We start from the raw sequence: 72,089 nt of genomic DNA, 5'->3' as shown, positions 1-72,089 counted from the left end.
ATGCATGTGTTGAGGTCTGAACAGGTGATGGAGGGACTGGCAGGCGTCCTTGTGCACGAAACTGAGTTCTGGCTAAACTCAGGTTCGGCCCCCGAAAGTCCAAGTTAGGCCGCCGAACATGCCTGACTTTCGTCTCTGGAGGAGACATTCGGCCGCCGAAGGTGCTGCCGAAGGTGCCCTGTCCAGCCTTCCTTTGCTTGTTTTGCATGCATGTTTTGTGATGTTTTAGAGGGTTTTTGGAGAGATGTTCATAGTTATGTTAGAGTATGTTTGGTACCTCATTTACGTCCATCTGTGTAGGATTGGACCGAGGAACCGAGGAGGCTCCAGAGTTAGAGTTGGCCCAGAGTTAGCCAGCATTGGCTAGAGGTGAGTGGAACTAAACTGAATATTTTATTTTGAGAAATGACACGATTCTAGCATGATCCATGCATCATAAACTGCCATGTTATGTATTAGGTTGTATTGCATTAGACTTCACGACGATGATGCATTGCATATACGTTGTTGTTTATGTGGATGAATGTTGGATGATCCTTAGCCCTTGACAGAGAGCAGATACAGATATATGGCATGAGATAGCCATACCAGGTCGCCCCTGGATAGTCCAGGTCGCTCCTGGTACTATGAGTGAGACAGCTGGGCTGTCAAATCAGAGTTAAGAGTAGACCAGGTGATGACATCGTCTCCCTGGCACAGTTGGTCATGTTATGATATCAGAGCAGAGATAAGAGTAGACCAGGTGATGACATCGTCTCCCTGGCACAGTTGGTCAGATTATCACATGTAGTTGAGGGCTATTGGTGACAAGTTCATCCTTGAGATGATATGTTTGTGATGTGATGCATTTCATGAAAGCATGTAATGAATGAACTGTTTTTATTGTTCCTCCTCACTGGGCTCTAGAGCTCATCCCACTCCCTTAACCCCAGTTTTGCAGGTTCTGAGATAGCTATGGGAAGTCAAAGTCAGCAAGAGTACAGAGGAAAGTTGTGCTTGAATGTATGCTGTAATAGTGTAGTGGACATGATGTAATTAAAAGATTAGTTGTAATGTAATGTATAGATATGTACTGTCGTATACTGGATAGACTTGTGCTTTTCCTAGTATCATTGCTATAGTGTGATGTATGATTAATCCCCTGTACATGAATCCTGTTTTACGTTTCTTGATGAGAAATGTGTGAGTTAGGCTTAATGTATGGCTTCGAGGAGATACCAGTGGAATGTGTTACAGATTAAAAGGGTTTCATTCCCTTGATCCACAGCAGATAGTAGTCCCTGGTATAGGCCCTGAGGGCCATTTCAGATTGCTATATCTGAGTAGCAGTAGTTAAGCCTACAAAGTTTTACAGGATTGTTGAGTATCTTTGTATCATGTATGGGATTTATCAGGTACACAGAGAGTATAGTCGGCTTGCTACGGGTCCCGGCGGCCTTAAGCCGATCTGGATCCTAGTGCCAGTGATGGTTCGGACCGTTACTGAGGGGTACCGGTTTCCGGGTCGTTACAGATTGGTATCAGAGCATAGGGCCTCAAGAGTACGGTGTGTTGGGATATCCCACATCGGAAAGAGGTATTGTCTTGTATAGGAAGGAAAGCACAATAAGTTAAAATCATGTCCACTAGGATAGGATGTGGAGTCCTGTTTTGCATGCTGATGTGAAATGCCATGATAAGTTGCATGTGCAGTATTGATATGTTTGATATGTGTTAAGGATTCATGTGTTTTCACATGGATCATTTGATGATTTTGTGTGTGATGTTGTGCTTTTCAGAGGCAGGATGAGAGGAACTCGTCAATCTGCTAGATTGACAGGAGCTCCGCCGGAGGATGAGGACATGGATGCTCATCTCCCCGTTCTGCAAAGGGCAACATCAGATAGTATAAGCAGAGAAGGTACATCAAGGGACCCTAGAAGGTCTGTTGATGAGAGTAGAAGGGGAGTTGTCCAGAGTGGTATGTCAGGGTTTATGAGAGAAATAGAGGAGAATGAGCAGAGTAGAGATGGTAGCTTTGGCAGGAGTAGGTTGGGGGGAGATTTGGGTGAGTCCCAAGGAGGCACTCAGGCCTCGAGATTTGTTCCACCTCAGTATCCACCCTACCAGTGGGGGGCAGAGTACCCGATGAGAGGTATATCAGAGTTTCCTAGATATAACCCATATCCCACCTTTATGCCTTATCCTTCCTTTTATCCGCCATATCCACCGCCACATCCACAGTATACCATGTTTCCACCCTTCTTTGGTTATCCAAGTTTAGCAAACCCTACCTCAGGGAATGTTGCACCTCCTCCACCACCAGGAGAACCAGTAGCCCCAATTGTCCAAACACCCAAGCCTAGTTCACCTGGGGAAAGTATGGTGCAGATGACAGCTTATTTGAGGTTGGATGTTCCCAAATTTGAGACTGGTGATGACCCTGTTGAGTATCTTAGAATGGTTAAGCTGATAACCGATGAGTTGGGAGCTAATGAGAGTAGAGCCATACAGATGGCAGGGGTTACATTGAAATGTGAGAAGGCAAGGGAATGGTTCAACCAGTATGTGGACCCGAGGGTAGAAAGCTTATCCTGGGAACAGTTTGCTATAGAGTTTGCAGGATGGGCTTGTTCAGATAGCTCAAGGGAGCATAAAGAGAGTGACTGTGAGCAGCCAGGGCAGACAGAAAACATGAGTATAGAAAATGACCCAGAGACTAGTGATCGTTTTCCTTTGGGTGAAGCTGCTGCAAAGAATAAAAAGAAAGTGAGAGGCCTGAAAGGGTCAAAGAAAAGAGAGTTTTGGAATAGGGTAAAGTTTGGCATAGGTTGTCGCGAGGGTTCGAGTTCTGGTTGGGATAGTTCTAGATGTGTGAAGTGCGGTAGGAGGCACAAAGGTGTATGTCGGGCTGGGACAACAGCATGTTTCAGGTGCGGACAGGAGGGGCACATGGTACGAGAGTGTCCCATTATGACCGTATCCGTACAGTTCCCACAGACACCCTCAGATAATAGAAGTCCACCAGAAGCTCCAACCTCAGTACAGGGCAGAGATAGAGAAAGAGGGATAGTCCCTTCTTCCGGAGGTGCCTTAAGTGGAAGTCCGTTAGTTCCGGCTCAGATTTTCACCCAGGTTCAGCCAGAGACAGACACACCGAACACAGTGGTGCCAGGTAAGCTCACTTTTGCGTGTTCTGATGTGTGTGGTTTTCTGGACAGTAATAGAATATCAGTTGATGTGAGAATAATAAGGTATAGTAGAGTTAGATGTTCAGAGATAAAGGTTCAGAGACGAGTGTTTTGTTAAAGGTGAGCCAGGAAAAAGCTCGAGAGCTATAGCCGTGGCTTTGAAATCCAGGTAGAGAGAGAGTGATCTCTCATCTCTGAGTGTAGACCTCAAGTAAAGAAATAAGGCAGAGAATAGCGTAAGAAAGTGTAGAGTAAGAAAAAGAATAAAAGTAAGTAAGAGAAAAGTAAGCAAAGAAAAGAGTAAATGAGATAAGATAGAGCAGAGAAAGAACAGAATAGAATAAAGGTAAAGTACGAAAGTGTAGAAGGAGATTTCAGTTTAGTCTGGGATTAGATGGCGATGAGCTCTGGTTCAGATAGTTCTGGATGCGTGAGGTGTGGGGTTTACACGAAAGTGGTCTGTTAGTATGGGACTACGGCATGTATAGATGCTTCCCGAGGGAAGATTCATTAGCTTTAGCTTGGATCTTCATCCTGACTCAGTAGGAGGCTAACACATTGAACACGGTGACGTCAAATACGTTCTTTTGCGGGTGTTCAGATGTGTAGGTTATAGTGGACCCTGATGTTTCTTTCCCTGTTGTTTTGAGAGCCATAAATAGAGGAGGGGTTGATAACTTCTGGCTTAGAGTGTTCTCTTTGGGTCAGAGGGCCCAAGAGTGTGATCCATCTATGGCAGAGTCAGTCTGTCGGTTCAGTTCAGAGTTTGTTGAGAGTAGTAGATGCCGTCCAGCTGACCTTATGGTTCTAGGGGTGACTGATGATGTCAACCTAGGGCGGATTGGCTAGCTACTTGAGGTACTACCTAAGTTTGCAAAGACAAGGTAGGACAGTTCAGAGTTCAGAGGCTCGGATGGGTCAGAGTTAGTCCTTAGAGGGGGACAGTTTAGCATACCCAGCAGTTTGATATCAACCCTACAGGCTCGTGAATTCGTTAGGGAAGTTAGTCAGGAGTTTTCTTGCTCTTGTTTGAGCGCATAGCCAGGTCAGGGAACCAGCCTCAGTATTCATAGACAGGAAAAGAGAAAGAGTGTTATATGTTATCCCAGACGAGTTAGCAGGTTTACCATTAGTAACCCAGTAGAGTTTGAAAGGTAAGTGAGAATGGAGACTAGATGCATCTTCACCTTTTCCTTTGGAATGATAGCAGTTACAGACTGAAGAGCAATAGTAGGACAATATGCACTTGGTAGTAAAGGATTCTATCCGACTTAGTACTACACCCTGGAGTGTTCCAGTATCGTTGTGAGAAACGAAGGATGAAACCTTGAGATTTTGTCACAACTGTGACTAGTTGCACAAAATCACTACCAAGGACAGGTGTTCCCATGCAGAATGGAGGATCTATAGGACCAGCTAGTAGCAGCTGGTTGTTTTCCATAATAGATCTACGAGTTGGGAACTATATGGCCAAAGTCAGTTAGAGAAAAGGCAATTTAGCAGTTGCGTAGAGGTGAGATCTTTATGATAGTGAAGAGTCTAAACCAGAGGTACGGGGTAAAACTGCTCAGCGACTCTGAGTATACAAGACAGTATGTCCTAGGTGAGGCAGATGAGATGTTAGCTGCCCTCAGTCAGAAGTTGCTTTTCAAGTTATCCTACAGAAACAGATAGCTAGAGAGCTAGAGAGCTAGAGCGCTAGAGATAGTCCAGTGTAGTTAAAAAAGGGATCAAAAGAGAAGAAGCCAGTATAGTAAAGAAGAAGAAAAGCGGGCAAGGATCAGAGTGCGCAGCAAAATCGTAGAATAGTTTAGAGAAACAGAGAAGCATGCCCGTTATCTACGAAATGTTGTAGATTTTCAGAGAACATAGCATAGAGGTCAAGTTCTGTAAGCTGAGTGCAATTTCAGGGCATGTCTGTTTCATTGTGATGTGTCACAATATAACATCGAAAGTAAGTAGAGAGAGAGAACGTGATAGCCAAGTCATCTAGCATTTCCGTAGAGTTATTAAGCCGAGAAGCATCAAAGAGAAAGGAAGATCCGTAGTCAGAAGTACAGGTTAGTATAACCAGAGGAGTGCGAATAAGCTGAGAAAAGGCAAAGAAAAGAAAAGTTAGTAGTCATATGAAAGAGTCAGGTCGTTTGTGTACAAGCAAGAGTGGTAAACACTCAGTGTAGACACAGCTTAAGCAGTGAAGGGTCAGCAAAGTCAGACAGTATAGCCAACCCGGGAGTTTTACTCCAGGGGTATCTGTGTCTCGTCGTAGAGACCGATGGTAGGCTTTCTTCTTGTTTCCCTGTATGTTTCTTGTTGTTGTTTTAACATTCGAGGACGAATGTTTTTAAAGGAGGGAAGAATGTAATACCCGGCTAGATTCAGACATCGGAATTCCTACCATCCGGGGGAGTTCGAGGATGTCAGAGGTCTCTGGAAGGGTAAGAGAAAGTTTTCTAAAATATGTGCAAGTGTTTTAAAGGTTTAGCGTAGAAAAGGATTGAGTTTTGAAGAGATATGGCCAAGGAGGCATTTTGCCATGTTCGGCCCCCTAAGGTTAAGTTCGGCCGCCTAAAGTGCCCAATGTTCGGCCCCCGAAGGTTATGTTCGGCCCCCGAAAGTTGCATAGTTTTGCATGCGATTCGGCAGCCGAACCTGAGGCGGTTGCTCATCTATAAGTGCACCGAGTGGCAGAAAAAGGAGGAGGTTTCTTCTCTCCTTCTGATCTAGGTGAGGTCTTGATCTCCTTAAAGTATTTTCATGGTTTTTCTTCAAATCTTTTACGGTTTGAATGAGTTTTACCCTTGTTTTGAAGAGTTGTGAGCTTTAAACAAGGTTTTGGAGTTTGAAGCTTTTGAAGCTTGGTTTCTCCATATCTTTGAGTTTGGATCATCTCAGCCTTTGTTCTTCAAGAGGTAAGTGTTGATCCATGGTTCTTATGATGTTTTTATGAGTTTTGTAAAAGGAAAAGGGAGCTAGGCATGAGTTTGCATGAGATGTGCATCATAGGGTTTATGAATCCTTTATGTTTGATGTGTGTCTTGTGAACTTGTTTGTTGGAGTTTAAAGTTATTTGAAGCTCCCTTAGGCTTGTTGAAGTGTTTATGCATGTCTTAGAAGGGTTAAATGCATGTGTTGAGGTCTGAACAGGTGATGGAGGGACTGGCAGGCGTCCTTGTGCACGAAACTGAGTTCTGGCTAAACTCAGGTTCGGCCCCCGAAAGTCCACGTTAGGCCGCCGAACATGCCTGACTTTCGTCTCTGGAGGAGACATTCGGCCGCCGAAGGTGCTGCCGAAGGTGCCCTGTCCAGCCTTCCTTTGCTTGTTTTGCATGCATGTTTTGTGATGTTTTAGAGGGTTTTTGGAGAGATGTTCATAGTTATGTTAGAGTATGTTTGGTACCTCATTTACGTCCATCTGTGTAGGATTGGACCGAGGAACCGAGGAGGCTCCAGAGTTAGAGTTGGCCCAGAGTTAGCCAGCATTGGCTAGAGGTGAGTGGAACTAAACTGAATATTTTATTTTGAGAAATGACACGATTCTAGCATGATCCATGCATCATAAACTGCCATGTTATGTATTAGGTTGTATTGCATTAGACTTCACGACGATGATGCATTGCATATACGTTGTTGTTTATGTGGATGAATGTTGGATGATCCTTAGCCCTTGACAGAGAGCAGATACAGATATATGGCATGAGATAGCCATACCAGGTCGCCCCTGGATAGTCCAGGTCGCTCCTGGTACTATGAGTGAGACAGCTGGGCTGTCAAATCAGAGTTAAGAGTAGACCAGGTGATGACATCGTCTCCCTGGCACAGTTGGTCATGTTATGATATCAGAGCAGAGATAAGAGTAGACCAGGTGATGACATCGTCTCCCTGGCACAGTTGGTCAGATTATCACATGTAGTTGAGGGCTATTGGTGACAAGTTCATCCTTGAGATGATATGTTTGTGATGTGATGCATTTCATGAAAGCATGTAATGAATGAACTGTTTTTATTGTTCCTCCTCACTGGGCTCTAGAGCTCATCCCACTCCCTTAACCCCAGTTTTGCAGGTTCTGAGATAGCTATGGGAAGTCAAAGTCAGCAAGAGTACAGAGGAAAGTTGTGCTTGAATGTATGCTGTAATAGTGTAGTGGACATGATGTAATTAAAAGATTAGTTGTAATGTAATGTATAGATATGTACTGTCGTATACTGGATAGACTTGTGCTTTTCCTAGTATCAATGCTATAGTGTGATGTATGATTAATCCCCTGTACATGAATCCTGTTTTACGTTTCTTGATGAGAAATGTGTGAGTTAGGCTTAATGTATGGCTTCGAGGAGATACCAGTGGAATGTGTTACAGATTAAAAGGGTTTCATTCCCTTGATCCACAGCAGATAGTAGTCCCTGGTATAGGCCCTGAGGGCCATTTCAGATTGCTATATCTGAGTAGCAGTAGTTAAGCCTACAAAGTTTTACAGGATTGTTGAGTATCTTTGTATCATGTATGGGATTTATCAGGTACACAGAGAGTATAGTCGGCTTGCTACGGGTCCCGGCGGCCTTAAGCCGATCTGGATCCTAGTGCCAGTGATGGTTCGGACCGTTACTGAGGGGTACCGGTTTCCGGGTCGTTACATTGAGTGCAAAAATAACTGCTGCCATCTCTAGGTCATGGGTAGGGTAATTCAACTCGTGCTTCTTCAACTGTCTAGAAGCATAAGCTATCACCCTACCACTCTGCATCAAAACACAACCCAATCCCACTCGAGATGCATCACAGAACACTGTGAAATCCTCATTACTGACAGGCAGAGCTAACACTGGTGCTGTTGTCAATCTCCTCTTGAGCTCCTCAAAGCTCTCTTCACACTGGTCTGACCAGACAAACTTCTTGTTCTTCTGAGTTAGTTTGGTCATAGGAGCAGCTATCTTTGAGAAGTCCTGAACGAACCTCCTGTAGTAACCCGCCAGTCCCATAAAGCTTTTAATCTCAGTCACTGTAGTGGGTCTGGGCCAGTTAGCTACAGCCTCTAACTTCTTGGGGTCTACCTCAATACCCTCTGCTGATACCACATGTCCCAAGAAGGAAAAGCTCCTCAACCAAAACTCACACTTTGAGAACTTGGCATACAAACCATGCTCTCTCAGTGTCTGTAGAACTATCCTCAGATGCTGGGCATGTTTCTCTGCATCTCTGGAATAGACTAAAATATCATCGATGAAAATAATGACAAAGTGATCCAGAAACTCACTGAACACTCTGTTCATGAGATCCATGAATGCTGCAGGGGCGTTAGTCAACCCGAACGGCATCACTAAGAACTCATAATGCCCATATCTGGTCCTGAAAGCTGTCTTTGACACATCTGCCTCTCTAACTCTCAACTGATGATATCCGGATCTCAGATCTATTTTAGAGAAACAACCTGCTCCAGCTAGATGGTCAAATAGATCATCAATCCGAGGTAGAGGATACCTATTCTTGGTAGTGACCTTGTTCAACTGTCTGTAGTCGATACAAAGTCTAAGGGATCCATCCTTCTTTCTAACAAAGAGCACTGGAGCACCCCAAGGTGAGGTACTAGGGCGGATGAAACCCTTATCTACCAAATCCTGCAATTGTTCTTTCAACTCTTTTAACTCTGCTGGCGCCATCCTGTAGGGAGGAATAGAGATAGGTCTGGTATCAGGCAGCAATTCTATTTCAAACTCTATCTCCCTACCAGGTGGTAGTCTTGGAAGTTCGTCTGGGAACACATCTGGAAACTCTTGGACTACTGGTACTGCGGCTGGTTCCCTCACCTGCCTGTCTAGCTCTCTCACATGAGCTAGAAACCCCTGACAACCCCTCCTAAGCAAACAACGAGCCTGAAGGGCTGAAATCAAACCTCTGGGTGTACCTCTCCTGTCTCTTCTGAAGACACACTCTGACCCATCCTAGTCTCTGAGGCTAACTATCTTCTCTCTACAGTCCAAAGTAGCACTATATGCAGATAGCCAATCCATCCCTAGAATGACATCAAAATCTGTCAAGTCTAGAACCACAAGGTCAGCTGGAAGGCATCTATCCTCTATGAACACTGGACTGAAACGACAGACTGACACTGTCACTGATGGGTCACATTTAGGTCCACTGACCCAGAGAGGATACTCTAACTCAGAACTAATCAAACCCAATCTCTCTATGGCTCTCGAAGCAATAAAGGAATGAGAAGCACCGGGGTCCATCAAAGCATACACATCTAAACACCCAATGATGAGATTACCTGACACCACTGTGTTCGACGTGTTCGCCTCCTCCTGTGTCACAGTGAAAATCTGTGCTGGGGCTACCGGATTTCCACCTCGGGAACCTGCTGCTGAAGTAGAGGCTGCCCCTCTCCCTCTACCTCTGCCACTACTCTGAGGCATGACTGAAGCTGCTAGCTGTACAACTGGCTGTACCACACTGCCTGAACTCATCTGCTGGGATGGTGCAAAAGTCACCTGAGGACAATCCCGAGCAATATGCCCTTCCTGTCCATATCTAAAACAAGCTGTAGATCCCAACCGACAAGCTCCTCCATGTGGTCTTCCACATCTTCTGCATACTGGAGCTGTGCCAGCGCTTGAGCCACTGCCACTACCTATTCCCAGACCAGACTTGACTTTATTCCAGAACTTACTCTTTGTTCCTTTTGCTCTATCCCATCTCTTGCTGCCTGACGTGCCTGAACTGGGGGCCTTAGAACCCGAAGCCTGAGCCTTTGACTGTTTCTGAATATTGGCACTAGCTTCCATTTTCCTGGCTGCGTCCACTATAGTGTGGAAACTCTCCTTTTCTGCTGGAAGAATCAAGGAAGAATACCTGGGATGCAGTCTCATAGTATATCTTCTTGCCTTCTTCTGATCAGTATCATAGGCTTGACCCACATACTGAAGCAAATCCAGGAACTTATCGGTGAATTCATCAACACTCATTTCGTCTGTCTGTCTCAACTGTTCAAACTCTATTACTTTCATCTCCCTAGAACTGTCAGGAAAAGCCCACCCTACAAATTCATTGGCGAACTCTCCCCATGACATACTGTCGATCCTAGGCTCCATATAATTCTTGAACCATTCTCTGGCCTTCTTACATTTAAGTGTAAACCCTGCCATCTCAATGGCTCTACTATCATCAGCTCCCAATTCACTGGTTATCATCCTAACTGATCTGAGGTATTCAAATGGATCATCTCCCGTGTTATATTTAGGAGCATCCAATTTCAAGTACTCCGTCATTTGCACTTTACCTCCAGATGAGCTAGGTTGATGTCTGTCAACAACAGGGGCTACTGGTTCTGGTGGTGGTGGTACTGAGTCATTTAGCTCTGGGTGTGCTGCACTTGGATGGGTAGGGGAGGGTGGATACATCGGATATGGTGGGTAATAAGGAGGATAAGGCATATATGGCATGTAAGGAGGATATGGGACAAAACTAGAGTACTCCGACATACCTCCCATCGGATACTCTGGGTCCTGCGGAAAGGCTGGATAGCCAAAACCTGAGGCCTGAGCGCCTCCCTGCGACTCTCCCATACCTTCCTCAAATTTGCCTATACCCATGCTGTCATCTCTAGACTGGTCAATCTCCATAGCCTCCCTCCTTTCCTCTGATCTTTCTCCTCTCGCTGTACCTCTTCTGCTCTCGTCTACAGACCTTTTAGGGTCTATTGACGTACCTTCCCTGCTAGATCTCTGAGACCTTGCCCTTGGCAATGCAGGAGGACGAGCAGCTGTTCTCTCACTATCTGGTGGGACTCCAGTCAATCGAGCTGATCGACGAGTTCCTCTCATCTTTACTCTCTGGAAAACAACACAGAAGATAGCACTTTAGCACATAAACATCACATATCAATAAGGCACATGCATCATTCATGGCATTAACCAGATAGGACTCAACACCCTATCCTAGTGGACATGATTTCCTATTGTGCTTGACCACCTCTAACCTCTATGAGCCCGACACTGTCTCTATAGGTCCGATCATGTGAACCTAGGGCTCTAATACCAATCTGTAACGACCCCAAAATGGCCCGTCACCGGCGCTAGGATTCAGGTCGGCTTAAGGCCGCCAGAACCCGTAGCAAGCCTACTATACTCTCTGTGTACCTGTAACACTTATACATGATCATACATTTTCTGTGAAAATAAAAACTCTTTCCTGCACCAAGGCTTAACCTGTGCATGCACTATCTCGGTACTCTGTACTCTGTACTCTGTACCCCTGACTAGAGCTTGCTCTAGATGGGTTAACTCATACTTGTTAAGCCTGGTTTTTCACATACAGTAAAATATATATACAGATACAGATCATGTACATAACAAACATCACTAAGTCAAGCACATTTCTCACTTTATACACAACTATTACATCTCTTTAATATTACATGTCCACTCTAAGCTATTACATCTCTTTACTCTTTCTGTACTCTGTGGATCTCCTCTGTATACTGTATACTGAACCTGCAAAACTGGGGTTAAGGGAGTGGGATGAGCTCTATAGTCCAGTGAGTAGAACAGTAAAATAGTCATTAACACATGCTCTTATGAAATGCATCAAACCACAGATAATCCACATCAAGGGTAAACCTGTCACCACATAGCCCCGGTAACTCTGTGCCAGGGCGTAGAATCGAGCACCTGGTCTTCCTATCATATATGTATACGTGTATATAACACCTCTGTACTTACCATTGCCAGGGCGTAGTCAAAGGCTCCTGCACTTTACTATACTTGCCAGGGCATAGTCAAAGGCTCCTGGACTTCTCTATACCTGCCAGGGCGTAGTCAAAGGCTCCTGGACTTCCTGTCTGAGACTATTGGATCATTCAGCATTCACCCACATCAACAAATAACTATGCAATGCAGCATATTCGTGAACTCTAATGCAAACAACCTACTATATACTCATGATGCATGAACTATGCTGAAAACAGTTTATTTCTCAATTAAAAGCATTAAGTTTAGTTCCACTCACCTCTAGCTATCTGGACTGACTCTGCAGGCTCTGAAACTCTGGAGCAGTACTCACTGCTGCTCTCTCTGGTTCCTCTAGTCTGTATAAGCACAGATAAACTCAAATGAGGGACCAAACTAGCTTATGAACAACTCTATGCAGCTCCCCAAGAATCCCCTTAAACTCACTCTAACATCCATGCAAAGCATGCAAAGGAAAGCTGGACAGGACACTTTCGGCGGCAGGTTCGGCGGCCGAAAGTCCTCTCCAGAGACGAAACTCATGCACCTTCGGCGGCCGAATCTCTACTTTCGGCAGCCGAACCCTTTCGGGGGCAAGTTTCGGAGGCTGAAAGGCACTCCAGAGATGAAAGTCTCTAACCTTCGGCGGCACCTTCAGCGGCCGAACTCCCTTCCAGAGCCGAAAGTCCAAAAGCTCGGGGGCAAGCTTGGGCAGCCGAAGCCACCTCCTCACACCTCCTCAGGGGTTCGGCGGCCAAATGTACCTTCGGTGGCCGAACCTGAGTTCATCAGCAGGGCAGAAACTTGCCCTGCCTCTCGCCAAAACGCACCAAAACCCTTCCAAACTCAACACCTCACTTCCTCAACGTGCATACACCTAAGTATATGCTCAAAGGGGTCAAAAACTACCTTAAAACCCCAAACACACAACAAAAACAACACAGAAACAAGCTGTACTCACAAAATCATTAAAACCTCACAAATAACCCTATTCATGCAACTCTCCCCCAAAACCACATAAAACCTTCAGAAAACATAAAAACAAGCTCAGGATCTTCACTTACCTCTTGACACCAAGAAGATGAACGATCCTAACGTGAAGTTTTGGAGCAACTCTCCTTCAAACTTTCCAAACTTAAAAATTCAAGTTTCTAACTCGAAACCTTCAAATAAACATGAAAATCAATCAAATCTTTGCATGATTTAATGAAAACATGAAAAAATACTCACAAAGGACAGAGTCTCACCTCAGCAAGTGAAAGAAAACGGTGATGTTTATCCTTTCAACCGATTGAGGGCCATTTATAAGTGGCTGGCCAGACCACCTTCGGCGGCCTATCGTGAAACCGAAAGCCATGCATGTTCGGCGGCCGAACCTCAACTTCGGCGGCCGAACCTGGCTTTTCTGCCTTGGTTCAATTCATTCAAAAACTCATTTCCTTATGCTTTAAAACTATGTAACATACCAAAACATGTTAGAAAAACATCACTCTAACCCTTCTAGAGACTTCCGACATCCGCAACTCCATCGGAAAGTAGAATTCCGATGCCGGACTCTAGCCGGGTATTACACCATGTATCCACCCCCACCCTACCATCCAGGAACAGCAAACCCTACCCCAGGGGATGCTGCACCTCCTCTACCACCAGCAGCACCTACTGTCCCATAAACCTAAATGCCTAAACCTAGCTCATCTGGGGGGAGCAAGGTCAAGATGACCGATTACATGAAGCTGGGTGCTCCCCAGTTTGAAACCGGTGATGACCCGTTTGTGTACCTTGAGAGGGTCAAGACAATTACAGATGAGATAGGAGCTGATGACAGTAGAGCCATTCAGATGGCAGGGTTCACATTGAAATGTAAGAAAGCCCGAGAGTGGTTTAAGAACTATGTGAACCCGAGGTTGGACAGCCTATCATGGGAGGAGTTTGCAGGATGGGCTTTCCCTGACAGTTCAAGAGAATTGAAGATGATTGAGTTTGAGCAGTTGAGGCAGACGGATGAGATGAGCGTGGATGAGTATACAGACAGATTCTTGGAGCTGTTGCCATTTGCAGGGCAGAATCTGGACACGGATCAGAAGAAGTCAAGGAGGTATATCATGAGGCTCCATTCCAGGTATTCCTCCTTGATTCAGTCAGTAGAGAGGGAGAGTTTCCATGCCATAGTGGATATGGCTCGGAGGATGGAGGCTAGTGTAATCATCAAAGGGAAAGTTAATCAATCAGTGGCACAGCCTTCTGGTTCCAAGACCCCTGGTGGGGGCAAGTTGGACCCTTCTTCTCTGAGTTCAGCTAGTAAGAGGTGGAGCAGTACCACCAAGAAGTCAAAGAAGAACAAGTTCTGGAGCAAGATCAAGTCAGGTCTGGGATTGGGAAGTGGCTCGAGCTCAGGTGCAGATAATGCAGTATGTAAGAAGTGTGGGAAGCCGCACAAGGGCGTATGTCTGGTTGGGACAACAGCCTGCTTCAGATGTGGGCAGGAGGGACACATGGCACGGGAGTGTCCTAGAGCAGCTTTTGTAGCACAGTCTCAGTAGACAGCCTCTGGTAGTGTGGCCCAACCATTAGCTCCAGCCGCGACTCAGGCCAGTGGCAGAGGCAGAGGGAGAGGGTCAGCCTCTTCTTCAGCGGGTTTCAGAGGTGAACGTCCATCAGCCCCAGCACGGATCTTCACAATGACATAGCAGGAGGCAAATGCATCAAACACAGTGGTGTCAGGTAATCTCATCATTGGTTGTTCCGATATTTATGCCTTAATGGACGCTGGTGCATCTCATTCTTTCATTGCTCTGAGGGCCGTCGAGAGGTTGGGATTGATGGTCTCTCGGTTAGAGTGTCCCCTATGGGTCAGTGGACCCAAGTGTGACCCGTCAGTGGCAGAGTCAGTCTGCCAGTATAGTCCAGTTTTTGTTAAGGGAAGATGCCTTTCAGCCGACCTTGTGGTTCTAGATTTGACAGATTTTGATGTCATTCTAGGGATGGATTGGCTATCTACCCATGGTGCTACCTTGGACTGCAGAGACAAGGTAGTCAAGTTTAGATGTCAGGATGGGTCAGAGGTTGTCTTCAGAGGAGACAGGGGGAGTACACCTAGTGGTTTGATATCAGCCCTACAGGCTCATAGGCTACTCAGGAGGGGTTGTCAGGGTTTTCTAGCTCATGTGAGAGAGCTGGATAGTCATGTCAGAGAGCCCGCCTCAGTGCCCGTGGTCAGTGAGTTCTTAGACATTTTCCCAGACGAGCTGCCAGGTCTACCGCTTGCTAGGGAGATAGAGTTCGAAATTGAGTTGATGCCTGGAACTAGATAGATCTCTATCCCTCCCTACAGGATGGCACCAGCAGAATTGAAAGAGCTTAAGGAGCAGTTGCAAGAGTTGGTAGATAGAGAATTCATCCGACCGAGTACCTCGCCTTGGGGTGCTCCAGTGCTATTTGTCAAAAAGAAGGATGGATCTCTCAGACTTTGTATCGACTACAGGCAGTTGAACAAGGTCACTACCAAGAACAAGTACCCGTTGCCAAGGATCGACGATCTATTCGACCAGCTAGCAGAAGCAGGTTGTTTCTCCAAAATAGATCTGAGATCGGGGTACCATCAGCTGAGGATAAGAGAAGAGGATGTGCCGAAGACGGCGTTCAGAACCAGATATGGGCACTATGAGTTCCTTGTGATGCCGTTCGGGTTAACCAATGCCCCTGCAGCATTCATGGATCTCATGAACAGAGTATTTAGGCAGTACCTGGATCACTTTGTTATTGTCTTCATAGATGATATCTTAGTGTATTCCAGGAATGCAGAGGAGCATGCCCATCATTTGAGGTTAGTTCTGCAAACCTTGAGGGAACACGGCTTGTATACCAAGTTCTCCAAGTGTGAATTCTGGCTGAGGAGCATTTCATTCTTGGGGCACGTTGTGTCCGAAAATGGAATCGAGGTAGACCCCAAGAAAGTGGAAGCTGTAGCTAACTGGCCTAGACCCACTACAGTGACAGAGATCAAGAGCTTCTTGGGTTTGGCAGGTTACTACAGGAGGTCCGATTTCCGGGTCGTTACATCCTAGACGAACCTGGAATAGTAACCTGCCAAACCCAAGGAGCTCTTGATCTCTGTCACTGTAGTGGGTCTAGACCAGTTAGCTACAGCTTCCACTTTCTTGGGGTCCACTTCGATTCCATTTTCTGATACAACATGCCCCAAGAATGAAATGCTCCTCAGCCAGAACTCACACTTGGAAAACTTGGCATACAAGCCGTGTTCCCTCAAGGTCTGCAGAACTAACCTCAGATGATGGGCATGCTCCTCTGCATTCCTGGAATACACTAAGATATCATTTATGAAGACAATAACGAAGTGATCCAGGTATTGACTGAAAACTCTGTTCATGAGATCTATGAATGCTGCAGGGGCATTGGTCAAACCGAACGGCATTACAAGGAACTCATAGTACCCATATCTGGTTCTGAACACCGTCTTCGGTACATCCTCTCCTCTTATCCTCTCCTCTTATCCTCAGCTGATGGTACCCCGATCTCAGATCTATCTTGGAGAAACAACCTGCTCCGGCTAGCTAGTCAAATAGATCGTCGATCCTTGGCAACGGGTACTTATTCTTGGTAGTGACTTTGTTCAACTGCCTGTAGTCGATACAAAGTCTAAGGGATCCATCTTTCTTTTTCACAAGTAGCACTGGAGCACCCCAAGGTGAGGTACTCGGTCGGATGAAGCCCTTATCTACCAACTCTTGCAACTGCTCCTTAAGCTCTTTCAATTCAGCTGGTGCCATCCTGTAGGGAGGGATAGAGATCGGTCTAGTTCCAGGCATTAACTCAATTTCAAACTCTATCTCCCTAGCAGGTGGTAAACCTGGCAGCTCGTCTGGGAAAATGTCTAAAAACTCACTAACCACGGGCACTGAAGCGGGCTCTCTGACATGACTATCCAGCTCTCTCACACAAGAGCTAGAACCCTCTGACAACCTCTCCTACGTACCCTATGAACCTGACAGGCTGACATTAAACCTCTAGGCATCCCTACACAGTCCCCTCAGAAAACTACCTCTGACTCATCCTGTCCTCTGAACCTGACTACCTTGTCTCTGCAGACCAAGATAGCACTACAAGTAGAAAAACCCAATCCATCCTTCGATTGACGTCCAGACAATCAAGTCTAGGACCTTAAGGTTGGGTGGAAGGCATCTACCCTCAGCTGACACAGATCTGAACCGACAGACTGACTCTGCCACAGATGGATCACACTTGGGTTCACTGACCCAAGGAGGACATTCTAGCCCAGAAGTTATCAACTCAACCTCTCGACGACTCCTAGAGCAACAAAAGAAAGAGTAACACCAGAGTTCACAAAAACATACACATCAGAACATTCAAAAACCTGACACCACCATGTTCGATGTGTTTGCCTCTTGCTGAGCTTGGGTGAAGATCCGAGCTGGAGCTGACGGACCTTCTCCACGGGAACCCTCAGAAGAAAAGGCTGACCCTCTCCCTCTGCCTCGACCACTGACCTGAAACATGGCTGGAGCTACTGGCTGAGCCGCTCTACCTGAAACTGCCTGCTGGGACTGGGCCAACCAGGGCGCAGTGGGACACTCACGTGCTATGTGCCCCTCCTGTCCGCACCTATAACATACATTGGTCCCATACCGACAGACTCCCTTGTGTGGCCTTCCGCACCTCATGCATTTTGAACTGCCTGAACCAGAGTTTGAGCCACTACCAAAACCCAGACTAGCCTTCAAATTCTTCAAGAACTTCTTCTTTGACCTTCTGAGGCCTCTGCCCCACTTCTTACTTTTCGTGGAGGCTGTACTCAAAGTGGAGGGATCAATCCCTCCTGAACCCGAGATTCTGGAATCCTGAGTCTGAGCATCCTCCTGAGAATCTCCCATACCTTCTCCTGGCACTCTGATTCCCAAACTGATATCCCTTCTCTGAACATCCATCTCTACTTCCCTCATACTAGCTGACATCCTTCTTGGAGCCATTCTTTCTCTACTCACATCAAAACACCTTTCAGGGTCCCTTGATGTTCCCCATCTGCTGACTCCCCATGACTGCGCTCTTGGCAGGGCAGGGGGAAAGGTGCCCATACCTTCCCTCTCAGATGGAACTCCAGTCGATTCCACAGATCGACCAGTACCTCGCATCCTAGCTCCTCTGAAGAACAACACACAAGCATACAAACAATCAATAGCATCATACAGTTCAGGTGAAAACACATGAACCTGCAACATACATGCATACATAGCATAACATCAATGCACATGCATAAAATCATAGCATTCCACATCATTATCATACAAGACAGGACTCTACATCCTATCCTAGTGGACATGACCTTCCTATTGTGCTTGCCCTTCTATGACATCTATGAGCCCGACAACACTCTATAGGTCCGATCATATGAACCTAGGGCTCTGATACCACTCTGTAACGACCCGAAAATCGGACCGCTACCGGCGCTAGGATCCAGATCGGCTTAAGGCCGCCGGGACCCGTAGCAAGCCAACCATACTTCCTGTATACCTGTTTAATCCCATACATGATCAACACATACATAAAAATTTTGAACTTTTCTTTTCATTCATTCACCAAACTCAACCTGTGCATGCACTAAACATGAACATAATCATTAACCCCATACTGGAGTCCTCAACAATGCTCCAATGGGGTAACATAACATGCATTAAGTTTGGTCTACACAAAACATCATTAAAATCATGTACTCAAGGGGATTAACAACATACTGGGGTCAAGCACAATTCTATCCTCAACAACACTGTTACATTACATAACTATTCAATACTTTACATTTCATCATGTCCACATCTAACTATTACATAACATAACTTTACTCTTCTTGACCTCCTGGCCTATCCCGTACCTGCAAACCTGGGGGATTAGGGAAATGGGGTGAGCTACTAGAGCCCAGTGAGCAGAATAATAAAACATCGCATTAAAAGTTTATGCTATCATGAAATGCATCACAACACAAACATATCATATCAAGGATGAACTTGTCACCAATAGCCCTCTACATATCCAATCGTGCCAGAACGTAGAATGGGTCCTGGTCTTTCTCTTACATAGTGCCAGCGAACGTAGAATGGGTCCCACTGGTCTTTCATTCCGTACCGTACATATCATATCATCACATCATAGATCAAGGGCTATGGATCATCCAATATCCATCCGCACCAACATCATCAAATGCAATGCAACATATTCGTGAATTCTAGTGCAAACAACCTATTATATAACATGGCAATTATGATGCATGAATCATGCTAAAACCTTCATTATTTGCTTAAAAACATAAGGAGTCATTCTACTCACCTTTGGCTAGCTCTGACAAGACTCTGAAGCAGCTGACTCACTGCTGGGGGCCTCGGTTCCTCGGGTCCGAACCTACACAGGTGGACTTAAATGAGGGACCTAACATACTAGAACATGACTCTAAAATACTCCCCAAAAACCCCCTAATACACCTTAAAACAATCATAGTAATCATGCAAAGAAGGGCTGAATAGGGCACTTTCGGCGGCAGGTTCGGCGGCCGAAAGGCCCTCCAGAGCCGAAAGTCATGCACCTTCGGCGACACTTTCGGTGGCCGAAGGTTCCCTCCAGAGATGAAATTCATGCATGTTCGGCGGCACCTTCGGCGGCCGAATCTCCCCTCCAGAGCTGAAAGTCCACTTTCGGGGCAGGGTTCGGCAGCCAAAGGCTGACCTCCACAGGCAGTTTCGGCGGCCGAAAGAGCCTTCGGCTGCCGAACCTGAGTTCTTCCCAAAGGCAGAACTCAGCCTCTTTCATGCACAAATGCCTCCCAATCCATTCCATCATGCATTTACCTATTCTACAACAAGCAACTCAAGCCAACAAGCATAAAGGGGTCTCAAACTAACCTAAACCCCAACCAAAGCACATCAAACATACACATACTACCCACATTGCTCATAAACATAACATAAACCCATAAACTCAACAAAAACCTAAACATGCATTTCTACCCCATAGATCTTCATAAAACTTGTTTAAAACATACAAGGAAGGTTGGATCTAAGCTTACCTCTTGGAGATCGAGAGAAAAGACGATCCTAGCTTGGAGATAGGGAGAAATCACCTCTTTGGTCTCCAAGTTTCAAAACTTGCTCAAAAATCTTCAAACCAAGTGAAAACTCATAAGAAAATCAAGAAGATTCGAAGGAAGAAGCTCAAAATCGATGAGGGACGGCGGAGAACTCACCTTGGCCGAAAACGGGGAGAAAAGCTCACTCGTTCGGACATGGAGACCCCTTTATAGGTGGCTGGCCAGGCCACTTTCGGGGGCCTAACGTGCCTCCGCATGCATGCCATGTTCGGCGGCCGAACCTGGACTTCCCTCACTTATGCCTTCGGAGCCTAAAGCGCTCCCGAAGCGCATGTATGTTCGACAGCCGAACTTGAGGTTCGGCGGCCGAACCTGAGTCTTCCTCTCAAGACTATTTTCATTCAAAACTTAATTTCTTTCTTGCTTAAAACCATAAAATACATTAAAACATTTTATAAAAACATGATTTTACCCTTCTAGAGGTTTCTGACATCCGAGATTCCACCGGACGGTAGGAATTCCGATACCGGAGTCTAGCCGGATATTACAGTAAGCCTCAAATCACATCAACCCAAAATTTAGCCAAGGAGAAAAGTCCAAAAATTAAGAAATTAAGTGGACAGAGTTTCGCCATAAACTGGATATACCAATGGGGAGAAAACTCAACCGACCTTCATGGGAATAAAACTCAACAACTTGGGGAGCTCAGCTCACCCTCACAATCCACAACATTCTCAAATAATCAAAATAATAATAGTAACACTATAAGGAGCTCAACTCTCTAAGAAAAATTCAATATCACAAGAAAATATTAGTTGAAATAAGATTTCTACAACTTAGAGGATACCTTTAATAGTCATTGAGGAGTTCTAAAGTTAAAACTTCAAATATCAAAATATAATAAAAATGTAGATAGCCATGCGAATTTGCAGGTTGACTCTTAAAGAAATACACCTGTCATCTGAAAAAAAAAAATATTTAAATAGGGGTGAGCATTTTATTAAATGAGTATGGGCATTAATTATAATAATAAATCCTATAACTATCTAATACTAATGCAATCCTACTGATGAAAATGCATCAATTAATTGATCACACAATCTTCGCACAAGAGGATAAATTGGAACTACTCATGCACTCATCCAAAAATAAATATTGGGAGTCGACCCCATATCTTGGCTCTCTCAATCCAATACGTTCACTTAAACGATTCTACAGGAGTTAGCAAAATATACCGTCGTACCTACCTTGCAGTGGCGAGAGTCAGCGAAATATAGCGTCGTACCTACCCCTATCCATATCCTCGAGAGTCAGCGAGATAATGCATCGTACCTACCCTGGAAATCCACATCCATCCATGTATATATATATAAAAACTCCAACTTATCCCCAAAGCAGCACAACATAAAATAAATAATGCAAAAAGTAGCTACTAACATATCAACTAGGTAATACTATAAGTGATGCATGAGCATGTTAGATAAATATAAATATTATTAAATTTACAAAGATAATTAATATCCAACTCACAAAATAAGGTGACTCATCGTCTAATGGTCTTACTGGAAAGAAGATGGTTGATTTAGATTACCTATATAAGCTATCACAAGATTATCAAAGATAGACTACCAGCAAATAAATAAAGTGACAAAGACATTCTAAGGTTATGATGAAATTTCAACAGAGTTTCCCCTATACCTAGGACCTAACCTCCCTATAAATAAACTCAATTTGTCCATCTCTACAAGCACAATGGCCTTAGATCCGCAACACAAAAATATATTTTTCATCTGACACTTACCAAAACTACCCAATTACTGCATCTTATAAACTTTTGCTCACGTGCCTTAAAATCTCTACAGTCCGATAAAAAACTAAAAGCTCTTTGAAAATTCTACCAATGTTCTCTAGAGTTCTCAATAATGATACCCTATTATAACAATTCACTTTACTCGATTATATCCTACCTAAGATATTTAATAATATATCAACCTAAACAATTTTGAGTTCGGGCTTACCAAAGCCAATTCTGACATCTAAAATGCGTTCAGGACATCTAAAAATAGTGGAAAGTACTACAACATTGACCTCTTTTGGAGGTCAATGTCCTGAAGCCCATATGTTTGGATTAAAATTGCAGTTTCGGGTGCCGGTAGAACTTCTCCAAAATGAAGGTACCTACACGAAGCCCATACTTCCAATCCACTCCTTTCAGAGCCTCATCCAATTCATCTTCAGATTCAGACTTATCTTTGTGCCGTACTTTGGTTGCTTCCGTTTGGGCCCTTAGGGTGTCTACAGAAGTTTCATCTCTTCTTCCTGGGTCCATCTTAAACTCCTCTTCTCGGGCCTTATACTGCCCGAGAGTAGCCCGCAACTTTTGGATATACTGGAGTATCTGGTCGTTGTTTAAATTATTAAGGTCTGCTTCGTTGACCAATGGAAGGCATGTTTTCTCAATTGTCTAGGATAGAGGAAATGATGACTCCCTTGTTGGTAGCAAAACCGACCATTTTGAGAGTGAAAGGAGAGAGAATGAATAGAAAATCGATCGTAATCCAAATGAATGAAGGAAATTCAATGGACCTCTCAGTAATGGAACCAAATGATGTTGCTGAGATTAGATTGATGACGTGGCCATAATGGGGCTATGCTGTGATTAGCTAGAACCTGCAAGGGAAAAAACATGAGGTGGTGGTGGGTGTCCAAAGCAGCCACTCCGACACTCAAATCAGTATCGTGACGAGTAGAGAGAATGCAACGAATGGCTTAGAGCTTCAGTATTAAAGAAAAACATCTCTATAATACTTTTATCCTTTTATACTACAAGAAGATGGAGATAAGTATAGTATTTCCTGTGAATCTGGCGATAATGTGGCCGGCTACTTGATAAAGGGCATCGCCGGCTAATGAGTTGGTAATCCTGCGATCTCAGACCAAATGGGAGTGTGTCTGACAATGGTAACTTTATGCCAAGACTCGACCCATTGAGGAAGGGTGAACCTTGTCAAATTGGATGTTAAAGTGTCCGGGTCTCCCTTTTCTTGGACAAAACTGTGTTTTCCACTTGTTAATTCTTTATCACGTGCCCCTTTCTTGTAGTGATCGCTCATAATTTACTTTGAGCGAATGTTATATAACATTGAAGCATTATAGATAATCTCATTATTTTCTTTTCAATTATATATATAGTATAAAACTCTAAGTAATCACATTCCTTTATCATTTTAATATAAGATGTAGATTATAAAATGTAATTGTCTACTTTTTCTAATTTTTTCTATTATTTTCATTATTATATCTTGATTCTCATATACTTATTTTAAATTTTTTAATAGTGTTACTCCAACTTTTTATTTTTTTTAATTAACCAACTTAATATTTTGGCATTATATACTAATAAATTATATAAATACTCATAATATATTAAAATGTAAGATATCATGCAAAACAAATTACTATCTTATATTTTCATCAAACAAATTTATTATTTTTCATTTAAATATATATTTTTGCAAGTTATATGATCATTAAAATTTAGTATAGTATAGATATTTAGCAATCGAATCATATATTCTTTTATTATTTCCTCTTATTTATTTATTACTTCATTTTTCATTAGTATATCTTGATTTTTTACTATAAATTTTTATATTTTTTATTGTTTTATTTTAAATTTTTATTTTTTAATTTATTATATTAACGGTTTGACATTATACACTAATAAATTATATAAATACACAAAATATATTAAAGTATACAATATTATACGAAATAAATTACTCTCTTATTTTTCTTTTCATTAGAAAATTTTAATTTTTCGTTAATATTATATTTTTTTATAAATTGACCGAATTATTATTACTATTACTATAAGTAGTTTTTTTAATGCGAACCGCCTATGACAAAACTTTTTGTTTAACTCAAACTTAAAATAAAACTTATAATTGCAGTTGAATTAAAAATATATATATATAACCAAATTAGCCATTACAAAATTTAGAGTTTTTAAATAAAAAACCTATTTAATTAAAATAAAGATTTTACTCGATAATTTTAAACTTAAAATAAAATAATAAAATCTTATCCATGAATGGAATGGAAATTAAATACAAATATAATACTCATTTAATCAATGAAACTAAAAATTTTAATATAACAATAAATTATTATATTATTTTTTAAATAAATCAAAATTAAAAAAAACTATACAAAGATATAAAAAAAATATGAAGAGAATTTTATTTTAGATGAGTCTCACCCCTTTCGGAAGAAATACTGACAGACCCCAAAGTCATCTAGCCATCTAGCCATCTTCAGGATGACCATGCAGTTTCAAGGTGTAAATGATTTTATGTTATACCGAGTGTTCCCGTCAACACTCACGGGTTTGGTTCAGAAATAGTATCAACACCTAAACTCAAGTTTAATTTGAAACTTTACACAGTTTATTACGATATTCAAATTCAGATTTATCACTTGCATACCTCCAAAAAGGCTTTTCTCGGACCTGCAAAAGATCCGTCAGGAAGAGAGTGAGTTTTTAAGAAATTTTATTTTCCATTTCAATGTTGAAGCCATACAGGTTGAAGAGTTGAATCATGAGATAGCATATGAGGCATCGAAGAAAGGGACATATAAAGTCAAGTTCATAGATTCCTTAATCAAAAACTCATAGCTGATAGATAAAGCCTAGAAGTATATCAGGTTAGATGATGAGATTCAAACACTAAAAGAAGACAAGAAGGCGAGTCAAAAGTTTGAGAGACAAGCCCCTAAAAAAGATCACAAGAGATATCCCATCTCATGAAAAAAGGATGAATAGAGTAAGTATAAGAATTATACCATGGTAAATGACTCACGAACTCGTATCTTAATGTGGATCATGAAGAATGATAAAGAAATCATGTGAGAACCGAAGCTTAATCCCTAGAAGGCGGACAAACAGGACAGGACCAAATATTGTTGCTTCTACAAAGATCATGGCCATATAATAGAAGAATGTCGATAATTAAAGGACAAGATCAAGAGACTCATAAGGGATGGCACTCTCCAGAAATTCGCAAGAAAAAGAAAAGAAGGGTAAAAGTATGAGCCTGAGAAAATAATCCCTAAGATGACTCCTGATAGAGAACCTGTAGGAGTCATACATATGATAACAAAAGGACCCAATAAGGTATAGACAAGATTATAGCTTAGTTACCAAAAAGGTGGAGAACTTTATAAGTCTGGGAAAACATTCACCCATGAGGGTCGTCCGCTCGAAGTATCCATTCCGGTATTGTTCACATTTTGACAAGCAATTTAGTTTTACCCTCGTATGTAAATGAAGGATATTCTTATAAAGTATTTTTACATGGTATATTCTTAGGTCACAAGGCGGTTCCCACTCGACCACTCGGGCATTGGTCCCATGAATCAAAGCCAAAAGGCAAATATTCGCCAGACTAGGTCACAAGGTGATTCTCGCCAGACAACTCAGGCGTTGGTTCCATGAATCAAGGCCACGAGGCAAATCTTTGCTAGGCCATGTCATTAAGGCCGTTCCCGCCAGACCATTCGGGCATTGGTCTCATGAATCAAGGCCACATGACAAATCTTCGCCAGGCCAGATCACATAGCAATTTTTGCTAGAACACTCAAAAGTTGGTCCCATGAGTCAAGACAGTTTTCGCTAGGCCACGAATCATAACTACATGACGCTCTGACGAATTGGGCTAATACTTTATGTTTAGGGCATTAGCATTTTTTTGGAAATTCCCTAAGTTTCTTACTTCACAAGCCCAATACGGGTCAGTGACTAGACATAATAAGTGAGTGTTAACTCCCTAAGCAAACCTTTTTCCCCTCAAAAAATAGTATATGCAGGAAATGTACAAAACACCTAAATAAAAATAAAGGCAACATTTTCATTAAAAGATATATATAAATTTACAAAAGGGCAGGGTCATCAGCCTCCTCCGCCCGAATCTCCGTTACATTGATATTTTTTATGTTTATTACAGGGAAAACTCAGTTAGAGGGTGCAACTTCACCACAATCATCCTCAAGGTGAGTATATTCATTACGCTCCCCTCCATCCTTGTTTTCTTCCTCGGGGAAGAAGTCATCTATCTAGGAGAATTTCTTAAAAGGGAAACACTTCATCTGCTCCTTCTTCACAGAATCCTACCCTTGAATAAAAATCTCCCCGCTCTAGTCATTATCTCCTGAAATTCTACCTTGAGCTCAATTACCTTGGTGGAGGCCGCTCAAGCTTCCTTAGCTTGAGCCTGCAGCTCCAAGACCTGGCTTTGCAACAAGGCCACCTAGTCTTCGACAGATGTAGCTCGATTATCAAGACCCAGGTTAGAGGCAAGGGCCGCGTCAAGATCAACCTGAAGCTTTTCCACCGACTCTAGGGTCTCCTTCATCGTATCCCTCAACTTCGGTGGCTCGGGCTTTCAAGTTTGAGCATTCCTCGACCAAAAGCTCCTTATGCATCTCGTTAGCGCCAAACTCTCGCCTCCAAACTCTAAAATTCTCCTTAACTAGATAGGCACAAAGGGCACCCTCCAGCGCAAAATTAATAGCAGTAAAAAATAGTTCGTTCATCTCAATCTCGTTTAAGTGATGGTGATCTGTGGGCGTCAGGGCACTCTTGATAAGCAGGAGGCCCAGAGAAGGGTCATCAAGGAGAGAAGGCACCCTGTTTAGCGCTAAGGCCAAACGTTGAATACCAGCGGGCTAGAAAGACTCAACCCCTGGAGCAGAGAAAGAAGGGGCATCAGCAGGCAGCACAGGGGCTGGGGTAGGAGTAGCAATACCCAGAACCAAAGACTCCGTCTGAAGAGGGTGCCAGCTCCTCGGCCGTAGGCTGGGAAGGGGGATGGGGAAGTATAATCACCTCTTATGAAGGGCAAGCACGCTTATTAGGGGGACTAGAAGCAACATCCTTGCCCTTTCGAGCAGAACGTACCACCTCAGCAAATCTGCTTGACCCGATCATATTTGCAAAAAAAGAGAAAAAGTAAGTAAGATAGCCAGTTCGAAAAATAAAAAAAAAAATGAAAAAAGAAGTACCCCGATCCTGAGTTAAGGGCGCGATAGGCGTGTGAGGAGCACGGGTTTGGCTTGCCGGCATATGCCTCTGCCAGGACAAAACAACATTCTTCACCACCTGGGTGATATCAATCTTCCTTAAAGATTTAGCCACTGCTATAAGGGAAGCTAAAACCTCGTCCTCCTCTCTCATCCGGCAGACCCCATCTTTCTTCAACTCTATCCAATAGTGCTAGCTAGTTTGAAGGCATCCAAAACCCCCCAGAGTATGATGACGAAGGACAAAAAACTTATTTTTCTATCGTTTTAAAGAAGAATGCATCCGGTAAAAAATGTTCAAATATTTTTTACTGCTAAAGTACTAGAACTTCTTATTCTTTTGACTACCTAGTTGATAAAATTGAAAGAAAAGTGCTACACTAGGTTCAATGTGATTATTAAAACACACGAACTGAAAAGCTACTAAGATTCTCTAGCTATTAGGATGAAGCTGAACAATAGAAAGCTTGTAAAAGCGAAGAACCTTCATAAAAAAAGGAGTTAAAAGGAAACAAAGGTTCAACTACTCTTCAAAGACCATAATAGTATCGTTAGCAGGAATCAAATTGTTAGCATGGACGCTAGGAGAAGTAAAAAAAATTCAGAAAGAATCCCGAGGAATGTGGTAGGTGTCATATAAGCGATCCACGTCACTATCAGAGAATGCAAATAGGATATCACTAAGGGAGCCACCCTCATTCTCGAAAGTCTCTCTCAATAGAACAATGAGGGATGGTACTCAGATAGGGTCGTCTAAAGAGGAACTAGAAACAAAAGCCTCGCTAGGGGCAAAGGAAGTGTTCCTATCCATGATAAAAAGGATAGCGAAGTTACCATGAAGCAAACAAAGACCTCAACAGAAATAAGAAGGGAGTCAAAGGAGTAAATTTCTCTGAAAAAGAAGTTTTAGAAAAAATACAAAAGGGATGCTTGGAGAAGACGATGGGCATTTATAAAGGTAGTTTCAATGGCAAACATTAAATGCGACATGATAAACATCGCAGTAATCATCAACAGGACCAATACACGAGGCAACGTGAGTAGCAAAGAGCCAATCTCAAGGGGCCACATGTCCCGAGCCTCAATAAAAGATGTTCTCTTTGAATCTGAAGAAATGAAGACTAGCGGAGTGTAATACCCGGCTAGACTCCGGTATCGGAATTTCTATCTTCCGGTGGAATCTCGGATGTCGAAAACCTCAATAAGGGTAAAAACATGTTTTTATAAAATATTTTCATGTATTTTATGGTTTTAAGTAAGAAAGAAATTGAGTTTTGAATGAAAAAGACCATTAAGGGAAATTCAGGTTCGGCCGCCGAACATGCATGAGTTTTGGAAGCCGAAGGTGGCTTGGCCAGCCACCTGTAAAAGGGTCCATGGCCGAAAATGGGCGAGCTTTCTCCCCTATTTTCGGCCAACGGTGAGTCCATGCCCTCCCATGGTTGGTTTTGATGATTTTCCTCAAATCTTTCAAGTTTTAACAAGTTTTAACTTGGTTTTGAAGATCTTTGAAGCTAAGATCAAGTTTTGGAGCTTGGAGACCCAAGGAGCTAGATTTCTCCCATCTCCAAGTTAGGATCGTCTCTCCTCTCGATCTTCAAGAGGTAAGCTTAGATCCTACCTTTCTTGTATGTTTTAAACAAGTTTTGAGGGGTTATGGGATAGAAATGCATGTTTAGGTTAAATGTTGAGTTTATGGATAATGTATGTTGTTTGAGTTGCTATATGTGTTTATGTTGGGGTTTAGGTTAGTTTGAGACCCCTATATGCTTATTTGCTTGTGTATGCATATTGTAGAATAGATAAATGCAAGTTTGAATGGTTTGGGAGGCAAAATGTGCATGAGGAGGCTGAGTTCTGCCCTTTGGAAGAACTCAGGTTCTGCAGCCGAAGGACTTTCGGGCGCCGAACTTGCCTGTGGAGGCAAGCTTTCGGCTGCCGAACCCTGCCCTCGAAAGTTGGACTTTTGGCTCTGGAAGGGAATTTCGGCCACCGAAGGTGCTGCCGTACATGCACGAGTTTCAGATCTGGAGAGAACTTTCGGCCGCCGAAGGTGCCGCCGAAAGTGCATGACTTTCGGATCTGGAGGAGGGTTCGGCCGCCGAAGGTGCCGCCAAAGGTGCCCTGTTCAGCCTTCCTTTGCATGTTTTCTATGATTGTTTTAAGGTGTTTTAGGGGATTTTTGGGGAGTAGTTTAGAGTCATGTTCATGTATGTTTGGTCTTTCATTTGAGTCCACCTGTGTAGGTTTGGACCCGAGGAACCGAGGACCCCAGCAGTGAGATAGCTGCTTCAGTGTCTTATCAGAGCTAGCCTGAGGTGAGTAGAATGACTCTTTATGTTTCAAAGCAAATAATGAAAATTTTAGCATGATTCACGCATCACGAATGCCATGTGATATACTAGGTTATTTGCATTAGAATTCACGAATATGTTGCATTGCATAATATGATGTTGATGTGGATGGGTGTTGAATGATCCATTAGCCCTCGTATGATGACATGATATGATATGATATGGTATGTATGACCAGTGAGGCCCATTCTACGCCCCTGGTACGATGTAAGAGAAAGACCAGTGAGGCCCATGCTACGCCCCTGGCACATTGGAATGTTATGTTATGTTAAGTAAGAGAAAGACCAGTGAGGCCCATGCTACGCCCCTGGCACTATTGGAATGTGTAGAGGGCTATTGGTGACAAGTCCATCCTTGATGTAATTTATTTGTGATGTGATGCATTTCATGAAAGCATGAATTTTAATATAATGTTTTACTATTCTGCTCACTGGGCTCTAGTAGCTCACCCCATTCACTTAATCCCCCAGGTTTGCAGGTACGGGATAGATCAGGAAGTCAACAAGAGTAAAGTCATGTTTTATGTAATAGCTAGCTGTGGACATCAGAAAGACATTGTAATGTAAAGTATTGTAATGTAATGTAATGTAAAGAATTGTTTTGAGGATAGAATTTTGATTGGCCCTAGAGTATGTTAATCCCTTTTGTACATGATCTATAAAATGTTTTATGGATGTTTTATGTAAACCAAGCTTAATGTATGATATGTTACCCCATTGGAGCATTTGATGAGGGCTCCAGTGTGGGGTTTTATGTTTATGAGTTGGTGCATGCACAGGTTAAGCTTGGTAAATGAAAGAAAAAGTTTAATGTTTTATGTATATGTTTGATCATGTATGGGATTTAACAGGTATACATGATGTATGTTAGGCTTGCTACGGGTCCCGGCGGCCTTATGCCAATCTGGATCCTAGCGCCGATAGCGGTCCGATTTCCGGGTCGTTACAGATTGGTATCGGAGCCCTAGGTTCATATGGTCGGACCTATAGTGTGTCGGGCTCATAAAGGTTATAGAAGGGTAAGCACAATAGGAAAATCATGTCCACTAGGATAGGATGCAGAGTTCTGTCTTGAATAATGATGTGAAATGCCATGATTTTATGCATGTGCATTGATGATATGCTATGTATGTGATGCGGGTTCATGTGTTTCCACATGAACCATATGATGCTAATGTTTTATGTGACGTGTGTTGTTTTTCAGTAAGCAAGATGAGAGGAACTCGTCGATTTGCACAATTGACTGGAGTACCACCTCAGGATGAGGGCACGGATGCCCGTCCTCCTGCATTGCCTAGGGCAATGTCCTGCAGGTTTAGTAGGGAGAGAGTGTCAATGAACCCTATAAGGTCTTTTAATATGAGCAGAAGAGGAACAGTTCAAGGTGGAGTGTCAGAAGACGTGGGGGATGATATGGATGTGGATCAGAGGAGGGATGGCAGTCTTGGTGTGAGCATGTCTGAAGAGGGCATGGGAGAGTCTCAGGGAGGCACTCAGGCCTCGGGGTTTGTTCAACCACCCCAATACTCACCCTTTTCACACAATCCCGGGTATTCGATGGGAGGTACATTAGATTACCCCAGCTTTAACCCTTATCCTTCTTACATGCCATACCCACCTTTCTACCCACCATACTCACAGTACCCTATGTACCCACCCCCATCCTTTTATCCAGGTACAACAAACCCTAATCCAGGGGATGTTGTACCTCCTCCACCCCCAGCAAAACCTATGGTCTCAGAAGCCCAAGCACCTAAACCTAGCTCATCTGGAGGGAGCAAGGTCAAGATGACTGACTATTTGAAGTTGGATGCTCCTAAGTATGAAACATGTGATAATCCGTTTGAGTACCTCAGGACAGTCAAGATGATAACAGATGAGTTAGGAGCAGATGATAGTAGAGCCATTCAGATGGCTGGGTTCACACTGAAATGTAAGAAGGCCCGAGAATGGTTTAAAAACTATGTGAACCCGAGGTTGGATAGTCTATCATGGGAAGAGTTTGCTAATGAGTTTGTAGGATGGGCTTTCCTTGATAGTTCAAGGGAGTTGAAGATGATTGAGTTCGAACAGCTAAGGCAGACGGAGGAGATGAGTGTGGATGAGTACACAGATAGGTTCTTGGAGCTGTTGCCGTTTACAGGGCAAAATCTTGACACAGATCAGAAGAAGGCTAGGAGGTATATCATGAGGCTTCATTCCAGGTATTCCTCCTTGATCCAGTTAGCAGAGAAGGAGAGTTTCCATGCCATAGTGGATATGGCCCGGAGAATGGAGGCTAGTGCAATAATCGAAGGAAAAGTTAAGCAGTCTGTGGCACAGCCTTCTGGCTCCAAGACCCCAGGTGGGGGAAAGTTAGACCGTTCTTCTTTGAATTCAGTAGCTTCAGGCAGTAAGAGGTGGGGCAGTACCACCAAAAAGTCAAAGAAGAACAAGTTCTGGAACAAGATAAAGTCAGGTCTGGGATTAGGAGGTGGCTCGAGCTCAGGTGCAGACAGTGCCGTGTGTATGAAGTGTGGGAAGCCGCACAAGGGAGTATGTCGGTTTGGGACGACAGCCTGCTTCAGATGTGGGCAGAAGGGACACATGGCACAGGAGTGTCCTAAGGCAGCTTTTATGGCACAGTCCCAGCAGACAGCTTCTGGTAGTGTGGTTCAGCCAGTAGCTCCATGTAATACCTGGCTAGATCAGGCATCGGAATTCTTACCGTCCGGTGGAATTCAAGGATGTCGGAAGTTTCTAGAAGGGTAAGAGAAAGATTTTCTTAAATGTTTTTAAGTGTTTAAAGGTTTAAAATGAGATTTGAATTGAGTTTTGGAGAGAAACGGCCAAAGAAGCTTTTGCCATGTTCGGCCGCCGAAAGTGTCGTAGATTCGGCTTCCGAAAGCTCAGGTTCAGTTGCCGAACGTTGCATGGTTTTGCATGCAGGTTTGGCTGCCGAAGGTGAGTCAGTCAGCCCTCTATTTAAGCGCCTCCAGTCGGTGAAATGGATAAGTTTCACTTTCTTTTCACTTTCAGAGGTAAGGCCACGTTCTCCATGAGTCATCTTCATGGTTTTATCAAAGTTTGCAAAGTTTTGAAGAGTTTTGTTGTTGTTTTGAAGGTTTTGAGTCAAAAAGAGAAGTTTGGAGAACTTGAAGAAGAGTAGCTCCATATGTTCAAGTTCAGATCGTTCATCTTATTGATTTCAAGAGGTAAGTGGCGATCTTGAACTTTTTGTTAATGATTTATAGAGGTTACAGAGATAGAGCATATACAGGTTAAGTCTTGGTCCAGAGAAAAGTTTTTATTTTCACAGAAAATGTTTGATCATATATGAGATTTACAAGTACACAGAGAGTATAGCAGGCTTGCTACGGGTTCTGGCGGCCTTAAGCCGACCTGAATTCTAGCACCGGTGACGGTCCAGTTTGAGGTCGTTACACTCCAGCCTCGACTCAGGCCAGTGGCAGAGACAGAGGCAGAGGGGCAGGTCCTATCTTTCTTGTATGTTTTAAATAAGTTTTGAGGGGTTATGGGGTAGAAATGCATGTTTAGGTTAAATGTTGAGTTTATGGATAATGTATGTTCTTTGAGTTGCTATATGTGTTTGTGTTGGGGTTTAGGTTAGTTTGAGACCCCTATATGCTTATTTGCTTGTGTATGCATGTTGTAGAATAGCTAAATGCATGTTTGAATGGTTTGGGAGGCAAAATGTGCATGAGGAGGCTGAGTTCTGCCCTTTGGAAGAACTCAGGTTCAGCAGCCGAAGGACTTTCGGCCGCCGAACCTGCCTGTGGAGGTAAGCTTTCGGCTGCCGAACCCTGCCCCCGAAAGTTGAACTTTCGGCTCTAGAAGGGAATTTCGGCCGCCGAAGGTGCCGCCGTACATGCACGAGTTTCAGATCTGGAGAGAACTTTCGGCTGCCGAAGGTGCCGCTGAAAGTGCATGACTTTCGGATCTGGAGGAGGGTTCGGCCGCCGAAGGTGCCCTGTTCAGCCTTCCTTTGCATGTTTTCTATGATTGTTTTAAGGTGTTTTTGGGGGTTTTTGGGGAGTAGTTTAGAGTCATGTTCATGTATGTTTGGTCCCTCATTTGAGTCCACCTGTGTAGGTTCGGACCCGAGGAACCAAGGACCCCAGCAGTGAGATAGCTGCTTCAGTGTCTTGTCAGAGCTAGCCTGAGGTGAGTAGAATGACTCTTTATGTTTCAAAGCAAATAATGAAAGTTTTAGCATGATTCACGCATCACGAATGCCATGTGATATACTAGGTTGTTTACATTAGAATTCACGAATATGTTGCATTGCATAATATGATGTTGATGTGGATGGGTGTTGAATGATCCATTAGCCCTCGTATGATGACATGATATGATATGATATGGTATGGTATGTATGACCAGTGAGGCCTATTCTACGCCCCTGGTACGATGTAAGAGAAAGACCAGTGAGGCCCATGCTACGCCCCTGGCATTATTGGAATGTGTAGAGGGATATTGGTGACAAGTCCATCCTTGATGTGATTTGTTTGTGATGTGATGCATTTCATGAAAGCATGAATTTTAATATAATGTTTTACTATTCTGCTCACTAGGCTCTAGTAGCTCACCCCATTCCCTTAATCCTCCAGGTTTGCAGGTACGGGATAGATCAGGAAGTCAACAAGAGTAAAGTCATGTTTTATGTAATAGCTAGTTGTGGACATGAGAAAGACATTGTAATGTAAAGTATAGTAATGTAATGTAAAGAATTGTTTTGAGGATAGAATTGTGCTTGGCCCTAGAGTATGTTAATCCCTTTTGTACATGATCTATAAAATGTTTTATGAATGTTTTATGTAAACCAAGCTTAATGTATGATATGTTACCCCATTGGAGCATTTGATGAGGGCTCCAGTGTGGGGTTTTATGTTTATGAGTTGGTGCATGTACAGGTTAAGCTTGGTAAATGAAAGAAAAAGTTTAATGTTTTATGTATATGTTTGATCATGTATGGGATTTAACAGGGATACAGGATGTATGTTAGGCTTGCTACGGGTCCCAGCGGCCTTATGCCGATCTGGATCCTAGCGCCGGTAGCGGTCCGATTTTCGGGTCGTTACACAGGGGACCTCTGATGTTGCATAACATTCGCCCAAAGTAAGCTATGAGCTGTCACCACAAGACAAGGACCACGTGACAAGGAACTAAAGTGGAAAATATGGTTTTGCCCAATGGGCCGGGCCTTGGCATAGAGTTATCATTGTTAGACACACTCCCATTTCGCCTAAGATCGCGGGATTACCAACTCATTAGCTGGCAATGCCCCTTATCGAGTAGCCGGCCATATCATCGCTGAATTCACAAGAAATGCTATTTTTATCTCCATCTTCTTGCAGTATAAAAGGAAAACTATCACAGAGGCATATGTACACTATTCTCTAACACAAAACTCTAAGTCATTCGTTGCATTCTCTTTACTCGTCACAATACTAACTTGAGTGTCGGAGTGGCTGCCGTGGACACTCACCACCACCTCACATTTTCTCCTTTATAGATTTTAGCCAATCACAGCATAATTACATTCTGGCCACATCATCAATCTAATCTCAGCAATCAATGCCCATTAAAAAATTTGAGTTATTATAATAAATGACTAAAGTTAATTAGTTATTAAATTACTTTAAATTGTAATTTATTATTTAAATTAATTGTGAGGTTATATAAGTTTAAATTCTTAATTGAAATTATGCTTAGATTCTTTTACCCAAATTTTCTTATTATTATTGAAATGGTTAAAAAAAATGTCTCTCTAAAATTGCCTAAAAAAATTAAAAAAACTTTTACTTAATGTAAACTTTAAAAATTGATTTATACTAAATCGCATTTGGAAGAAAAATATATAAAAATAAATAAAAAAAAGTATTTAAACTGAGTAATATTTATAACATTTTAAAATTAAAATATAAATTTATAGTCTATGATACATATAATAGTGCGAAAGATAAGGAAATAATATGATTATTAAAATAGTCTTGTATTTTTTATTATTTATATTATTCAAATTTTAAAGTGATTGACAAATTTTATTATTAATTAATTTTTAATTAACTAAAAATATCTCAAATTTTGGGATATATATAAGTACAACAAGGTTAAGAATAAGAATTATAATGGACATAATAATAACATGTAATACACGTTGAAATAACTAGTATAGGTAACTCTCTGATTTCCCTTGATTTTTGTTTCTCCTTCAGCTTCATCTCGATTGGTCTATGGTTTCATCGGCTGGTGATTTTGGAGCAAATTTGAAGGTGGATTAATATTTAAGAAATTAAATCAATAGGGGAAAACAAGGGCCTTGTTTCCACTGTGGCACTCATGGTAAGCCTTCTTCACTAATCTTTTGATTTATTTCAAGAAAAATTCTCACTTCTGACGTTATCTACACTTCCAAGTATATTTTTTGTTTGTATAAATTCATTATATGTTACAAAACCATGCTAATTTTTTTTTAATAAATTTATTCTTTAAAAATAATTTATTTTTTAATTAAAAGAATTAAATTCTATTAATTTTAAACTTTTCAAACATAAGAAGTTATTGAAATTAGAAATCCAGATCAAATTGTATTAGATTTTTTTTTTATTGAATCTCTTCCTAACTTATTAGTTGAACTTCAGATTTTATTTTTTCCATTTAAATAAAATAATGATGTCCATAAGCTCAATCCTAATTCACAAACTATCACCAAAGTAAAATATGTAAGTATGAGAAGAATTTTACATTTATACTTCGAAAATAAGGATTATAAGTATGTTAGCTCCATTTAGTTAGCTTGCTCAAGGTACTTTTTTTAACTTTTTCCATAAGAAAATAATTGAAACTAAATTTAGTTAGTAAATTAACTAAAATAAATAATTTTTTGGAATATTTTTCAAAGTACAAGCAAAAAATAATTACAATCTAAAATCTCAACTTAAGGATGTGTTGAAAAGCTTTTGATAATACTAAAAAACTATAAAATATTATTAAACAAAATGGAAGAACCAAATGATAGTGCATTATTGACTATATATTATTAGTAAACTTATTTTGAGTAACATGTCAAGTTTCGGATGTCTATCTTATTGTAGATTATGAAATGATACAACATCCTAAAATGACGAATTATAAATAAGCAAAGTTGCTCCAGGTGGAGAAAAAACACTTTTATGTAACATTTCAAAATTATTAAGTTTGTGGTAGATTATAAATTAGAAGAAATTGTTCGAATGGAGGAATAAAACTCTTAGAGAGCATCCAGAAACTCTAATTTCTTAATCATAGCTTCAAAAGGTTATGCATAAGTGGACTATGTCCAGATGGAGGAACATAACCCTTAGGTAACATTCTATAATGAATATATTGTGTGGGTTATGAATTGATAGAGATTGTTCAGTTGGAAGAACAAAAATTTTGGAAAACATATCAAAATTTCAATCTCTTAATACTGGTGGAAAAAGATTATCAATAGGTATACTTTATACAGATGGAGGAACATTTCCCTTGAGGAACATTTCCCTTAAGGAACATTCCAAAATGAGTAAGCGGTGGAGGATTATATGATGGTGGAGATTGTTTGGACAAAGGGACAAAACCTTTAGAGAACATTCTGAAACTCCAATATCTTAATGCTAGTGGATAAGGATTATGAATAGGTGGACTTTGTTCGAATGGAGGAATATTACCCTCAAGGAGCATCCCAAAATGAGTAAGTGGAGGAGGATTATGAATTGATAGAAATTGTCCGGATGGAGGAATAAAGCCCTTAGAAATCATTCTAAAACTCTCTGATAGAGTATATTTTAGTCCATATTTTCATGATCTTATTGATGTTTATTTGCACCTATTCTACCTAATTTTGTGGTTTTAATCATGTTTTGCAAATATTAGGTGTGAAGAAACAAATTGGAGAAAATGCTCTTAAAAATGCCAAAGGAAGCCAAAATTCAGCAACCTTCGGAAGCACTTTCGGAAGCCAAAAACCAGTCACCTTCGGCGGCACTTTCGGCGGCTGAAAGAGGACTCCAGAGACGAAACTCTACCACCTTCGGCGGCACCTTCGGCCGCCGAACCTTGCGTCCAGAGCTGAAAGTCCAACCTCCGAAACTCATTTTAGGCAGCCTAAAATCCCTCTCAACACTCTCTTTCCTCATTCAAGAAGCCATATCTCAAGTTGCCATATTTGAGGAGCCAAACAAGGGAAGTATTTTGAGATCCAAATCTTCAAGATTCACATTCAAATATTGGATTTCAAGATCCAGCTTATTAAGGAAGCCAAATCCAAAGATCACATGTTTCCCACTTAGTATCATGCATATTCAAAATTCAAAAGGAGGCTCCACCTTCCTTATTAGTGCATGGACAGCCTCTTAACTCTTTAGGCAACATCTTGAAGACCTTGGGCAGCAATTAAAAAGACCAAAGAGCCCCCACTTGTCCTCCATCACATGCATCTCGTTTTTGCCTTCACCCATGCACAAAGAAGGCACATATGGGACCAAGAGCACTTTGGACAGCCTCTAAAAGACTCATGGACTGCCACCAAACCCTAAGGAGCCTCTCAAGATCTATTTAAAGGCTTCAAGAAGACAAGAAAGGCAGATTTTAATCTCGACCTCTCTTCCAAGAATCGGCAAGGCCTCTCTAAGGCTCTCCACCACTTAGTTCTTCATCTTCTTTCTTCTTTACTTCTATTTTTCTGTTTTGGTTCAGTCATGAGTGGCTGAAACCCTTATTCTAGTTGAAGTTTGGTTGAAACTAAGGTTGTTTAAAAGGTTGTGAGATCTGAACATAAAGTGTTTGATTTTGGTTTATTCAATATTCATGCAATTGTGCTTAATTCTAAGATTGCTTTGTTGTTTTGATCAAATTGGCCACTTGATTCTTGATTGCAAAGTTAATTGATTGTTGGATTAGGATATTTGTTAGTCCGTAATTGCTGGAAATATTCTGTCCATAGAACACTTGATGTAAAAACCCAAGAAATTGTATGATCTAGCAACATCTCATGCGTTTGAGTAGCTAGGGTTTGGATCTTTCTTGTTCTTCATGCAATTGGCAATTGTTTTGATGCCTTTGGCCCAAGGATGTTCCTTGGCAATTTGTTGACTAGTAATTGGTTAGAGGACGTTCCCTAATCAGTTTGTTCATAAGGAAAGACATGGTGGTGAGAAGCGTCTTCCACCCCCATAACCAACCCATTGAATCAATCAAGATAACCATGTTTCAATGATCAACCCAAACAACCAAAGTGGATCCATATCTTCAACTAGACTTTTCTCATATTGATTTCTTTTTTTATTTTAATTACTTGCTGTTTCAATTACTTTCAAATAGTTGTTAGTCAAATCATTTCAAAACCCCCCCTTTCTACTTTCCTTGCACTTTACTTTTGTTCTATTTGCGATTACTTGCTTTCTACTGTGTTTTCAATTAGTTTCCTTGGTCTTGATTAAGATAAATAGATAGGTAATCAATTTTCTGTGGATTCGATCCTTCACCACTATTTGCAGTTGTAAATTGTAGGTAACCAAGAAGGTTATTTTTGACCGGCTTCCACAACCGCACTGTCACTCTCATCTCTTAATGTTGATAGCGAAGGATTATGAATAGGTGAATTTTGTCCAGATAAAGGAACATTGCACTTAAGGAATATTCCAAAATAAGTAAGCGTGGAGGACTATGTAATGGTAGAGATTGTCTGGACATAGGAACAAAATCGTTAGAGAACATTCTAAACCTCCAATATCTTAATACTAGTAGTGAAGGATTATGAATAGGTGAATTTTGTCTAGATGAAGGAACATTGTCTTTAAGGAACATCCTAAAATGAATACGCGATGGAGGATTATGAATCAGTGAAAATTGTCTGGATTGAGGAACAAAGCCCTGAGAAAGTATTCTAAAACTCTCATATTTTAATGTTAGTGGCGAAGGATTATGAATAGGTGGATTTTGTTTAGATAGAGGAACATTTTCCTTAAGAAACATCCCAAAATGACTAAGTAGTGGAGGATTATGAATTGATGGAGATTTTCTAGATGGAGCAACAAAGCCCTTAGAAAATATTTTGAAACTCCCATTTTTAATGTTGGTGGCAAAGGATTATGGAGGACTATGAATAGGTGAAAATTGTCCAGATGGAGGAACATTACCCTTAAGGTACATCTCAAAATAACTAAGCGATGGAGGACTATGAATTGGTGGAGATTGTCCAGATGGAAGAACAAAGCCCTTAAAAAAGTATTTTGAAACTCTCATCTCTTAATGCTAATGACGAAGGACTATAAATAGGTGGAGTTTATTCAGATGGAAAAATATCATCCTTAAATAATATTTCAGAACTGAAAAGTGTATACTTGGATGAATGAGCTCCATAATCCAATTTGGCATCAACAGTGCAAAGAGCAAAAAATGACGACCAATAGAAGCATATAAAAGTATGCAAAATCGATTTATGCTAATTTTTGCCATTGTTTTCATTTGCTTAAGAAATTGTCTTATAACATAGTTTTAAATATTTGCGGACCATCGTTTAGAGTCCAGAAGATAAATCTTTATATTTCTATTGGTATAATTAATTTATTGAGAAAATATAAAATTATTATTATTTCTTATATCTATTCTTGAATGATTGGATTTTAATTTTCCTTGTATGATGCAATTCACATGAATATAAGATCACTCAATTGGTAAGAAAATATAACAATAAGGATTTTCCTTTTAATTCATTGTTGTGTTTGAATTAGAAAAGAAAAAATAATTTTTTTTATTGTTATTGGAATTACATACGTTCATTTGATAGATTATATATATATATATATATATATATATATATATATATATATATTGTGATTTCTTTTTTAATATTTTCATTGCAATTGTATGCTAGGTATTAAAATTTAGAGTTAACCACAAAAGACTTTTTTCTTTTTTAATGTTTAAAATTCTGCTCTATATCAATTTTGTTGCCAATTAACTCATAATCTTTATATTTTCAAAATGTATCCTCAGTTATCTGTAATGTTGGAGGCTAATAAAATTACCATATTGCTATGTGAATTTCTCATGTCAACATGGTTTAAGGGAGGATTAGTAATAATTTAAAAGTTTAGATCTTAATTCATAAATTTTAAAATTTTAGTCGAATTGTAAACTTTTTTGTGATTAATTCTAAAATTAGATCTTTATAAGATTTTTTATGTAAAATATAGTTTCATAATTTAGGGTAGATAAATTTCATTATTAATTGTATTTAGTAATTGATTTTATATTATTATTATCTTCTTATTATACATATCAGCGACAGAAATTTTCGTCGCTGAAAGTGCAAATTTTTTCATTAATACTTGTAGTGATAGATTTTCGACAGAACAAGATTTATTGTTTAAAATCCTGTCGCTAATTTTTTTATAAATTTTCATAATCTGAAATGTTAGCGACGAATTTCTTAGCAACAAGCATTATCCATCGCTAATTTTATTGAAAAAACATATTCCATAATAAATGATGTATAAAAGTAATAATGCATAAATACCGTAATAATCAATTTCCCAAAACATTTAACATAGAAGTGAGGTCTGGAGTGATGAATAAGTTTTGTTATGGACCAATCAATCCCGTCAAAAGAATGAATTTTGCTTATTAAATATTTCAAGTATTTTTTTTATTGTGAATAGCTATGTGGCTCCAACAACAATTCATCCATGTACCCTTTAACAATGCGTGGTAGCTATACTTGCATCATATTTGGGTCTATAACTCGTCACCAAACTCAAACAACTACATTCAAATTAAAGAAAACTTCCTATTAATAGACAAAAACTCACTAAAAAAATAATATATAATAATTTTCATAATTAAATAAATTATTTTATACTCTTATTATACATACAATAAATAAATTTTATTATTGACTTTATGATGAAATAAAACGATTGTTTATATAAAAATTATATTCTTAAATTTCTTTATAATTCAATATCAATTTAACAATATTCAATACTAATTCAATATCAATTTAATATCAATTTAATTTAATACTAATTTAACATCAATTTAATAAACCTAATATTAATTCAATATCAATTTAATAATTAAAATACTAAATTCACAGTCAATATAACATGCCCAATAGCAATCTAATAATCCTAATACTAATTCACTATCAATTTAACATACTTGATGTTCTAAGATCCAGAAATGAGTAGAGTTTACAGTATGTGTGTAATGGAGAATCACGTATCCCTTTTATCCCATTTTTCTTTGTACTCTAGTGACGTATAACTGCCATACTGCTACAGTGTCACCTGTCTTTGTCATACAGTCTCATACCTATGGACGTATCAGCATACCCATCTCTGTTAAACGGACATTTAATTCCCTTCCGACGTGCGTGCTGATAGGGCTGTGAGCTAGCTGGGCCTGCCCTGCTGCTCTCCTACCTCTTATTGTGTCACATTGAGCTGGACTCTTTTCTAATGGATTCAAGTCTGGAATCAGTCCCGCCTACTTGAGTCTTGGGCTGGATGGCGCGATGGTGGGTCGAGCTGCTCAATGAGCTCTACTAAGCTTTGGACCTGTCTCTTTCTCTTAGGCCCAGCCTCAGTCCAAATACGATAAGTCCGGCGGTCATCAATACTCAACACTAATTCAACATCAATTTAACATAGTCAATATCAATTTAATAATTTTAACACTAATTCACTGTTAATTTAACAAATATTAAATTTATTTCAAATTTTTTTTATTAAAAATTAGTTTCATAACTTTAAACGGATAATTAAGTTTTCATTATTAATTGCATTAGTTTTATATTTTTATTTTATCGATAATTTAAAAATAATAATTTGTCGTAATTACATCCTGACTCAAATCATCCTCAATTAATTTTTCTGATCATGTCCTGTAAACTTACTGTTGTCATTGCCTTTAGAACTAGTGCTAAGAAAAGTAACTTTAATTAATTATGAAATATTTAAAATTATATTTAATATAATTTATTTTTAAGAATATTAAATATTAATTTTTTTAAGATACTTATTCTGCCTTTCTTACGTTTAATCATAATGTCAATTATATACTTGTTTAAACTATAATAATAATTCTAAAGAGTTCCAAAAAAAATTGATAGATGATTTGTTGATCAGGGATAATATAAATTATTATTTTTAAGTAATTAATAAAAATAAAAAAATTATAATAATAACATAAGTTAATATTTTTTTTAAAAAAATAAGAAAAATATTATTAATTCAAAGCGATCAAAAAAACTATAAAAAGAGGAGGACATGAATTCAAACTATAATATCATTAATATAAATTAATTTTTTAATACAATTAATAATAAAAATTTAATCTTATTAATATGAAAAAAAAATTACAAACAAAAATTTTAGAAGAAATAATTAAAAAAACTTTAAAAAATTTATAATTTCATCTTAAACTTTAAAATTAATAATTAAATCTTAAATTTTTTTAATTATTATTAATTCTATCGTAAATTTTATTAATGTGACATTGTGATGAATGATCATATGTTGAATGATGTTGCATTTCATTAGCCTATAACAGATTGGGAAATACAGGATACATTTGAAATTTAATTAGCAATAAATTTTCATCGAAATTAAATTTATATTAATCAAATATAATAGATTAAATGAATTATTTTCATCATTCAATTTTATTCGAGACTAATATCATATTAGCATAATAATTTAAAATAAATAAATTTAGAATTATCATTTTTACGATTTAGATTAAATCCATAAAATATTAAAAAAAAAAAATTCTCATGCATGTATAAATGCCTACACTACAATTGCCCAATTAAAAGAAGACAATTTATAAAGAATCCAAAGATGGAAATGGGTTAAGAAAAGACGAGAATTGTAAGAAATTTCCATGATTAGATATAAAAATTTAATTTTCTCACCAAAATATTCATGGTAGTATGGTTGTTATCTCCATATTAGACTCACCATTGAAAATTAAATCAATGAATCAATTCCAATCCCAAAATTGTCATTTAGCATGAGTTTTCTATTAAATATAATCTATAACAACATTACATAATAAAAATCCCATGAATTCCTCATTAACCCTACGGTACCAGAATATGGGAAGAATCTGTATCTTCTTGCTTCTTCCTTGATCGAGCTTGAATTCCTGCTACAAGCATCAAGACTGCTACAATTTTGATATGAATATTGTGAAGGTATTTATTATTTTTTTTCATAAGAATTAAAGTAGTGGGTATTCGAATTAATTAATGGATCTTTTTGTTAATTCATCTTTTAACTGGAAATATGCTTACACTTTTTTCAATTTTTTTCAGTTTTAAATCCAATATTGAAGTAATAGTTTATCTTATATTTATTTTCCTTTGATTTTTGTTTTTCTTGCAGGTTCATTTGGAATTGTCTATGGCTTCATTGGCTTGAGATTTTGGACCAAATTTGAAGTTGGAGTAATTTTAAGAAATTAAATCACTATGGTAAAGCAAGGGCCTTGTTACCACTGTGGCACTCATAGTAAGCCTCTTCACTAGTCTTTTGATTGCTTTCAATAAAAATTCTCACTTTTATGAATAATGCGCTTATGATATCACATATGTTCATGAATTTAATTAAATACCTTATTATATAATATTTTTATTATGAGATAAATATTTAATTTTTAAATTACAAATACTAAATTAATCAACTTTAATTTTTGTTATCAACATATTATTCAAAATTATAAATTTTCAATTTCATATCAAATTAAACTTAAAATAAAAAAAAAAAACATGTAGATACTATCGCTTAGCTAGAATTTTTATATGTCGATGCTCTCGTTTAGTTAGAATTTTCATATCAAATTAAGCATCTTACTTTTAAATGGGTATATGTTTGACACTAATTTAAATTAACATGATGGTATATATATATATATATATATAAAAACCTTAGTTTTAAGATTTATTTCATTTTTATCTACAATGTATACAACCAAATTGGAGCAGACACGCCACTATGGAGAAATGGGCCACCAGAGAAACCAGTGTTATGCAATGCCTGTGGATCAAGATACAGGATTAGAGGTACACTTGCAAACTATACACCTAAGCATGCCCAAGGACAACCACTTGCTAAAAGGCTAAGAACTACCTCCAAATGCAATTTCAGAACTGAAGAAAACTATTCCACTGATGTTTGCCATTCTTCTTCCGATGATGATTCTACACAATCTGCAATATCATGTTCTCTGAGCTCCTGCTTCAATGTAAATGAAGAGAATGTAGCCGAAAGTCCAGGTAAGTACCATTGCAAGTTTGATATTTTACTGTCTTAAATACTCCTGGTGCATGTAAGAAATTCCCGAGAAATCTTAGGATGAATCTGTAGTCTTCTGTTATTGTTTGAAGGTGGAATCCAGGAAAGCTTCTGGAGATCATGTATACCATCAAGAAAGAGGTCATTACATGTTCAACGCAGCCTTACACCCATTGAAAGATTCCAGAGGGAGCTTCGCAAGATTTTGATGCATGATCCTTTAATCCCATCTGAAAATGAAGATGATATTCTCATTTATAATTCAAACCACCTGCGAGTACCCCACAATGAAATTGGTCTTGGAATCTTTCTTCTCAAACCCCACGCTGCTGCTCCTACTGCTTCTTCTTCACCACCACCAGCTCATGCGACATTCTTCTCTCTTGTGGATGTTAAACCTTCTCTGGTGGATATCAAGGACGCTGTTTTAAAAAGCTCTCTTCTCAAACCCAACACTGCTCCTGCTGCTTCTCCTGCAGAAGTTGGACCACCTCATGAGTCACCCTCCTCTCTTGTGGATGTTAAACCTTCTCTGGTAGATGTCAAGGATTCTGGTAGATCCTCATCATCCATGTAAGTAGCAGGCTTTATTCTTGTTTCTGTTTTATTAGTTTGTTCAAAGAAAGATTTTTTCTTTTTGGAGGTTGCAAAATCTCTAAAACTCAGCTTTTCCATTCACTGAGTCGGTGGGACTTTCCATTACTGCATTACTAATTTTTTTTGAAAAAAAAATTGATATACTCTATTAATATTTTTGAAAAGTATTGATTTTGCTATGCATCATGCAGGGATGAGCTTCAAGAAAATAGAACCAGCTGCCTATAGATAGTAGTAAAGAATATTTTGGGCGAAGACAGATGGAACCAAGTGAAAGCTATTTGCTATTGTCAGGTTACAATTGACAACCAAAATACCAACTTATAGATAAGTTGGAAATTTCTTCAGATGCAATTAATGGCTATTAAGTATGCGTTGTGATTTTTTTGACGATATTGAAAAGAAACATACTTATTATTAATAACATATTTTCCTGATAGTTGTTTTTGCATCGGTAGAAATTATCAGTTTGTGTTACAATTTTATTTTTAATATTGATATAATATAATTAAATTTTATAATCTTGCTAATTTTTCTACATCCATATCAAGATTTTTGTGAATATAAAATCTAAGAGAAAGGATAATTAAAAGAAAAATAATTCAACTTTTTTTATTATAGATGACTTTAAAGTTACCTTTTATCTTTTTTAATTTATCACTCTTTTTTATTACAACACAATAATTTTAAAATAAATTTTAATCTAATAAAAAATTTTAAATGAAATCATAAGAATATAAATGTTTTATACCTTATTACATTTTATTGAGATTGTAATTTAATTAGTTGGAGTATCATTCTTTTAAGACGGAAGTTATAGGTTTCAGCTCTAACAACCTCAACGGATTAAAATTTAATATTTAATAATAAAAAAATACATTAATTTATCTCTCTTTTATTTTAAATATTTTTAGTGAAATTAAATCCGATTAATTTAACTTAAACTACTGTTTTTTTTTTAATTTATCTCCCTTTTATTTTAAATATTTTTAGTGAAATTAAATCCGATTAATTTAACTTAAACTAATTCTGTTTTTTTTTTATTGATAAATTATATAAGTGGCATTAATTTTATAATTTCCCATTATTTTCAACTGAATTTAAATATGCAATTTACTAATGGAATTTATGGTTTCCTAGTTGATTAACGTCGGGTTTCTGATACTCGGGCTAAGGCCGGCTCAAGAGAAGAGAAACGGGTCCAGGAGAAGAGAAATGGGCCCAAAATCCAGTAAAACCCCTCAAGCAAGCCAACCCATCAGCGCGCCATCCAGCCCCCGTGATTGAAGCAGGCCGGACTGACCCAAAACTTAATCCTAAGAGGAGACCCTAGCACTAGTGATGTGACAAGGAGTAGGAGAATAGGCCCGACTATGCCCCAGCCATACCAGCATGCACGCCGGAGGGGAATTAAATGGTCGTCTGACAAGTATAGGCTAACTGGTACATCCGTACGTACAAGACTGCATGATAAGAATAGGTGGCACTGTAGCAGAGTGGTGGTTATACGTCACTAGAGGATAAAGGAAAAAAGAAATAAAGGAGGAATACGTGATCCCTCATACTAAGCTTAGACACACTCTTGTAAACCTTATTTTCTCTGGATCTCAGAACATCAATTGGTGCCGTCTGTGGGAATGAAGGAGATCTTTCCGTTACTGGAGTTTCCATTTCCATAAACACCGATTGAGATCCACATTGCTAATCACAATGAAAACCACACCGGCAACACTCCAAACCACCTGAGCTCCAGTAAAAAAGGTTACCAGTTTTTATTTTCTAGCCCTATAACCCCATCAAACCAACCACCTGTACTGTTCAATCCCTCATCGAGCTCGGTAGGGAATTGTAACGACCCGAAAATTGGACCGCTACCGGCGCTAGGATCCAGATCGGCTTAAGGCCGCCGGGACCCGTAGCAAGCCTGACATAAAATCTGTAAACCTGTATAATCCCATACATGATCAACAACATACATAAAAATTAAAACTTTTCTTTCCTTATACATCAACCAAACTCAACCTGAGCATAAACATAAACATAACTTTGATCCCTCTGTGGGATCTCATCTGTGCCCCCAATGGGTGACATACATCTGTTGAGTTGGTTTACATAAACATCATCAAAATCTCTAAGATCATGTATTAAAGGGATAGCACAATCTATGGTCAAGCACACTTCTAATATCCATATACATCATCTCATTACATGACTATACTGTACTTTCACATTACAATTTGATCATGTCCATTGCTAGCTATTACATAGGCATGACTTCTTTACTCTATCCGGACTCCCGCACTATATTGTACCTGCAAGCCTGGGGTAAAGGGAGAGGGATGAGCTAAAAGCCCAGTGAGCTGAACTATAAAACATATTAACACTATGCTTTAATGAAATGCATCATAACACAGACAATTCACATAAGGGTTGGGTGAACTTGTCACCAATTAGTCCAAGCTAACATGGTGCCAGGCCGTAGCATGGGGTCCTGGTCTTCCTGTCATACATACATTACTTACCATTATTCCAGGGCCTCCTCTGGGCTCCTGGTCTTCGAGTCCACAATCGTGCCAGGCCGTAGAATGGGGTCCTGGTCTTTCATTTCCGTGCCAGGCCGTAGAATGGGGTCCTGGTCTTCCTGTCATGGACTAATTGGGTCATCCAACATTCACCCACATCGACAACACATGAGGCAATGCGGCATATTCGTGAAACTAATGCAATCACCCTATTGCATAATCATGATGCATGAAACATGATAAAACATTTAATTTAAAAGATTAAGTTTAGTTCCACTCACCTCTGGCTGACTCTGACAACACCGAAGCAGCTGAACTCACTGCTGGGGTCCCCGATTCCTCGGGTCCGAACCTACACAGGTGGACTCAAATGAGGGACCAAACATGCTAGAACATAACTCTAAACTACTCCCCAAAAACCCCCTAAAACATCATGAAAACATCACATAAAAACATGCAAGAAATGGCTGAACAGGGCACTTTCGGCGGCAGGTTCGGCGGCCGAAAGTCCCTCCAGAGCCGAAAGTCAGGCAGGTTCGGCGGCACCTTCGGCGGCCAAAACTCCCAGACAGAGACGAAACTCATGCATGTTCGGCGGCACTTTCGGCGGCCGAAACTGCCCGACAGAGACGAAAGTCTCCCTTTCGGGGGCAAGCTTCGGCAGCCGAAAGGCTGCCTTCCCAGCCATGTTCGGAGGCCGAAAGTCCTTCGGCTGCCGAACCTGGTTTCTGCCAAAAGGCAGAAACTTGGCTCCCAATGCACATTTCGCCTCCAAACTTATCAAACATGCATCAAACCTATTCTACAACACCCAAACACAAGCATACATGTTCCTAGGGGTCTCAAACCAACATAAACCCCATCTACAACACTTCAAACACACACAATCAACACACATTGTCCAAAACATCAATATTAACCCATAACTCAACATATATCCTAACATGCATTTCTACCCAAAGAACTCATAAAATCTTACTCAAAACACATAAGGAGCTTAAGATCGGCTCTTACCTCTTGAAGATCGAGAGGGAGACGACCTAAACTTGGAGATCCACAAAAATGAGCTCCTGAGTTCCCAAAGCTCCAAAACTTGTTTCAAAAGTTCAAAACCTTCAATGCAAGCTTAAAACTCAAGAAAAATGGTGGGGATTTGAAGGAAGAACACTAGATTTGGAAAAGGGAGGTCGGAAGCTAGCTGTGGCCGAAAATGGGAGAAAGCTCGCCCATTTCGGTCAAGTGACCCTTTTATAGGTGGCTGGCCAGGCCATGTTCGGGGGCCGAAAGTGCTTCCGCATGCATGCCATGTTCGGCGGCCGAACTTGAGTTTCGGCGGCCGAACCTGGACTTCCCTCACTCATGCTTTCGGGGGCCTAACATGCCTCCCAAAACGCATGCATGTTCGGCGGCCGAACTTGACTTTCGGCGGCCGAACCTGGGTTTTCCTCCAAGGACTTTTCATGCAAAAACTCATTTAATTTCATACTTAAAACATTAAAATTCATGAAAACATTTTATAAAACATGTTTTTACCCTTCTAGAGGTTCCCGACATCCGAAATTCCATGGGACGGTAGGAATTCCGATACCGGAGTCTAGCCGGGTATTACATTCTCCCCCCCTTAAGAACATTCGTCCCCGAATGTTCCTCAACTAGCACATGCAAGGCATACAACATATCATACACATAAAACACATAGAAACTAACCTTAAAAGAGATGAGGATATTGCCGGAGCATAGACTCCCGTGTCTCCCAAGTGCATTCTTCCATATTGTGGTGGTTCCACAGGATTTTCACCATCGGGATTTCCTTGTTCCTCAGCTTCCTGATCTGGGTGTCTAGGATCCGTACTGGCTGCTCAACATAGGTGAGATCCTCTTGGATCTCCACATCAGGCTCACTAAGAACCTTGCCCGGATCTGACACGAACTTTCTCAACATAGAAACATGGAAAACCGGATGGATTCTCTCCATTGAAGCAGGTAAATCCAGCTCGTATGATACATTCCCAATCCTTTGCAGGACTTCAAAGGGTCCGATGTACCGCGGAGCCAGTTTACCCTTCTTCCCGAACCGAACCACTCCTTTCATAGGAGACACCTTGAGCAATACCAGATCCCCCTCCTGAAACTCTACTAGTCTTCTGCGGATGTCTGCATAACTCTTCTGTTTGCTTGCAGCCGTCTTGATTCTCTCTCTAATTAAGGGTACCACCCTGCTGGTGATCTCTACTAGCTCAGGCCCTGCCAAGGCCTTTTCCCCAACTTCTTCCCAGCAAACAGGTGACCTGCACTTCCTTCCATATAAAGCTTCATATGGAGCCATCCCGATGCTAGCATGATGGCTGTTATTGTAGGCAAACTCCACCAAAGGTAGATGCTGCCTCCAAGAACCGCCAAAGTCCAGCACACACATTCTTAGCATATCTTCTATGGTCTGGATGGTCCTCTCTGACTGTCCGTCTGTCTGTGGATGGAAGGCAGTCCTAAAATCCAATCTAGTACCCATGGCATCCTGCAGACTCCGCCAAAACCTGGAGGTGAACTGGGGCCCTCTATCTGACACTATAGAAACAGGAACCCCATGCAGTCTGACTATCTCATCAACGTACACCTGCGCCAACTTGTCCACAGAATAGCCACTCTTGACAGGGATGAAGTGAGCAGATTTGGTGAGTCTGTCCACAATCACCCATATGGAGTCCAATCTGTTGGACGTCGCCGGTAACCCCACTACGAAGTCCATAGCTATATTCTCCCATTTCCACTCTGGAATAGGTAGCGGGTTAAGCATTCCAGCCGGCTTCTGATGTTCCAGCTTCACCCTCTGACACACTTCGCAGGCTGACACAAACTGTGCCACTTCTTTCTTCATAGCTGGCCACCAGTAAACTTTCTTCAGATCTTGATACATCTTGGTGGCTCCGGGGTGAATGTTGTATCTTGCATTATGAGCCTCTCTCATAATGTCTCCTTTTAGCCCAATGTCATCTGGTACACACAGTCTGCTCCCATAGCGGAGGATCCCCTTGTTGTCGAATCTGAACTCACTACCATTGCCTGACTGAACAGTTCTGGCAATCTTCACTAACTCTGGGTCCTCATGCTGTTTCTGAGCCACCTGCTCCAGAAACACGGGTGTCACTTTCATCTGAGCGACCAAGGCACCTGTACCAGACAACTCCAACTGTAGACCTTCCTCAATGAGCTTGTAAAACTCTTTCACCACTGGTCTCCTCTCTGCCGTGATGTGGGATAGACTGCCTAGTGACTTCAGGCTTAAGGCGTCAGCCACGACATTCGCCTTACCCGGATGATACTGAATCTTGCAATCATAGTCACTCAGCAGCTCTATCCATCTCCTCTGTCTCAAATTCAAATCTCTTTGACTCAGGATGTATTGCAAGCTCTTATGATCTGTAAAGATCTCACATTTAACCCCATAGAGGTAGTGCCTCCACATCTTGAGTGCAAAGATTACTGCTGCCATCTCCAGGTCATGTGTGGGGTAATTCAACTCATGCTTCTTCAGCTGTCTAGAAGCATAAGCAATCACCCTCTCATTCTGCATAAGCACGCAACCCAGTCCCACACGGGACGCATCACAAAAGACTGTAAAGTCTTCATCACTAGATGGCAGAGCTAAAACTGGTGCTGAAGTCAACCTCTTCTTAAGCTCTTCAAAACTTTCCTCGCACTGGTCGGTCCACAGAAACTTCTGATTCTTCCTGGTTAGTCTGGTCAGAGGAGCTGCTATTTTCGAGAAGTCCTGAATGAACCTCCTGTAGTAACCTGCCAAACCCAAGAAACTTCTAATCTCTGTCACTGAAGTGGGTCTAGGCCAGTTAGCCACAGCTTCTACCTTCTTGGGGTCTACCTCTAATCCATTTTCTGACACCACATGCCCCAAGAAGGAAATGCTCCTCAGCCAGAACTCACACTTGGAGAACTTGGCATACAAGCCATGCTCCCTCAAGGTCTGCAAAACCAACCGCAGATGATGGGCATGCTCCTCTGCATTCCTGGAATACACTAAGATATCATCTATGAAGACAATAACAAAGTGATCCAGGTACTGGCTAAACACTCTGTTCATGAGATCCATGAATGCTGCAGGGGCGTTAGTTAACCCGAACGGCATCACAAGGAACTCAAAATGCCCATATCTGGTCCTGAAAGCTGTCTTTGGTACATCCTCTTCCCTGATCCTCAACTGATGATACCCGGACCTCAGATCTATTTTGGAGAAACAACCCGCTCCTGCTAGCTGGTCGAATAGATCGTCGATCCTTGGCAATGGGTACTTGTTCTTGGTAGTGACTTTGTTCAACTGCCTGTAGTCGATACAAAGTCTAAGGGATCCATCCTTCTTTCTCACAAACAAAACTGGAGCACCCTAGGGTGAGGTACTCGGTCGGATGAAGCCCTTGTCTACCAGCTCCTGTAACTGCTCCTTCAACTCTTTCAATTCTGCTGGCGCCATCCTGTAGGGAGGGATAGAGATCGGTCGGGTTCCAGGCATCAGTTCTATCTCGAACTCTATCCCCCTAGCAGGTGGTAAACCTGGCAGTTCGTCTGGGAACACATCTAAGAACTCTCTAACCACTGGCACTGAGGCGGGCTCTCTAACCTGATTGCTAAGCTCTCTCACATGAGCCAAATACCCCTGACATCCCCTCCTGAGCAACCTACGAGCCTGAAGAGCTGATATCAGACCTCTAGGTGTACCCCTCCTGTCTCCTCTGAAGACAACCTCAGACCCATCCTGATCTCTGAACCTGACTACCTTGTCCCTGCAGTCCAAGGTAGCACCATGGGTAGATAACCAGTCCATCCCTAGAATGACGTCAAAATCTGTCAAATCTAGAACCACTAGGTCGGCGGACAAGCATCTTCCCTCAACAAACACAGGACTACACTGGCAGACTGACTCTGCCACAGATGGATCACACTTAGGTCCACTGACCCAGAGAGGACACTCTAACCCAGAAGTCATCAGACCTAACCTCCCCACGGCTCTCGGAGCAATAAAAGAATGAGATGCACCAGGGTCCATCAAGGCATATACATCCGAACAACCAATAATTAAGTTACCTGCCACCACGGTATTAGATTCATCTGCCTCCTGCTGTGTCATTGTGAAGATCCGTGCTGGAGCTGATGGACCTTCACCTCTGAAACCCGCTGAAGAAGAGGCTGCCCCTCTCCCTCTGCCTCTGCCACTGGCCTGAGTCATGGATGGAGCTACTGGCTGCGCTACACTGCCTGAAGCTGTCTACTGGGACTGAGCCATCGAGACTGCTCTTGGACAATCTCGAGCCATATGCCCCTCCTGACCACATCTGAAACAGGCGTTCGTCCCAAACCGACATACTCCCCTGTGTGGCTTACCACACCTCGCACAAACTGCATTATCCGCACCAGAGCTTGAGCCACTCCCAAATCCCAGACTGGACTTGACTTTATTCCAGAACTTGTTCTTCTTACCCTTGGGCTTACCCCATCGCTTACTGCCTGAAGCTGCTGCACTCAGGGTAGAGGGATCTAATCGTCCCCCACCCAGAGTTTTAGAACCGAAAGACTGTGCCACTGACTGCTTAACTGTCCCCTGAACGATGGCACTGGCCTCCATTTTCCTGGCCATATCTACTATGGCATGGAAGCTCTCCCTGTCCACTGACTGAATCAAGGAGGAATACCTGGAATGGAGTTTCATAACATACCTCCTTGACCTCTTCGAATCTGTATCCAGACTCTGCCCAGAAAAAGGCAACAGCTCCAAAAATCTGTCGGTGAACTCCTCCACACCCATTTCATCCATCTGTCTCAACTGTTCAAACTCTATCATCTTCAGCTCCCTTGAACTATCGGGAAAAGCCCATCCTGCAAACTCGTTTGCAAACTCTTCCCAAGTCATGCTGTCCACTCTCGGGTTCACATAATTCTTGAACCACTCCCGTGCCTTCTTGCACTTAAGCATGAACCCGGCCATCTGAATGGCTCTACTGTCATCAGCCCCAATCTCATTTGTGATTACTTTAACCCTTTCAAGGTACACAAATGGGTCATCCCCTTTTTCATACTGAGGAGCACCCAATTTCATGTAGTCGGTCATCTTAACCTTGCTCCCACTGGCTGAGCTAGGTCTAGGTGGCTGAACAACTAGGGCTGCTGGTTCTGCAGGTGGTGGAGGTGGTGCAACATTTTCTGAGGTAGGGTTTTCTGGATTTGGATAGTAGGGTGGAGGTGGATACATTGGGTACTGAGAGTATGGTGGGTAGTATGGTGGGTATGGCATCTGTGTGGGATAAGGGGTGAAACTAGGGTAATCCGATGTACCTCCCATCGAATACCCGGGATGTTGTGAGAAATGTGGGTAGTGAGGTGGCTGTACAAATCCCGAGGCCTGAGTGCCCCCTTGGGACTCTCCCATTCCCTCTTCTGATATACTGACTCCCAGACTGCCATCCCTCCTCTGCTCTACATCCATATCATCCCCCATGTTCTCAGACATTCCTCCCTGAACTGTTCCTCTGACTGATCTGCTTCTACCCAGATCCAAAGACCTTCTAGGGTCTCTTGCTGCTCTTTCTCGGTTAGACCTACTAGACATTGCCCTAGGCAATGCTGGAGGACGGGCGCTCATGCCCTCATCCTCAGGTGGTACTCCAGTCAATCTTGCTGATCGACGAGTTCCCCTCATCCTGTTTTCTGAAAAACAGTACACAGCACAAGCAAACATTAGCATCATATGGTTCATGTGAGCACACATGAACCCGCATCACATACTTCACATATCAGCATATCATGCATATTATCATGGCATTTCACATCATCATACAAGACAGGACTCCACATCCTATCCTAGTGGACATGATCTTTTCCTATTGTGCTTGACCTTTTATAACATCTATGAGCCCGACACTCTAGGTCCGACCATATGAACCTAGGGCTCTGATACCATTCTGTAACGACCCGAAAATCGGACCGCTACCGGAGCTAGGATCCAGATCGGCTTAAGGCCGCCGGGACCCGTAGCAAGCCTGACATAAAATCTGTAAACCTGTATAATCCCATACATGATCAACAACATACATAAAAATTAAAACTTTTCTTTCCTTATACATCAACCAAACTCAACCTGAGCATAAACATAAACATAACTTTGATCCCTCTGTGGGATCTCATCTGTGCCCCCAATGGGTGACATACATCTATTGAGTTGGTTTACATAAACATCATCAAAATCTCTAAGATCATGTATTAAAGGGATAGCACAATCTATGGTCAAGCACACTTCTAATATCCATATACATCATCTCATTACATGACTATACTGTACTTTCACATTACAATTTGATCATGTCCATTGCTAGCTATTACACAGGCATGACTTCTTTACTCTATCCGGACTCCCGCACTATATTGTACCTGCAAGCCTGGGGTAAAGGGAGAGGGATGAGCTAAAAGCCCAGTGAGCTGAACTATAAAACATATTAACACTATGCTTTAATGAAATGCATCATAACACAGACAATTCACATAAGGGTTGGGTGAACTTGTCACCAATTAGTCCAAGCTAACATGGTGCCAGGCCGTAGCATGGGGTCCTGGTCTTCCTGTCATACATACATTACTTACCATTATTCCAGGGCCTCCTCTGGGCTCCTGGTCTTCGAGTCCACAATCGTGCCAGGCCGTAGAATGGGGTCCTGGTCTTTCATTTCCGTGCCAGGCCGTAGAATGGGGTCCTGGTCTTCCTGTCATGGACTAATTGGGTCATCCAACATTCACCCACATCGACAACACATGAGGCAATGCGGCATATTCGTGAAACTAATGCAATCACCCTATTGCATAATCATGATGCATGAAACATGATAAAACATTTAATTTAAAAGATTAAGTTTAGTTCCACTCACCTCTGGCTGACTCTGACAACACCGAAGCAGCTGAACTCACTGCTGGGGTCCCCGGTTCCTCGGGTCCGAACCTACACAGGTGGACTCAAATGAGGGACCAAACATGCTAGAACATAACTCTAAACTACTCCCCAAAAACCCCCTAAAACATCATGAAAACATCACATAAAAACATGCAAGAAATGGCTAAACAGGGCACTTTCGGCGGCAGGTTCGGCGGCCGAAAGTCCCTCCAGAGCCGAAAGTCAGGCAGGTTCGGCGGCACCTTCGGCGGCCAAAACTCCCAGACAGAGACGAAACTCATGCATGTTCGGCGGCACTTTCGGCGGCCGAAACTGCCCGACAGAGATGAAAGTCTCCCTTTTGGGGGGGAAGCTTCGGCAGCCGAAAGGCTGCCTTCCCAGCCATGTTCGGCTGTCGAAAGTCCTTCGGCTGCCGAACCTGGTTTCTGCCAAAAGGCAGAAACTTGGCTCCCAATGCACATTTCGCCTCCAAACTTATCAAACATGCATCAAACCTATTCTACAACACCCAAACACAAGCATACATGTTCCTAAGGGTCTCAAACCAACATAAACCCCATCTACAACACTTCAAACACACACAATCAACACACATTGTCCAAAACATCAATATTAACCCATAACTCAACATATATCCTAACATGCATTTCTACCCAAAGAACTCATAAAATCTTACTCAAAACACATAAGGAGCTTAAGATCGGCTCTTACCTCTTGAAGATCGAGAGGGAGACGACCTAAACTTGGAGATCCACAAAAATGAGCTCCTGAGTTCCCAAAGCTCCAAAACTTGTTTCAAAAGTTCAAAACCTTCAATGCAAGCTTAAAACTCAAGAAAAATGGTGGGGATTTGAAGGAAGAACACTAGATTTGGAAAAGGGAGGTCGAAAGCTAGCTGTGGCCGAAAATGGGAGAAAGCTCGCCCATTTCGGTCAAGTGACCCTTTTATAGGTGGCTGGCCAGGCCACGTTCGGGGGCCGAAAGTGCTTCCGCATGCATGCCATGTTCGGCGGCCGAACTTGAGTTTCGGCGGCCGAACCTGGACTTCCCTCACTCATGCTTTCGGGGGCCTAACATGCCTCCCAAAACGCATGCATGTTCGGCGGCCGAACTTGACTTTCGGCGGCCGAACCTGGGTTTTCCTCCAAGGACTTTTCATGCAAAAACTCATTTAATTTCATACTTAAAATATTAAAATTCATGAAAACATTTTATAAAACATGTTTTTACCCTTCTAGAGGTTCTCGACATCCAAAATTCCACCGGACGGTAGGAATTCCGATACCGGAGTCTAGCCGGGTATTACAGGAATCAACCCAGAACAACCTTATCTGACCAAGAGCTACAAACCATGGCTCTTCAGCAGAACACCGCCAACTAGCTGGGGTAGATACTACAATAGAGGGGCCTTAATACCCCGTTGAACGTACCCCCTGTAGTTGAAGGCTTCAATGCCACTGAACCCCAGCCCATCTTCAACTACCAAATCCCCCAACAGAGTAGTCGGAGAACAGGAGAAAGAAGTGGAGGGGGCCGCTAGGGAAGATGAGCCTGCAGTCAGAGCTAGAGGCTAGAGGGTAAGAGAGCTCATTAAGAACGAAGAAGCAAAGAGCTATTCTGCTGGGCCAACAAGGAGAACCGAAAGCAAAGAATGGGAGGGGGGATATCGCCTGGAGAAAAGGCCAAGGCAGAAGGAAACAGATGTAGACCGAAAGTTGCAAAGAATGAAGGAACAACTCCTGGCTGAGCTGAGGGCAAAAGATAATAGCCAGGCCCTCTTACCTACATCCTCACCCTTTTCAAGATGGATCTAGCAGGAAACCATCCCGAAAAAGTTCATGATGCCACCAATAGCGGCTTATGACGGTGCAAGAAATCTCCAGGAGCACATCCTGAACTATAAGACATTCATAGAGCTCCAAACTCTCTTGGATGCCCTGATGGGTAAAGTTTTCCCACTACCCTCACTGGACCAGTTCAGGGGTGGTTTAATAACCTAAAGGCGGGGAGCATTAAGAGCTTTGTAGACCTAGCCAATATATTCATCAGTTGGTTCATTGTAAAGGTCTCAGCTGAGTGGAAAATTAGCTACCTAGAGATGGTCCGACAAAGGAGGAGTGAATCTCTGAGAGAATATGTGGCCAGGTTCAACTCAGAGGCCCTACAAATCCCCGAGCTGGATGAGGCAAGAGTAGTGGAGGCCATGCAAAAGGGACTACATCTCCTGAGTTCTTTGGGTCGCTATGCAGGAAGCCACCCACTACCTTGACAAAGTTGATGAAAAGAGCATAGAAGGTGGAAGTTATATTGAAGATGCCAGAGCCGACCTGTGTAAGGGATGTGCAGAAGCTAACAAGAAGGGTGGTAGCACTCAACCAATTCATATCAAAGTCTACAGAAAGGTGATTGCAATTCTTCAAAAAATTAAGGAAAGTCCCAAACTTTGAATGGACGAAGGATTGCCAAGAGGCCTTCAAGAACCTTAAGTAATACCTCAGTTCACCACATGTGCTCAGCAGCCCTCTAGTCGAGGAAGAACTCTTGATATATCTAGCAGCCTCAAAATAAGCCATAAGAGTCGTGCTGGTGAGAGAAGAAGGTGGAGAATAGAAGCCAATCTTTTATGTCAGCAAGGTGCTCAAAGGTTAAGTACATGAACATGGAGAAACTGGCGTTCGCTTTGTTGTGAGGAAATTCATAGCATACCTTGAAAGCCAACAGGGAGTGGTAATGATAGATCAGCCCCTGAAGAAAATTCTACATAGACCTGAAACCTCAGGGCGGATGTTGGCATGGTCTGTCGAAATCAGCCCATACTGCCTTGAATAAGACCTCGGACAACCATCAAAGCCCAGGCCCTGGCTGACTTCATAGCTGAGTGCTCATTCAATACAGAACAGCAGGAACAAAGCAAAGGGTTGCCAAGCCTACCAAAGGAAGGGATAAAAACCAACCCCCACGAGAGTTCAACTGGAATTTATTCGTGGATGGGGCATCGAGTGCTGGGGGCAGTGGAGCCGGAATACTTTTGAAAGGCCTAGGGGATTCAAGGTCTGCTATGCCCTACGCCTAGAGTTCACAGCCTCTAATAACATGGCAGAATATGAAGCCCTCATAAATGGAATACTAATAACGTGGGAAGTAGGGGCAACCGAGCTCAAAATAAGCAGCGACTCCCAGCTAGTAATCAATCAAATAACGAGGGCATACCAAGGAAGAGACCCCATCATGCAGAGATACCTAGCCAAGGTACAAGCTGTGGAAGCTGAGCTTGCCAAATAGGGGATTGTTCTACAATATCAGAGGATACCTAGGGAGGAAAACGAGGAAGCAGATCTACTTAACCAGTTATCCGAGGAAGAACTGGAATAGCTCCCAGATGAGGTGTACATACAGTACATCAGCGTCCCCACTTTTGAAAAACCCACCACAGTAATGCAAATTGAAGAAGGGCAGAGTTGGATGACCTCATACCTGGAGTATTTAGAGACTGGGAAACTACCCGAGGATAAAATAGAAGCAAGAAGAATCACAGTCAAGGCTGCCAATTATCAGACGGTAAGGGGAACCCTATACCGGAGAGGAAAGTCCAGCACGTGGCTTAGATGTGTGGGTCCCGAAGAAGCAGTCAGGGTAATTGAGGAGATACATAAGGAAATCTGTAGGGCACATGAAGGAGCAAGCACGTTGGCAAACAAAATTTTCAGACAAGGGTACTACTGGCCCACGGTAAAAAATGAAGCAGGAGAATTCGTTAGAAGGTGCGACATCTGCCAAAGATTTGCCAATACCATCAACAGCCCAGCCACACTACAGTCTAGCATATCTAGCCTTTGGCTATTCTCACAGTGGGGAATAGACATCTTGGGCCCTTTCCCTAAAGCCATAGTGCAGAAGAGGTTCGTGATAGTAGCGGTGGAGTACTTCTCCAAGTGGCTTGAGGCTGAAGCCATGCCCACCATTACACCACACAAGGTGATAGACTTCATCTAGGGCAACATCATTTGCAAATTTGGGATACCAAGGTCACTCATATCTGACAATGGCAAACAGTTTGACTGCAAATCCTTTAGGGATTTCACAAAGAACATGGACATCTAGCATAAGTTCTCCTCGGTAGCCCATCCTCAAACAAACGGCCAGACGGAGGTCACAAACCGAGCTATCCTTCAGGGACTGAAGAAGCAGCTGGATGGAGCAAAAAAAAAACTGGGCGGCCGAGCTCAATAATATCCTATGGGCATTCTGGACTACCCTTCGAACGCCGATGAAGGAAATACCGTTCGCATTGGCATTCGGCACTGAGGCAATAGTCCCCATAGAGTTACAGATTCCTTCTCATCGTGTCCAGTTCAATAGCGAAGACATCAACGGGGAGAAGCTGAGAAGCAATTTGGATGCCCAAAAAAAAATCAGAGAGGAAGCCCAAATACGCACTGCTGCTTATCAGCAAAGGGCGACCCGGTACTACAACCAAAAAGTTAGGGAAAGGAGCTTGAAAGCTGGAGACTTGACCCTAAAAAGATTAGAAGCGACGGGGAAGAGAGCAGCAGTGAGAAAATTGGCACCAACTTGAAACGGCCCCTTCAGGATAACTAAAGTTGTCAAGCCCAGGGTATACCAGATTAAAGACCTACAAGGGAACCTGGAGTCTCACGCATAGAATATCCAACATCTGAAGAGGTATGTTCCTTAAAGAATGTGCAATGTAAAACTTTGTACTTTGAAAATGTAATTAAATGAGAAATGATGCCTCTATTCCCTATATCTTGAGTGTCCTCAAAACAAGTAAAAAAGCCCTTAGTGAGGTGGGTGACTGGTCTCGAAAAATGATCATCGGTGCCACAAAACCGGCTAAGAGGAAGAAGCCCTCAGTGAGGTGGGTGACTGGTCTCAGAAAATAACCGCCAGCACCACAAAATCAACTTAGAGGAAGAAGCCCTCAGTGAGGTAAGTGACTAGTCTCGAAAAATGAATGCCAGTACCACAAAATTGGCTGAGAGGAAGAACCCCTTAGTGAGATGGGTGACTGGTCTTTGAAAATGACAGCCAACTCCACAAAACTGGCTGAGAGGAAGAAGCCCTCAGTGAGATAGGTGACTGGTCTCGAAAAATGACCGCCAGTACCAAAAAACTGGCTGAGAGGAAGAAGCCCTCAGTGAGGTGGGTGACTGGTCTCGAAAAATGACAACCAGCGCCACAAAACCAGCTGAGAGAAAGAAGCCCTCAGTGAGGTAGGTGACTGGTCTCGAAAAATGATCGCCAGCACCATAAAATCGGTTGAGAGGAAGAAGTCCTCAGTGAGGTGGGTGACTGGCCTTAGAAAATGACCGCCAGTACCACAAAACTGACTGAGAGGAAGAAGCCCTCAGTGAAGTAGGTGATCGATCTCGCAAAAGGATCATTGTCGCCACAAAACTAGCTGAGAGGATGAAGATCAACAAAAGAAAAATAAAGGCCTTGAGCCCCCTTCAAACGAAAAACAAAAGTTGAACAAGTAAACAGACAAACTAAAACATGGCCTGTGTAAGGCTCAACAAGTAAGCAGAGAATTGAGTCCGACCTCACAAAAGAGCTCGAGGCATCCAAGTGCAGGAAGCAAAATTCTGAACTATCGAGCTCGCAACACAAATAGGTTCATAGGTTATAAACCGAGCTCACAGTTTGGACAAACTCGCAGCCTATAAACGTGATAGAGCATATTTTAGTCCATATTATTATGATCTTATTGATGTTTATTTACACCTTTTCTACCTAATTTTGTGGTTTTAATCATGTTTTGCAGATATTAGGTGTAAAGAGACAATCTGGAGAAAATGCTCTTAAAACTGCCAAAAAGTGCCAAATATGAAAAGTGCCAAAAAGGAAAGTTTTCAAATATGAAAAGTGCTAAATAAGGAAAGTTTTCTGATAAGGAAAGTGCCAGAAAAGAAAAGCGCAATCAACAGATTCTTTGAAATTCAAATTGCAGATTCTTCTTTCCTTATTCAGAAGGTGAAGCCAATTATGGAAAGTGTCAAATAAGGAAAGTTTTCAGAAAAGGAAAGTCCTCAAATAAGGGAAGTGCAGAAGCAAAAGCAAATAAGGAAAGCTCAGTCAGAAGATTATTTGAAATTCAAATCGCAGATCTTTCTTTCCTCATTCAAAGATATGCACACACTGCAGTAGTCAAATCTTCCTATTTAGGCAGCAAGATTTCAAGGAGATGCACTTGCCTCTTCTTCATTCAGCATTCAAAATTCAAACGAAGGCTCCACCTAAAAAGGAAAGACTAGACAGATTCACTTTCCTTTAAGCATTCAATGACTGCGCTCCACTTCCTCTTCTGCAATCCACGCGCATCCTTCCTCTTCTGAAGCCTGATCCGCGCGCCTCCTTCCTTCTGGAGAATTTGCAACGCGATTCTTTCCTTTTTAGCACTTTGGGTAGCCTCTTCACTAATTAGGAAGCAAGTATGACCTAGGGCAGCACTTTCAACTATAAAAAGACACATAAGAGCCTCCACACAACTTTTACACACCACCTTGGAGACACCTACGGGATTCACATCTCTTCTTTTACCTTTCTTCTTTTCTTTTATTTTTTTATTTTTTGTTTCAGCCATGAGAGGCTGAAACCTTTTATTCTAGTTGAAGATTAGGTGATACTTTAGTTGTTATATGGATTGGGAGACTTGATCAAACATTGTTTAACTTTTGGTTGTTCAATATTTGTGCAATTTCATGCTTGATTTTAATATTGCTTTGTTGTCTAGATCTATGTTGATTCTTGATTGCAAAGTAATAATATATTAGTTTGGATGATTTAAGTCCGTAATTGCTTGGATTATTCAAACATAAGAACACTTGGTGTAAAAACTAAGGAAATTGTATGATCTAACGACATCTCATGCGTTTGAGTAGTTAGGATTGGATCTCTCTCTTTCTTCATGCAATTAACAATTGTTTGATGCCTAAGGCCCAAGGACGTTCCTTGGCAATTTGTTAATTAGTAATTAATTAGAGGACGTTCCCTAATTGGTTTAATCATAAGGAGAGACATGATGGTGAGAAGCGTCTTCCATCTCCATAACTAATCTATTGAATCAATCAAAAGAAACTAAGTGTCAATGATGATCAATCCCAACAACTGAAGTGGATCCAATTCTTCAACTAGAGCTTTCTTATTATTTATTTCTCTTTTATTTTATTATTTGCTTATTTTAATTGCTTTCAGTAGTTTGTTAATCAAATCAATCTTAAACCCTCCATTTTACTTTTACTGCAATTTATTTTTATTCTGCTTTCAGTTTATCTCGTTTTCAGTTTTATGTCGTTTCAGATTGTTTTGCTTTCAGTTTATTTCTCTTTCAATTTATTTTTGTTTCAGTTAATTCTCTTGGTCTTGATAAGGAAAATAGGTAAGTTCTCAATTCCATGTGGATTCGATCCTTTCACCACTATCTACAGTTGTAAAATTGTTGATAACTAGAAAGGTTATTTTTGACCGGCTTCGACAACCGCGAGTCAAAAATTGGTGCCGTTGCCGGAGAGTTGATTTAACTTATTTGTTTTTCTTCCAGGACCAAATAAAAAAAAAAGTGAAGACCACCTTTGTGCAGGAGCACCTTCTGCAACACATTCGGCCGCCGAACTTCATCAACATTCGGCCGCCGAACCTCATCCTCATTCTGCCGCCGAACATCTCACCAAGGCACAGTCACCATCGCAGATCTGAATCATGGATGAGGTAAATAGATTTGATTTTTCTTTATTGACATCTTTTATGAAAGAATTTTCCATAGGACTAGTTCAATAGGTTCAAGCATCCCAGCCACCAAGGCCATGTAGGATCTATGGATATGTGGGACACCTAACTGATCAATGTCCCACACTTTATCAGTATGACCAGCCTAGACATGCATTTGGAGGATTTTATAAATAGTCAAGACATGATCCATACTATGACACATACAATCCAGGTTGGGGAGACTATCCAGACTTCAGTTATGCAAAAGCTCACAACTACCAGGATTACCAAGGAAATCAAGCCCAAGAAGAACCTCCAAGTTCCAACCAACACCTTGAAGAGAAGATTAGGACATTGGCGATTTCTGTGCAAACTCTCCAACAGCAGATGGAACAATTGACCATCTCAATGAATGCAACCATGATAAGAAGAGAGGACGAGTTTCAAGATGATGAGGAAGATGATGAAAGTTGGCAAGTACAAGAACAAGCTGCTAGAGAGACACAACCAGAATACTATTTGTCCAAACAAACTGACCAAACAGGACCTGTTGAAAATTTAGATATCATTGATTGTATGAGCCAAGAAAATTTTTATATAAATCAAGATGATATACTAAACAATGATCCTTGCAAGGAAGAGAGCCAGAAAGAGCCAAAACTGAAAGAAACTGACTGTTGCATCCAACAGGTGAACTGCAAACATGCGCAAAACAAGGAAGAGCCGATCGCACCTCTTCAGATCAGCCTTGCGCAGACTGAAACCACCACCTTTCGGCCGCCGAACTCCACCACCTTTCGGCCGCCGAACCTCTCACCACAACTTCCATCGCCTGAAACTCCTTTCAGTCTTCCAATGCAAACAGTCCATGCTCACAAGGAACAAATGGTATTTCAAGAGCCCAAACCAAAGGACCATGCGGACCAATGCCTTCCCAAACCTCAGGATAAGGTAGAGTTTGTTTTGCCTGAATTAAGTACTAAATTGCAGCTACCTATGGAGAGATATGAATTGAAGTTGGAAGTGCTCAAAAATGCAAAATAAGGGCTAGAGGCACACCTCATCCGAAAGAGGAGAAGCTAATCATGTTGCTTCATGAGTACATGGAGAAAATAGGATGGGCTATGACAAAATCAAAGGGAGTGCTACACTTTTTACTCAATGCAGTTGGGACTCTTTTCCCTTCTCCAATTACTTGAGCCTTGATTAAGTGGATCGCACCATGCACACCACACCCAGGGGAGTACTCAGTTTCTTTTACATTTTAATAATTCCTATACATTGAGAACAATGCATGATTTAGGTGTGGGGGTGCACATTTCTGAATTGTTAATTTTTGCTTTAATTTTCAGTTTGAATTTTTATTTTCATTTTCAGTGTGATTCTTTTCAATTTTTCGTTTTGCTTTCAATAACACACACAACCACAGTCTCCTTCCTTTTTGTGTTCTGATTTGATTCACTCAAACTAATAGACTATGTTGATGAGCTTTTCTTTCCATGACCCCATTGATGTGATAACTCTTTAAACTTATGTTGAATCAATTGCAGTGAGTTGTATTCATGTTTGAGAATTGCCTTTTGAATTGAATCTTTGAGTTTGCCATGGTGAAAAATATATTGATGACACTCATTAGAGAGAATGAATTGAAAATTGTGTGAATGAACTTAACATGACTTGATTTAGCAATTGGTGTTGATTTGCCCAAATCATTGAGAGAAAGAAATTCACAAAGGCTTAGACTTCAAAAGCACAAATTGAAAATTGTTCCAATGGTCAAAAGACTATGAACAGAGCTAGTAGCCACTTGGACAGGTGACCAACTAAGTAACTGGGGGTGGGTATCACAAATATGTACCTTCACGTTAAAAGGTTGGTGACTTGTTCAAACAAAATTAAAAGTGCAAAAAGCTTAATAAAGTACTTCAAGGTAAGGGCAAGTCACTCTGAAAGCTAGAAAAAGTCTTATCTGAACAAATAATATGTGTATGTATGATCTCTCTTGAGTAAAATAAATCCTAGCCATGGTAAGCAAAGGGAAACAAGGAAAGAAGGTGAGTAATCTTCATGCATATATTCTTCACTGCAATGATTCAAAATAGGTGTTTTGAGTAAGAGCTTAAGTGGAAATAAGGATCAAGTAGCAAGGAAAGCTCACCTGACTATGTTTATTTACTTGAGGACAAGCAAAAGGATAGGTGTGGGGGTATTTGATATAGCATATTTTAGTCCATATTATCATGATCTTATTGATGTTTATTTACACCTTTTCTACCTAATTTTGTGGTTTAATCATGTTTTGCAAATATTTGGTGTAAAGAGACAATCTGGAGAAAATGCTCTTAAAACTGCCAAAAAGTGCCAAATATGGAAAGTGCCAAAAGGAAAGTTTTCAAATATGGAAAGTGCTAAATAAGTAAAGTTTTTTGATAAGGAAAGTGCCAGAAAAGGAAAGCGCAATCAACAGATTCTTTGAAATTCAAATTACAGATTCTTCTTTCCTTATTCAGAAGGTGAAGCCAATTATGGAAAGTGTCAAATAAGGAAAGTTTTCAGAAAAGGAAAGTCCTCAAATAAGGGAAGTGTAGAAGCAAAAGCAAATAAGGAAAGCTCAGTCAGAAGATTATTTGAAATTCAAATCGCAGATCTTTCTTTCCTCATTCAAAGATATGCACACACTGCAGCAGTCAAATCTTCCTATTTAGGCAACAAGATTTCAAGGAGATGCACTTGCCTCTTCTTCATTCAGCATTCCAAATTCAAACGAAGGCTCCACCTAAAAAGGAAAGACTGGACAGATTCACTTTCCCTTCTGCATTCAATGACTGCGCTCCATTTCCTCTTCTGCAATCCGCGTGCATCCTTCCTCTTCTGAAGCCTGATCCGTGCGCCTCCTTCCTTCCGGAGAATTTGCAACGCGATTCTTTCCTTTTCAGCACTTTGGGCAGCCTCTTCACTAATTAGGAAGCAAGTATGACCTAGGGCAGCACTTTGGGCAACCTCTTCACTAATTAGGAAGCAAGTATGACCTAGAGCAGCACTTTCAACTACAAAAAGACACATAAGGAGCCTCCACACAACTTTTACACACCACCTTGGAGACACCTGTAATACCCGGCTAGATCCCGGCATCGGAATCCCTACCTTCCGACGGAATCTCCATTGGAATCTGGAATTTCAAGATACCGGAGCCTTCTAGAGGGGTAAAAGTATGTTTTTTCAAAATGTTTTCACATGATTTTAAGGTTTTAAGTAAGAAAGATTTGAGTTTTGAAAAGAAAAGACCATGGAGGAGGAACCCAGGTTCAGCCGCCGAACCTCAAGTTCGGCCGCCGAACATGGGGGTGTTTCGGAAGCTAGTTTGGCTTCCGAAGATGTTCTGATCAGCCACCTATAAAAGGCCTCCAGACCGAAAATGGGCGAGTTTTCTCCCCATTCTCGAGCCAAGGTGAGTTCATGTCCTTCTTTGGTTGATTTCATGTTTTTCCTTCAACCTCCTAAGGTTTTTATAAGTTTTATCGTTGTTTTGAAGAGTTTTAAGCTTAGATTAAGGTTTTGGAACTTGGAGACCTTCGGAGCTCTTGTCCTCCACATCTCCACGTTCGGGTCGCACCAACCCTCGATCTTCAAGAGGTAAGTGTAGATCCTTGCCTTCCTTTATGTTTTAATGGAGTTTTAAGAAGTTTTAATGCTTGTGTATGGGTAGATGTGCATGTTAGGGTTTTTGTGGGTTTTATACCCAATGTATATTTATGTGATGTTTGTGTTGGGGTTTAAGCTAGTTTATGCCCCTATATGCTTGTGGGAGTGTGTATACATGTTTGGGAGAGAGCATGTGAGGTTTTGGGTTGTTTTGGGGTGGTTTTGCTTGTGACAGATTCGGACCTGCCGTTCGGAGGGAACCAAGTTCGGCTGCCGAAGGCATGTTCGGCCGCCGAACCTGCATGGGAGGCAGCTCTTTTGGCCGCCTAACATGCCCCCGAAGGCCAAGACTTTCGGATCTGTTGTGGGATTTTGGTTGCCGAAAGTGCCCCCGAAAGTGCCTGACTTTTGGATCTGTGAGAGGGTTCGACCGATGCCCCCGAAGGCCAGGACTTTCGGATCTATTGTGGGGTTTCAGCTGCTGAAAGTGCCCCCGAAAGTGCCTGACTTTTGGATCTGTGAGAGGGTTCGGCCACTGAACCTGCCGCCGAACCTACCGCCGAATGTGCCTGACTTTCGACTCTAGAAGGGACTTTCGGCCGCCGAAGGTGCCGCCGAAAGTGCCCTGTCCAGCCCTTTCTTGATTGTTTCTTATGCATGCTTTGGTGATGTTTTAGGGAGGTTTTTGGGGGGTTGTTTAGAGTTTTGTTAGAGTGTGTTTGGTCCCTCATTTGAGTCCACCTATGTAGGATCGAACTCGAGGAACTGAGGAGGCCAGCAGTGTTAGCTGTTGCAGAGTCAGTCCAGCGTCTGCCAGAGGTGAGTAGAACTAACTAATTAAATGTTTTAGCATGTTCACGCATCATGATTGCTATGTATATGTAATAGGTTGTTGCATTAGACTTCACGAAGATATTGCATTGCATAATTTGCTGTTGATATGGATGGACCGAGGCGACCCACTAGCCCTAGATATAATATGTTACAGAAGTCTTAAGGAGCCCCACCGAGGGTCGGGCACTATGATATGTTAATGAAGTCCTGAGGAGCCCCATCGAGGGCCGGGCACCACGATGTTAATGAAGTCCTGAAGAGCCCCATCGAAGGCCGGGCACCAAGATGTTAATGAAGTCTTGAGGAGCTCCTTCGAGGGCCGGGCACAGATTAGAGGGAGTTTTGGGTCATGTTCATCTGTGATGTGAAATGTTTGTGCTGTGACGCATTCCATGATAGCATATGATTTATTAAACTGTTTTCTCTGTTCTACTCACTGGGCTTTCTAGCTCACCCCTCTCCCCTAACCCCCAGGTTTGCAGGTCAGAGGTAGTCCAGGAAGACGTCAAGGGTAAAGGTTATGGCTTTGTAATAGAATAGCAGTGGACATGTGATGTAAATTGATATAATGTATTTTAAGATAATGTAATGTAATGTAACGTAAAGTAGAGTTATATTTATGGACTAGTGTGTGCTTGGCCCTAATGTATGATTAATCCTTTCTTATACATGATCAGTATGTTATGTTTTAATGATGTCATATGAGAAACCAGGCTTGATATATGTAATGTTGACTACACTATGGCATTTGATGAGGGCTCTAGTGTGGGTTATATGTTTATAGTATGTTGTATGTTTAGGTCAAGTTTGGTATAGTAAATGTTTTAAAGTTTTTATGGAATGTTTGATCATATATGGGATTATACCAGTTGTATAGGATGTATGTTAGGCTTGCTACGGGTCCCGACGACCTTATGTCAATCTGGATCCTAGCGCCGGTAGCGGTCCGATTTTCGGGTCGTTACAATACCTACGGGATTCACATCTCTTCTTCTACCTTTCTTTTTTTCTTTTATTTTTTTATTTTTTATTTCAGCCATGAGAGACTGAAACCTTTTATTCTAGTTGAAGATTAGGTGATACTTTATTTGTTATATGGATTGGGAGACTTGATCAAACATTGTTTAACTTTTGGTTGTTCAATATTTGTGCAATTTCATGCTTGATTTCAATATTGCTTTGTTGCCTAGATCTACATTGATTCTTGATTGCAAAGTAATAATATGTTAGTTTGGATGATTTAAGTCCGTAATTGCTTGGATTATTCAAACATAAGAACACTTGGTGTAAAATCTAAAGAAATTGTATGATCTAACGACATCTCATGCGTTTGAGTAGTTAGGATTGGATCTCTCTCTTTCTTCATGCAATTAACAATTGTTTGATGCCTAAGGTCCAAGGACGTTCCTTGGCAATTTGTTAATTAGTAATTAATTAGAGAACGTTCCCTAATTGGTTTAATCATAAGGAGAGACATGGTGATGAGAAGCGTCTTCCATCTCGATAACTAATCTATTGAATCAATCAAAAGAAACTAAGTGTCAATGATCAATCCCAACAACTGAAGTGGATCCAATTCTTCAACTAGAGCTTTCTTATTATTTATTTCTCTTTTATTTTATTATTCGCTTATTTTAATTGCTTTCAGTAGTTTGTTAATCAAATCAATCTTAAACCCCCCATTTTACTTTTATTGCAATTTGATTTTATTCCGCTTTCAGTTTATCTCGTTTTCAGTTTTATCTCGTTTCAGATTGTTTTGCTTTCAGTTTATTTCTCTTTCAGTTTATTTTTGTTTCAGTTAATTCTCTTGGTCTTGATAAGGAAAATAGGTAAGTTCTCAATTTCATGTGGATTCGATCCTTTCACCACTATCTACAGTTATAAAATTGTTGATTACCAGAAAAATTATTTTTGACCGGCTTCGATAACCACGAGTCAAAACTCTTGGCAAGATAAGCTAAGTATGTGAAATAATAATAAAAGACCAAGCTCGCCATTTGGGTGGGTCCACAGGCTATGAAGGCACAAAAACAGTCGAAACGCAAAATGTAACAGCCCGGAAACCGGTACCCCTCTGTAACGGCCCAAACTGCTCGGCGCTAGGATCCAGATCGGCTTAAGGCCGCCGGGACCCGTAGCAAGCCTAAACTGAACTCTGAGTATCTGAGAACTCCCATACATGATCCAACTAGACGACTAGCTTTTTAACACTGTTTTCGTAAAACCACCAGGCTTAACTGTAAAAACACTCAGACATATCAGTCTGAAACAGCCCCCAGGGCCTACACCAGTAATCCACTACCAAGCTCAACCTCTATGCCCTATGTCTGAAAACATAGAACCCACTCTCTTAGGGTCAGCATATCACAGGTTAGCCTTGGTTTCCGTTTTGGGGGTCAAGGGATTGAAACCCTTTCTTCCCTCACGGTCTGCTCTTGGGTCAAGGGATTTGATACCCTTTCTTCCCTCTCAGATGGGTCAAGGGATTTTATACCCTTTCTTCCCCAACACTGGAGTTTTATAAACACAGCATACGTTAAGCCTAGTTGACACATTTCTCATCAAGAAACGAAAAACAGGATACATGCATAAAGGGACTACTCATACATCACCTTATGGTACTGATACTAGGGCCAAGCACAACTCTATCCATTACATGACATCACATAGCTATACATAACTGCACATACATTCCTTTAATTTACATTATGTCCACTGTTCTATTACACAATCACAACCTGAGCTATGACTTCATTCTTTACTCTTGTTGTCTCTGACTTCCCACTGCTAACTCTGGCCCTGCAAAACTGGGGTTAAGGGAAAGGGATGAGCTACGAAAGCCCAGTGAGTAGAAACCTTGAAAACAATCATTAATCTCATGCTCTCATGAAATGCATCACAACACATACATCTCACATCTCGGATTAGACATGACCTCAAAACTCCCTCTGCCGGTGCCCGGCCCCTTCAGGAGCTCGTCACTACATGTACTAGCGCCCGGCCCCTCCTGTGGAGCTCACACAGGTCTTACCTAGACATATCAGAGCTATGGGCTATTGAAGTCGCCTGGGTCCAAACCATCAATAAACAATGCAATGCACCATAATCGTGATTCTAATGCAATCAACCTATTGCATAATCATGATGCATGAACCATGCTGAAAACATATATCATTTGTCATGTTAAAACAAAGTTTAGATCTACTCACCTCTGCTCCTCTAGCAGGTACTGACCTGACACTGCAACTACTAATACTGACGACCTCCTCGATCTCTTGGGTCCAATCCTACACAAATGGACTCGAATAAGGTGTCAAACACAACCTAAACAACTCATAAACAACGCTTAACCAACTCCCCAAAGAACCCCTAAAACCTCCTAGAGCACTCACATATAGCATGCAAAAGAAGGCTGAACAGAACACTTTCGGCGGCAGGTTCGGCGGCCGAATGTCCTCTCCATAGCCGAAACTCACATACCTTCGGCGGCCGAATCTCTACTTACGGCTGCTGAACCCTTTCGGGAGCAAGGTTCAGGGGCTGAAAGACACTCCAGAGACGAAAGTCTCTAACCTTCGGCCGCACCTTCGGCGGTCGAATCCCCCTTCCAGAGCCGAAACTCAAAACTATCGGGGGTGAGCTTTGGCAGCCGAAGCCACCTCCTCACATGTTCGGCGGCCGAACCTTCCTTCGACTGCCGAACCTGAGTTCATCCAGAACTCAGCTTCGTGCACAACCAAGCTTCCCAAAACCTTCCAACACCCAAAACCTGCAAACCACAACTCCTCAACAAATATATACGCTAATATATGCACAAAGGGGTCCAAAACTACCTAAAACCCCAACAAACAACACACATAACATATAGAAACATGCTAGCACCCATAAACCATCAAAAACACACGTTTAACCCTACTCATGCAACTCTACCCATAATCTCCATAAAACCGCTAGACATCAACAACAACAGTTCAGGATCTTCTCTTACCTCTTGAAACCAAGAAGATGAACGATCTGAACTTAGAGATAGGGAGCAACTGTTCTTCAAACTCTCCCAACCTC

At 41.4% G+C, this 72,089-nt stretch overlaps 1 protein-coding gene across 1 annotated transcript; it reads left to right on the top strand.

Annotated features, from left to right (window-relative positions):
• Positions 1-25,116: 25,116 nt before the first annotated feature.
• On the top strand, positions 25,117-45,333 carry LOC110618997 (GATA transcription factor 26). Its single transcript, XM_021762261.1, has 4 exons — positions 25,117-25,176; positions 25,372-25,459; positions 44,447-44,737; positions 44,849-45,333. Exons 1-4 carry the CDS (start codon positions 25,117-25,119, stop codon positions 45,331-45,333), a joined length of 924 nt encoding a protein of 307 aa, XP_021617953.1.
• Positions 45,334-72,089: the final 26,756 nt, after the last annotated feature.

The sequence above is a fragment of the Manihot esculenta genome, chromosome 7, assembly GCF_001659605.2.
Source record: "Manihot esculenta cultivar AM560-2 chromosome 7, M.esculenta_v8, whole genome shotgun sequence".
NCBI lineage: Eukaryota > Viridiplantae > Streptophyta > Magnoliopsida > Malpighiales > Euphorbiaceae > Manihot > Manihot esculenta.
This window is presented reverse-complemented; position numbering and strand designations above follow the sequence as displayed.

Bases quoted from the DNA above. Each gene is read 5' to 3' on its own strand.
- LOC110618997 (XM_021762261.1), top strand. From the start codon at position 25,117: ATGACTCCTGATAGAGAACCTGTAGGAGTCATACATATGATAACAAAA. The intron at 25,177-25,371 runs GTATAGACAAGA...GTATATTCTTAG, and splicing joins TAACAAAAGGACCCAATAAG to GTCACAAGGCGGTTCCCACT. The intron at 25,460-44,446 runs GTGATTCTCGCC...AAATTGGAGCAG, and splicing joins TCGCCAGACTAGGTCACAAG to ACACGCCACTATGGAGAAAT.